Raw genomic sequence first — 61120 nt, 5'->3', positions numbered from 1 at the left:
AGGCTGTAGGAGAGTTAACTTAACTCAATCCTAATCTCAAAGCGGGAATTAGGTTGGACAAAATGATAGTAGAGAGACAGAAAATAAGAAGGAAGAGAAAGAAAAAAGACAAGAAAAAATAGAAAAACAAAAATTAAAAATTAAGAAGTGCAACACTTAAAAATTATGCAAATTGACAATGTAATATTCAGAGAAGAACGTAGATAGAAAAAGAGAAGGGAAGGGATAAAAAGGAGATCTGATAAACTTAAAAATAAAAATGCTTAAAATATTATATAGGTATAAAGAGGTAGTACTGCTATTAATGAATTTGAATCTAAGAGGTTTTAAATTGAGTAATAAATTTCTGGATTAAGCGTGTACACAATGGGGCTAAGGTCTAATAATCAACTATTGGCGTATCTGAAGATAAGCAGAACAGCAATTGTCACGCAAAGAAGAATGAAAAAGAAGAAAAAGTGAAAAGAATGAGGAAAGTAAAAAGGACCAAATGGTCAGTAGAGCTAAACAAATTTTTTTTAAAAAAGTTCACACACGTATACACCTAAAATAAAAAATTATAACAGGAAGAAAAAAAAAGTTAATAGAAAACAAAAAAATTAAAAGTGAAAAATTAAAAATTAAAAGAAACTTTTAGAAAAAATTTTTTATAAAAGGTACAAAAAAAGAGTTCTTTGATTTTTTTTTGGGGGGGGTGGGAAGATCCTGTCTCTCCCTGTGTCCTTAACCTGTCTCTTGTTGGAGTCTCTGGTCTGCTTGTGGTTGTTGATTTTCCTGTGGCTTCAATGGTTTCTTAAGTCAGTTTGAGCAAGCAGAAAAATCACAGCAGATGATTCTTGACCACAGGTGAAGCTCTGGGTAGGGTCGCAACCATCGAACCTCATTCTCCTCACAGGACAATTGCGAGGAAAAACGGATTTATACAGAGGGATCTCTGGAGAATGACTAGGCACAGAGAGAGTGGCCTAAAGAAAAGGTTCTCGGCAATTCTGTGAGCAAATGACAGGAAGACACCCGGAAAGGGTATCTGTTATTAATCGTGCAATAGATGTGGGATTATCAAACAAAACATGGCTCTCTTTCAATATTACCCTATCCCCATGAGGAAGAGGATCCTTCACTGTGTTGAGTTTTGCAGCTGGCAAAACCAAGGCACAGAGAAGCAAGGTGACCTACTTATGACTTCAACTTCACAGAAAGCTCTGCTAGACTTCGCTACCATGCTCCCTAGGACAATGGGTGCTATTCAGTCCACTTCTTGTGTTAGGAAGTTCACTTCTTGTCAGTCGTGGGGCTGGAACTCTAGGCCTGGGCGCTGTTCCCGAGAGCCTCAGCAAACGGCTAGTGCTCTACCATTTGAGCCCACAGCACTACTTCTGATTTTCTGGTCGTTCTTTGGAGATACGAGTCTCACAGACGCTTCTACCTGGGTTGGTTATGAACCATGATCCTCATATCTCAGCCTCCTGTGTAGTTAGGTTTAGAATTCTGAGTTACTGGCATGAGACTTAATTGTAATTATGACTTTTTTCTCTCTCTTTCCCAGGACCTGGTTGAATGGGTGCTGGAAGAGGGGGCCCAGCATCCCCGTGGATGGAACCCAAGGTGGCCCTCTCATTCTGGAAGTGGGCTGTGTGTCAGTAACTGTCTCGCTAGCTTGTTGAAACAGATTCATGAGATAAGCCCTTCTCATCCCTGGGTAAACAGTGACAGTTATTCATTGTCCATCAGCCTTACTAGACTTATTGTATTGTATTGCTTTCTACATCATTTTATAGCACCTGGCCAACATAATGATATATAGTTATGGAATGAAAATGTAATGCCATCTTAAGAAAGTTATTTAGGGCTCTGGGAATTTGGTTTCATGGTACAGTAATTGCCTAGCAGCCATGAAACCCTGGTTCATTCCTTAGGAACACATTTAAAAAAAAACCATGGAATTGGTGCTGTGCCTCAAGTGGTAGAGTGCTAGCCTTGAGGTACAAAAAAAATCTCAGGAAAATTCCCTACCCCTGAGTTTAAGCCCTTCGCCTGGCAAAAAGAACAAAAACAAAACAACAAAAGAAAACATTTATTTAGTAAATGCAAAATAAAGAAACCATACTTGGAATATATAATTGCTTCTTCCATACTGACACCTGACAACAGTTCCTAATTTAATGTACTTTACTTATGTTAGGGTACAGTGTTGAAAAAAGTTTTGTTCATTAAGTCACAGCGATTAATGCCAGGAATGTGCTTAGATGTCAGGTAAAGTTTAATTCTGGAAATTCAATGATTCCAAGATTTGTGTTGTCACTGCTAATCACAAAGAGAAGTGTAGGCTAAGTGTGATTTTGAAATCTTTTTGGTGAGTTATGGAACCAAAAAGGCAGAGGCTAATTAATAGTTGTGAAAGAAAATAAGGAATAACTCCAGATAGAAGGAATTTGATAGTAATTAAGGTATACCAGAAACTGTTCTAGAGAACCATTTTTGGTTATTGTAGAACGTGTTGTCAACTAGGCTTTTCCTCATTGCTTTTAGCATTCTAAATCTCTTAGGCTAGCTCTTAGTCACTGTGTGATAAATGTATCTCCTTCTATGCTATTCTTTCATACCTTATCTCCTTTGTTTTCTAAAAAATCATTCTTTCTATATTTCTCTATGAACATTTCCTGATACTAAATACACTTATACAGATGGCAGAGGATGCTAATGTAAGGGTCCCAAAGCTCATCAGTCATTAATGTAACAAAATGGAAAAGGAGGACATATTTATTGCTACTTCAATTTTTCTGAAATGCTGCAATGTAATTATTTGGTTAAAATTTTGATTCTTTGTCTACACAGTATCATTAAGTGCACATAAATGCAAATATAAGCCAGGTGCTAGTGGTCTACACTTGTAATAATAGCTACTAAGGAGGTTGTGACCAGAGGATTGTGGTTCAAAGCCACCCTTGTCAGGAAAGTCCCTGAGACCCTAACCTTCAATTAACCACCAGAAACCAGGAGATGGTGCTGTAGCTACTCACCCAGGATCAGAGTTCAAGCCCCACAAAACAACAGTGGTGAAATATGACTTTAAGTTTCCCCAAAAGGAAGTACATGATAAATAATATTCCCAACCCAAAAAAATAATTCCAAAATGATTCAGTGCACCTACTTTTGCTGAGTTATCTTATGGATTCTTTGCTGGACATATTCTCTAAAACCAAATCGTTTAAGTAGGGATACAGGTGGACCCATTGCAACAATGAGATGTACAAGTCGTTATGTTGAAAAACGAACTTTACAACTTTGGTGGGGGGGAGGATCAGATGGGGGTGGAGGGTATACGGGAAGGGGTAGGAAGGGGAAAGAAAGAGGAGGCAACAATGATTGATAGGAAATGTACTCATTATCTCGCCCATGTAATTGTAACTCCTCTGTACGGTATGCTCAAAAAAAAGGAAAGAAAACATTGTCAAATATAAGCTTTACAATAAACTTCACCTAATATTTCTCCTTTGAAAAGAGAAGACTGTACAGTTGATGTCACTTGGCTTTTTTACTATCTTAGTTCAAAGCCAACCCAGGCAGGAGAGTCTGTCAAACTCCTATCTGTAATTACACAGCAAAAAATCGAGAAGTGGAGTTTTGGTTCAAGCAGTAGAATACTAGCTTTGGGGGCTGGTGGGCAGGAACAAAAACTGATCAGGGACAGGGTCCAGCCTCTGGGTTCAAGCCCCAGAACCAACATAAAAAAACCAAAAAAGCAAACAAAAATACTGATATTTTATTGGGAACCTCCTTAAAGGAGTACTGGTCTGAGAAGTGGCTCCTTTTGCTGATCATCCGTACTGGATGTTCTTTTGGAATCCTTATTGCTCTGGAGAACTCAGGACCAAATTAAAGCAATTGATGACTGACTCCTGCAATAAGAGAATTATGTCAGGAGTGAAATATCCATCAAGAAAACACTTTAAAACATCCAGGTCTTTGTTTCTTTGCAGTAGAATTGTTTTTTTTTTGGGGGGGGTCCAATCGTGGGCCTGAACTCTGGGCCTCGGCACTTTACCTCACAACTCAAGGCTAGCACTCTACCACTTGAGTCACAGCACCACTTCTGGCTTATTTTTGCTTATGTGGTGCTGAGGAATCGAACCTAGGGCCTCAGGCATGCAAGGTAAGTTCTCTAGCACTGAGCCACCTTCCCAGACCCAGCAGTAGAACATATTTAAAACAACGTAATTTCCTTTTGTTCTATGCTGGCCATCAAATGGCGCATTATTTCTTTTTGTAATTCTCTCAACTAGAAGTTTACAGAAAAATTATATATGAGTAAAAACACACTAGAAAAAGTCAAGGACAGAGTTTTCTTCAAGCCTTCGGATTCTCTTCTTTTACAGTAAAAAGTAAAGCACAAGTTAACTTGAAATTTGTCAATCCACTATGTTCCATTTCTCTCCTGGGATCAGTTTCCACATCCAGTAACAGTTACTTCCAGGAACAATCTATGGTGCTGCTTGAGGTATAGTGAATGATTTCTGGCTTCACCGAAATAACACAAGGACACCTTTGTACCTGAAGTAACACGAGTTTCAGAGACAACTTAGTAAAGAGAAAATATGAAATTTATATTGCTTATAAATACATTATCCATGAGTATATTCAATTCAAACTTTGTAAATTCTCTGTAAATTAAGGCGAATTTTAAAGGGGAAGAAGTTTCTCCGATTTTTTTTTTTGTGAGTGTATGTGCTGCGCATTATTTCTCAAATGTACATGAATTTGTTAACTCATGTTAAGTAGAGCAATAATAAGAGAAAGAGAAATTCTGTGTTTAAGTATAAGGGTTCAATACACTATAGAAGACTCTACGAATAAGACCACGTTGAAACAATAAAGCCAAGTCCAGTATGTAGATTTATGAGAATGATAAAGAGAAAGCATTACTCTTAGGTGGAACAGGAAGTATGAGGCCACTCCCTTTCTAAATCACGCTTGCTAATGACACAACTTTGTAGAAAGTAGAATGGAAGAATAATTCTGTTTTCAATGCAAGTCAGATATAAGAGCATGGACTTAATTGGAAGAATAAGTCCATCTTGAGAGAGCAGGGATTATGCTAGCTATGAACTGGTAGATAAGATCACATTTTTTCTTTCCTTTACTTATATATTGTTTGTTGGTGGTGGTCTTTGAACTTGAACTCGGGGCCTGGGCACTATCCTTCTGCTATTCAGCTCAAGGCTAGTGCTCTAGCACTTGAGCCACAGTGCCGCTTCCAGTTTTCCTACAGTAAATTGGAGAAAAGTTTCTCTGGACTTTCCTATCTGGGCTGGCTTTGAACCCCAATCCTCAGATCTCAACACCACCCAGGTTAGGATCACATTTCTAACAGTGTAAACTCAGCATATGTAATGTGTATGTTTATCTATCTTTATATGAATTCTTGAGTTAAAAATCTGGGCTACAGCTTAGACTTTACACTCACAAAAATGTTTGTAGTTTAAAAGGTGATTCTACTGGATAAATAAAACCTAAGAATGTAAAGGAGACAGGACATTTCAGTTTGCATCCAGCCTGGGCAGAACAGTCGTTGAGAAACTATAATTAACCAGCCAAAAGCTTGATTGGAAGCATGGCTCAAGTATTGGAATACCAGTCATGAGCAAGATTGCTGAATAAGATCTTGACGCTTTTGCATACATACATACAATCATACACATATATACAGAGACACTTATATATGCACACACAAATACACATATGAAGCAACTCTCAGAATATGTAGAAAAGTTAGAAAACAATAGAAAATATGTCCTGAGTAAGACTAGAATCAAGTGATAATTTTTAAAATTAGAAAATCCTCAAGCAAACTTTCTACAAAAATTTGAGAAATTTACATAGATAGGGATTAGAGATAGTAAGAGAGTCAAGTAATCAATATTAAAAGGATTAGATCCATGGAGAAATTAATCAGAGACCCCACAGGTGCATTTGAAAATGTTCATATCCTGTGTCAAATGTTAGAACATCTTCAAAAATAGTACATGAAAAGTCTGAGAAGTTTAGTGGATAATATAACTGGAGAAGTTCAGAATTGCTAGTCTATATCTAGATTAAATAAAGCAAGAAGGGCCTGGGAAGGTGGCTCAGTGGTAGAGTGCTTGCATTGCATACATGAAGCCCTGGGTTCCATTCCTCAGCACTACATAAGCAAAAAGAAAAAAGGCGGAAGTGACTCTGTGGTTCAAGTGGTAGAGAGTTAGCCGTGAGCTGAAGAGTTGAGGGACAGCACCCAGGCCCAGAGTTCAGGCCCCATGACCGGAACCAAAAATAAATAAATAAATAAATAAATAAATAAACAAACAAACCAAGAAACTATGGTGGGACAATATGATACAAGCCTTCAATTCTAGCACTCAGACTGAGAGGAGATTAGAGACTGGAATTACATAGTGATACCTTCCCTGGAGCAGGTAGTATAATTTTGTCTTAATAAAAGAAACCAAACAAGAAGGGAATACACAATTGGAAATTTGGGCTAATTTTGTCATTATGTTTTGAGATGTCGTTTCCTATTGAAATGCAACTCATATATAATCCTCAGTTGTGCTTTTAAATGGTCTCTTCATTACAGAACATTCCTAGATGCAAAATGGCTCGTGATTCCCATCCAAAATTTGAAAAAGTAAGTAATTATCATTCTGTTAGATTCCAAGGAAAGGATGAAGTATTACAAAAGCTTAAGCCTGGAGGAACAGCAAAGTTCATCCAATGTAGGACTTTATAGATCTTTCTAAATTAGAGTTTAGACTTCAAATAAATATTTTGGTTTTGTTTGTAATTTCATATTCTATAGGATACTACAAAATTCTTTTTAAGTAGCGTGTTTAATTGACAAATTTACAAATGTTTCTTGCATTCTATTTGCCTAGCATATTGTTTCAAAAGTGTTATAATTAGAACTCACTTAATAGATAATTCCAATAGTTCCTGTATAAAATGATAATGTAAATAATGTAGACCGAGTTGCCAAGAAATGGATATTAATTTATAAAATTAGAAAAAGAGCAAGTTTTTGAGGTTTTGGTATGACATTTTATGAAGAGAATAATTGTGTGACTTCTTCTTTCTTCTACCTGTATGTAACACAGGAAGCAATCTCCTTAATTACATGCCTCTGTATACAATGAGAAAAACACTAGGTTTGGAGTTTGTTTTTATTTTTCTTTTTGTTTTATTGCTTTGTCATAGGGCTGGAACTCTGGACCTAGACACTGTCTTTGAGCCTGTTAAGCTCAAGGCTTGTGCGGTACTACTTCAAGCTCAGTACCACTTGTGTCTGGCTTTTGCTGAGAAGTTTATTGGAGATAAGAATCTAGGGAACCTTCCCGCCTGGGTGGGCTTTGAACTGTAATCTATGATAGTTAAAAAGTGTAAATATAAATAGTATTTGCAAGAATACCAGTGGAGGAAAACTGATGCAACCCAGTTTATTGTGGTGTTCTTTCCAGAACACGTAGGGCATCACATTAGCATAGGTGTAATATTTTTTTCCAATAGAAAAAAGCTGTATGTGATATGAATTAAGGGAATTTTGTGGTGCACCCTACAAGTTGGAAACTGTTGGGCTAGGAAGGTTTTATGGCATAAATGTTGGGATTGATGGTCATAGAAATAATAGCTTAATCTGATAAAAAAATTGCTTACTCTTGAAGAATTAATTATAACATGCTTCATAGTTTTATCCTATACCAGAATGTGGCTATTTTTCTGTTCACTTCTCAATCTGTAACACCCCTTTGGAAAATGCATCTATTGCAGAATTACATAACATGCAAACAGGTACTATTTTGAATCTCTCAGGTATGGAATGTTCAGAATTTGAAAGTGAGTAGTTATTAGTAGTTATTATTTTGAGGAACACACATATTCTGTCCTCTTAACAACTTATTTACTTTTAAAAGTTATGGGTTTCTATAGAATTAAACGGTTTTGTTTTAGTATGAGAAAATACTAATTTATTCTTTTTTGAAAATATTGGCAATTATATTGTGAAAAAATTGTCAAGTTATATAACATTCAAGTTGAGGGCCCTCTGATAAAGAAGGGGTAATTACTTCAAATTAGAGGCCAAATAGTACTGATTTTTTTTAGAGTTACTACATGAATAATAATATTTACTATACCTATACAGTGAAATTTTATTTCATGCAGCTTATTTTTTAAATTTAATTTTAATGTGAAAGTGATGTGCAGTGGGTTAGCAATTGTAAGGCAGTGAATACATAACTGTTCAAACTTGTTATCCCCTCTCTCGTTTTTCTTACAGTTTTCCTTCACCCCAAAACCCTTCACAAGTTGTAATGTACATTTCCAACTTATTGTCTTGTGAGTATTGCTATTGCATTGGTTTGCCCTTTGTCCTTTGTCTCGCCAATTTGTTGTTCCTCTTCCCTTCCCTAATTAACGTAAATGTATACACAATACACAGGGTACCAAAATCAAACACAGTAGGAGATAACCCATAGGGGAAAAACCCAAGGAAAATAGAAATCACATAATACATTAAGAACAACAACTGCAAATAAATATCTCTTTCCATATCTTGGATTTCATTTTGCTCAGCATCAGCTTATATGTTCATATATATGCATAACAAAGCCACTGGAAAATAATAGTTTCATGGATAATATATCATGAAAACAACAGGTTAACTGTTTTTGATGATAAAGGTGGAATTAGGATTGGTAAATTCGCGATTCTGTTAAAGGAATTTCAAGTTTTAAAACTATGACAGGTAAATTTTAATTGTTCAAACTTTTTAACTTAGCCTATTAAAATTTAAGATTGCCTGGGAAAATAGGCTTTCATGCAAAGAAATTCATGGAGACTTAGCTCAGAGGTAAGATGGCTCATTTTCACACTAAACAAACAAGCCTCACAAACCGTGCTGTAAATCCTGTAGGTTAACATGAGAATTGTCCTTACCCAGGAAATATACTCTGACTGTGAGAAACAAGGTTGTAGTGGAATTTAAACTCAAAGTTTTTTTTAAAATAAGACATCAAAATTTGTGAATTGACTTTTAATTTCTACACAGTGATTCTCTTAAAAAGATAATTTTGGTCAAAATATTTAGGGAGAAAGTGCCCTTCAAAATGAAAGAACGTATTGTGTTTCCACTTTTCTGTTTGTAATACGTTCCACAATGTCTTTGCAAGTAAAGCACTGAAACACAGAAAAATTCTGATTGGGTACTTCAAACCAATGATTTCACATTTCTATGTAACTCAAAAATATAATATCCTTATTAACATGAAATAGTGAAGACTTGTCTTATTACATAAGCCAAAAGGTTTGGGGATCAGAAAAGAATTGAGCAAATGGAAAAGGTAAGAAAACGCGTTCTTAGAAGCCCTAGCTAAGGATACTGGCTTCATCAGTGGAGGCGGCCAAAACTTCTTGATAGAGATTGTCATAATGTTTTTGCTAGCTAAAGTGATTTTACAGAGCCTATTTGGCTCAGTATAATGCAAAACAAATTGAATGAAGACATGAAAATAAATTCAACCTCCAAATAAAAGAATTTTAAAAGAGAAACCATGAAGATGTAGCAGTGGCGGATGGAGTATAGTCCTTCACCTTCACTAGACTTGAAGTCAAGAAGCTGTGATTAATTGGAAATCAGGCAAGAGCTAAGAGGGGACATAGAAGTAGGACATAGAAGTATTGTCCTTTGTAACAGACAATATAATCCAAGGAATGGGTGATTTAACTCTATTCTTCTCCATACATCTTGTTGAGCAAAAGCAAGACTAAGAGAAAAATAATCTATTGAAATAATTTTGCAAAGAATAATTTCACTGTTCCTGATATGGTATCTAAGGAAAGTCTTAAGAGAGAAGATAAAAGTCATAAGAGAGAAGATAAAAATGGATTCTTTTTCAGTTTCCTCTAAGCATCTTGTTAGCAAAATATATCTTTGAGGTTAGAAGTGATTGAACCAAAAAGGCGTGGAGTACTTATTTTTGTGGGCACATTAGACACTAGAAGATTTCAAGGTAAAAGAAAAAAGAAAGAAATTATAGCTAAATATTTGTGATTACAGGTTCTTGGACTGGTTTTTTTGGAGACAAAGATTTGCATTAGTGTTGGTCTTCATTAACATAGTTGTTGGGTTTTCGTGGCAACCAAATGAAAAGGGGAAGTTTAATGGACTCGTTTGGACAAGTAAACAGCATGATAGAAAATAATGGCAAATAATATTTAATGAATTATTTTGAAAAATTATTTTGCGAGAACGAAGAAGGAAAGATATAATTCAAAATCACTTGACTTTATTAAAAGTATGAAAATAGAGTAGTGAAGAGATTGAGAGAAAACACAGAGGACTGCTTTCTCTCCAGTGGAGTAATAGGTTCTTGATCTTGTTTCTTCCATTCTGTCTTCACAAGCTATCCAGTGTGCCTCAGGACTCGAGTATCCAGTTCAGACAAAGAGCATTCGTAGAAGAAAATATTTGCAGTAGATATAGGTGATTTATAACCTTAGACAATCTATTTAAATCTGTTTAAAATTCTCCCCTACCCCAAACTGCCCTCTTTGAACAGCTTTGTTTGCTTTTCCAAAGACTGACCTTCATTAACTATTTAAAATTTTGAGAGGTCATATTCATACTCTCTAGAGATTGCTGTTTAGTTGTAATTTTTGTGTGTTTTTGTTTGTTGTTGTGTTTTTTAACTGAATTTCAAAAGGTTGTGCAAGTGTGTTACAATTAAACATGTCCATCTAATTGTCTAACGCTCCTGGATCAGAGTCACTCTTTCTATGAAGCTGATCCAACCCTTTCTCCAAGATTTATTGCAGATTTACCACTTCCTTTATTACATTTTTACATTGAGTATACTAGCTGTACTTGCACATTGTTCTATTTGTCATTCATTCTATTTCTATACTATTGATCCTCTCTGGTTTCTATTTCTGTTAAACTGCCTGTTAGTACTTTGAAAGGTTTATATACATTCCATGGAGTTTCAATCCCACATATACTTGAACTGATGTCAGCTTATATTTCCATAATTCATTCATGTGCAATAACAGTTTGCAAGACTGGAGATGTGAAGCACTTAGACATGATTTTATTCTCATTCATTTGGAAGATTAATCTTTAGTCAGCAAGAAAGTTTAAAAATGACTTACAATGTATTCCTAACTACTAGTTTTTATAAATGGCTTTGTACAATGGTGTGTGATTATTTTATTTTAAATAGGATAATATTTTCTACTACCTATAAGTTTTGGAAAAAGAAGAAAACTAATATTTACTAGTGTAGAGGAATATGATAGAAATAGAAGACAGATTTTATGTTTGTCGCATCTCTGATCAGTACCCATATGCAAGACCTAAAGTCATATTTCTTACTATGTTAGACAGATAGGGAAAACATAAAACAACACATGATAAGGCAACTCTTAGTGACTTTTTAAAATGTATGTTCTAATGTGATGAAATTTACTTTATTAGCTAATATTTGGGTTTGAATTATGGGAGGCTGATCTATCTAACACATTTCTGGAAGGAACCTACTGAACAACACAAATGGTGGGGGTACTATTTCTACACTTTAATGAATGAATTTGGTTGGTATTATTGTTGGGTAAGTAAATCAACTCTATTGTAACTTGCTCCCTACACTTGAAAACCTTGTAATATCAGTATCGTCTACTAGTCAAGTGTTATTTTGGCAAATGTGATTTTAAATAGTTTATTTGAAAATTAATATACTTTCAGGAGATTAAATGTAGGTTATCATTGGTTTGAGAATGACAACATTTTTATACTACAGAACCTAGTTTTCTGAAGTATCAGTGTTTTGAAACACTAAGGATCTTCTTAATGTTTTTCTAAATTATATTTGACCTCTAAATCAAGTTTAACTAGCCTTGGTAGACCAATTATGGATCTATAATTCCAGAAACTAATTTTTGGCCAACTTATGCTGCACTGAAATCTTTCATTACATTAGGAGAGGGGTATTAAAATAATATTGTTCATTTGTGATTGTGTTCATTCATATTGGCTGGTGATCTGTAAATTGAAAGTGAACTACAGTACTTTCTCTCATATTTTGTGATCTCATCGTTCATTTCAAGTTGCCTTGCATTTCACAGTTGATTACTGCTAATTCCTGTAAGGAATTGGGGCCTTGAAATATTATAGGACATGAGAAATTGAGATTAGTCTTCAATTACTTTCTGTTGGCATGTTGCATGGGCCTAGGTGAGAAGTCTTGCCCTTGTTATCTGATGATGCAGATAACTTGAACCTGGTATCCTTGGACCCGTGTGTCCTGCAGAAGAATAATAGCTTTTAGACATTATATCAGCACAATTTGGGTATAATCAGTAAGAATGCTTCAGAAATATGGAGAAAAACACTTTGGGACCAGCGAGTTAAAACAATAAACAGAGCATCAGAATATAATAAAATCCCTTATACATTAGCGGAAAACAATACTGTTATTTTACCATGTGAATTCAGAAGACCACAAAGACTTAAAAGGTATCACAAGTTTATACCGAAGACATTGCATTGATACTTTTTATATTCTAATATATATTCTAAACCTAATTATTTATATTCCAATTTATTTATGAGAATAATTGTCAATATATTTGTCAAACTATCAATTCTAGTAAGATTCATCGTGTGAAATTTAAAATAAGTACATATAAATATAAAATATATAAGTATATATAATATAAAAATCGTTTTGCATTGTTCTGTTGTGGTTAGGGTATCAAAGGCAACTCTGTTTTAAAGTATTATTCCATTATCTCTACCTGTTTTAGGTAGAGTTAGACTTAAAGCTTTACCATTTGTTGATTTAGAGCCCAGAGGCAAGAGGAAACACTGTGATTAAAACATTACCAATTTAAGGCCTAATATCGAGGAGAAACGTATAGACTTCTCCAGAACCTATGGACATATTTGGTGATAGAAAGTCCGTAGTATAAGTTCCTGCCTGGTTGGATGATAGACAGGCAAGGACAGTAGGTAATCATGCATATGAACAATTTTTTCACCTTCTTGGCTTTAGCTACTTTTGAAATGATAAGTATAATAAACAATTATATTTTGATAAAATACCTTCCATTCTGAACAATTCTGTCTGAACTGTTCATCTCTCTATGATCTCATGTCAGTAATGTTAGTTTTGTTCCAGTGGTAAGATATTCTGATTGGTCTGTTCCTACATGGAAGAAGGGTAAAGGGTCAGCTAGACATTTGTCCCAGCAAGACCTCATTTGGGAAATTTTAATTTGCACAAGTTAAGAAGTAGCTCTTACGCAAGGCTTACTTTGAATACATTAGCTCCACAAAGCTAAGTCAGTTGATAAATAAATACTTGAAAAGCAATCACCTTTGGACTTAGCCATAAAGGCTTCAAAGTATGTTCAAATTTAAAATGAAAACGACAAAATAGTCATTGACAAAAATTGCAAATTTTAGCAATCTACCAACAATAGTTTTTTTTTTTCATTATACACAGAATTTTAGAGAAATAAGACCAATAGCATTTTTAGGAACAATAAGGGTTCCTTGTTATAAATAGTCAACCATGAATATATGCCTGTATAAAGATTGCATCATTAAGTACTTAAATTTAGAGGATACTACATGTTTCAGCAGCAGGTCTACCCAAATGACAACAATACAGAGATTAACATGGCACTTGCAGAAGGATGATACATAAATTCGTGAAATATCCCATATTTTTCATTCTTCAAATGCAAGAAATGAAAAACAGTTATTAAAAAGTTGATTACAAAAATACAAGTGTAACAATACAAGTAATTCATAGAATTGAAGGTTAGTTTGACATCAGTATATTAAATCTTCACCTGAGAAAGGCCTTTACATATCATAATCGTTACAAAACTTGAAATTAGTTAACATTGCCATTTTATCCCAAAGAAATAAAATAAGACAAGGACCTAGGAAAAAAAGGAATCTTAAACTTTTTCTATATGGAATGCAATTTGAAAGGACACATTTATTAATAAACATATACATTATATAACAATGTAGAATTCAAAGTATTATATCTAGGAGCGAATTAAATAGATTATGGATATTATACAAACATAGATATACTTTTTTCAGAAAAGCACCATGAACATCTTTAGTTTCTATACTATTCATTTCAAGAGATGTTAAAATTATTTCTGATTTAAAAAAATCACAAACTCTGCAGAAATTATTATAGATGTATACAAACAACTCTTGAATACATTTTGACATCAAAGTCAGGCAATTCACTTGGAAGAACACCTGGGAATCCATGAATTTTTAAAGTAGGATATTGCTGTTGCTTTGTTTTGTGAAAAAAATTGTAGGGACACAAAGGATGGACTGGCATTTTTGAAATTTAAGAAAATTAACCAAACGATTACAACTTAGGAGAACAATCTGTACAGTCTTCCACAACTTCAAAGAGGTAGTAATACTTACTTATCCTTTTGGAAATACCAAATGCAGTTTCTTCCAAGTTGTTCTTCAGACCTGGTTTGATATAATGGTTCAACAGAAAGAGATACAGCATATAGTTGTTACTTCTATTCCCAGCAGCGAGATGCAAGGTGGTCAAGAGACCTTTAGATTGGGGATTGGTGTTTGCATCATGATGAAGTAAGAAAGAAGCCACTCTGGTATTATTCCACATATAAGCACTGTGCAGGGGTGTCTAGCCATTCAGATTTATTGCATGAATATCTGCCTTGAGCTACCAATTCATGGACAATGTCTAAGTGTCCACTCTAGGCTTCTCGATGAAGAGGGTTATACTCATCCTCATTCCTAGTATTCATCTGGGTGGCCTTTTGGAAAGTAGTCTCCACACCGTAGTAAGTTGAATAATTTCAGGATCAAAAAGAAATTTGATTGGATCCTACTCCAATTTTTTCTTGCAATTGATACCATTCCTCACTTTTTCATCTTACTTCCTCTCTTCGTCAGAATTGCCTAACGAGAGACTTTGAGTGCCACTGGGAATGAGATGTCCATGTTTTTCCCCAATAGATTACATTGGTTGAACTGGTCAGAAAAATCTGGTGAATTTTCTGCACATATTTATTCACCATGATTTATTTTATCTTTTTCCATTTTTACTACTCTAAATTATTCTAACTGGAGAGTAGGGAATTTATAGAGCAGAGGAAAAATTTTCCTCAATATTCAAAGGTACAGACTGAAAATGATGACCAGTGGTGTCTTCATGTGCAGCTTATGCTAGGAATGAGAAAATAGGAAACAATGCCTTCTATGTAAATGATTTGGGATATACCATGTTATAGTGTAAGAGAACTCACTATTTAACATATGGGCTTAAATAGCTTTCTAGTAGCTTTCTAATGTTGGTATTCAACATTCGATAAAATGTATAATGCAATAGTAAAATAGAAGTCCTTTGTATGACTACCTAAATTCTTCTTTTTTTTTAAAGACATTTGTTTTCATCCAAAAAAATATTCCTGTCTATTGTCTTCAGGTGATTTTGATGATTGAAGATGCTTAATGAGAAGTCAAAATGTATTAGTAGTCCTTTGCTATCAATTAAGTTTCACTTTTTCTTCTTGGAGGATATAATGATCAAAGAAAGCAATCAGCAACAATCGTTCAGAATCATGCTTCCAGTGCAAATGAATTACCAGTAAGTAATCCTCGATACCATTATCCACAAAGATTTGTCACAGATACAATCAGCCTGCCTTCTCTAGCTGCTTTCCTAGCCTGGACCTATTCCTTCATTGTACAGGAAAAGTGTGATTCAACTGATTTCAGTCAGATCTGTTAGTAGAATTATCAAGTATTTAGATTCTTTTTTTTAAACTTAGTTGTGGGGCCTGAACTCTGGGCCAGGGCACTGTCCTTTAGCTCTTCAAATCAAGGCAAGCGCTCTACCACTTGAGCCACAGAACCACTTCCGGATGGTTCTGTTTATGTGGTGCTGATTTGGGAAATGGCAGAGCAGAAAGTGAAATGATGCAACCATAAATATAAAAACAAAATAAATTAGGATAATTATGGAGCAATCATATTGTCTATGAGAACCATGAAAGAGAAGAAAAGAGACACAGATGTGCAATGACCTAGCTAGCCACAAAATCCATGCTTCTAATCAATTGACAGAGCAAACAATTTTTTTAGTTTTTAAAAGAAATGGAAATAGAATATATGTATTTACTTGAAATTAGTAAAAACATTTTTAGTAGCCTACATAAAGAGTCAGAGATTTGACCAAATTACAGACAAGAATCTTAAACCTTGGGCTGGGATGGTCGCTCAGTGGTAGAGTGCTTGCCTTGCAGCTTACTACAGTGGGGAGACTACTTTCCAAAAAGGCCACTCATATGAATAATAGGGATGAGGATGAGTAAACCCCTCTTTATTGGGAAGCCTAAAGTGGACACCTGGACATTGTCCATGAGTTGGTAGCTCAAGGCAGATATTCATGCAATAACTGTGCATGGCTGGAAACCCCTGCACAGTGCTTATATGTGGAATATATTGCAACAGCACACAGACACACACACACACACACAAACATCATCATCATCATCATCATCATCATCATCAGATTTCTTAAGTATTTTTTGTGTATGGTCTTAAGAATAAATTTACATTACTAACTTGAATTTCTGACAGGACAATATCATCACTGTACATCTTCGTTGTATGCTCTCAGTTTTAAATTACTATCTAAGTATGTGCATTAGATAAGTATAGGAAAAAGTAGGAGCCACACCGGTGGCTTAGGTCTTTAATCTTAGCTAATCAGAAAGATGAAATCTGATGATTGTGCTTTGAAACCAGACCAAGAAAAAAAAGGTCCATTAGATTCTGATTTGAAAGTAACCACAAAAGCTTGAAATGGAGCATAGTATAAGCATTAAAATGCTAGCCTTGAGAAAACTAAAACAAAAAAAATAAATTCTGGAACACAGTCAGGCCCTGAGTTCAAGCTCTAGTATTAGCACCAAACTAATAAATGAATGAATGAATTAACTAAAAGTAAATTAAGTGGTCAAATGTGGAGAGGCAGGTAAAATGTGACACTGGATTATGTATTATTAGGTAAAATGTGGACACTGGATTATGTATTATTTTGTAATAAGGCAAATTATCATTTTTCCTAATCACTAATATTTTATTTGAACTTTTTTATACAATAAATCCTGAATTTGGCATACATGTATATGTGTTTGTACATGTGCGCACATGTGTGTTTATGTGCGTGAGTGTGTGTGTTTGCAATGTTGCTTGCCAATGTGGACAGAGTGAGGCTGAAAAGAGCTGTGTTGAAATGTTATTTATCAGTGCTCCATCCTGTCATTTCAGTGGAACCACCCTTCTGTACATTTCATTTGTCAAATAATAACATCACCATAATCAAAGCATTTACACCATTAAGTTAGATAAAATAGATCACTTTCAGTTCTTAGTATATATTAGGCAAGAAGATACACATATAATTAGGTAGTGAGTTATTGCTGTAAGATGACTGTCAGTACAAAATATGTATTTGACCTCTTAAATTGGATATACTTTTAAGATATACTCATGAAGTGATTTTGACCAACTCGACCAAGCAGGTATTACTCTCTGGTTATTCCTGTGAAACTCAAGGTGGATAAACACTTTCCAGATTTCTTTTGAAAAAAACATTCTTGGTAAGATCATATCTATTCACACTAAGATAAAAAACCCGTATTTTTTAGGTTTTAATATCCCATCATATTGACTGAAAATCAGTATTGTGGATATGTTTGTTAAATATACATTGCAAAAACAAACAAAAACATGTGTCACCTCCAGATTGTGGATGCATTTGAAGTTGTTTTGTACATACAAATGTTTCTTCATTAATTGTTCTTTTGTGGGAGTAACTATCGCAATATTAACAAATAAGGCTTTTTGAATATCTTTTCCAATATAAATAACATCCCAGAGCGAGTCTTGCAATTTCTGAAACCCCTTTGAATATTTTAGTGTTATTTCAATTCATTGACTATACAGCTAAAAACATTTCTGAAATAAACATTGTTAAAATCTGAAAATGTAAATGGGTATACAGGCTTTTTATGCATCATTTTATGAAAAGCCAGTTTTTATGAAACTAAAAGATATAGAATAAAAGAATGGAAGTGAATTGGGTGAGCTAATTATTAGTATAATTTTGTTTTCTATTAACCCAGTCCTTTGAATGTACATGATGAAGTTAAATTATGTGCTTTCTGACACTATGCTTCAGTTATTTTTAGAATCTTTGTAGTTATAAGAGTGAATTTGTAGTGTAAATAAATGTCTTTGAATATAATTAGGATTAATCTTTTGTTTTGTGTCCTACTCCCCCAAAATGAGTTATTTTCAAGTGTTAATAGTTTATAATTGAATCTTCAGTATCATAAGAAAATTTGAAAAAAAGGATTGTGCGGAGAAGGTGTAGCCGCCTCTACTCCGAACCTCCCCTTTGCCTCCGCACTTCTCTGGGGCCAGCAGCCACCGACCAGAGGCCTGGGACCGCGGGCTCAGCCAACGACCATGGGGTTGGTGTCCAACCAGCAGTTGGCAGGTGGCTGTGCCAAGGGGGAGGAGAAGGCGCCCAAGGAGCCACCATCGGATGCCGCTCAGGCGGCCGAGGAGCCTCAGCTGCTGCACTGGGCTGCTGCATCTGTAAGTGGTTCAACATGCATGGGGTTTGGCTTCCTATCCATGACAGCCCACCCCAGGGTCTCTCTCTACCCCCTAGTGGACGTCTTTGTGCACCAGTGTAAGCTGCACTTGGAGGGCTTCTGGAGCCTGAGGGAGGGAGAGGCTGTGGAGTTTAACTTTAAAAAGTATGCCAAAGGCCTAGAATCCATCCGAGTCACTGGGCCCAGTGGGGTGTTCTGTATTGGGAATGAGAAGTGGGCAAAGGGGAAGAACATGCAGAAGCACAGATCCAAAGGAGACAGGTGCTACAACTGTGGTGGTCTAGACCATCATGCCAAGGAATGCAAGCAGCCACCACAGCCCAAGAAGTGCCACTTCTGCCAAAGCATCAACCACATGGTGGCCTCCTGTCCACTGAAGGCTCAGCAGATCCCCAGTTCCCAGGGAAAAACTGCCTACTTTAGGGAAGAAGAAGAAAAGATCCATAGCCTTGCCCTGCTCCCCAAGGCCCAAAAGTGAGCCACCAGATCCGAGGGCGGCTACTCTTGCTAGCAGGAAGTTTCAAGGAGCTGGCATCAATTGGCAAAGTGGAGAAAGTGGGGATATGGGGTTGGTTGGCGAGTAGCTGGCACTTCCATATGTCTCAGGCCAGGATGTCCCAGCATTACCCCATCTTCTCTTTTGATGAGGGGAAGGGGTGATGCATAGGAATCCCATCATGGTCTATCCCAATTCAAGTGAGGGGCTTTGGGGCAACCACTTTTGAAACCTGCGTACTTTATATGATAAGCTTCACCTGCCCTATATGCTTCCCCTCCCAGCCCCCCAGCCTCCAGCTTGTAAAAGTGACCCAGATTGGCAAGTTGTTCCTTTAAAGAAGGATGTGTCCTATTTCTCTTCCCAAGGTGTGAAACAATTAAGCACAAGACCAGCAGATCCATGGGCCCAAATCCCCAAAGTGTAGTACCCCGGGTAGGAGGACCCATCAGGAGCAAGGCAGGGTTGTTTTGTTTTGTTTTGTTTTTTGCCTGTCCACCATCTCCTCCCCTGCACATCTTGTTTCCTCATCACCCTATCTTGAGCCTTAGTGCTGGGAGAGCTGGTCCAGGAATTGGATTGTGATGACAGGCAACATGGGTGACTAGGGAATGGCTGCAAACCTGCTGCTCTGAGCTTCTCCCCGCTCCCGCCCCCATTTCTGGGCCAATGTGATTGTAATTTACTTGTTCCCTTCGATAACTGCACTTTGGGTCCCGGCTTTCTCCAGTATGCCAAGCCGGCAGTATCTGTGCGAATGACATATCTTGTGCATTTTAATTTTTTTCTTATTATAAATATTCTGGTTTTGTATTTTTATAGATTTTAATCTTAAGGCCCTCCTTCCTGCACTGTGTTCTCAGGTACATGAGCAATCTCAGGGATAAATGGGCAAAAGCTCCAGGTCGGCATAGCAGGAAGAGTTTGTTGTTTCTATCACCATGGAGAGCAACCATTTGGAGTGCATAGCCTATTGAACTACTTCATTTTTGCCAGTTAGAGCTGGCTTTTCTGCCATAGAGTCCTCTTGAAACCCCCTCAACCCTTGGAAATGTTTCATGGGAGACTAGGCTTTTAATTGGGTTGCCCCATGACTTGTTCTCCTTCTGCTGGAAGAATGGAAATTAGTCTAAACAGGAAACGGTGGTGCAGACAAGGTAGAAGACGCCCAAAGAGGAAGCCAAGGTTAGTAATGATTGTCTAATCCTATGGCTATGCGATTTGTTTTCTTTCCATATACCACATCTATCCTTCACTAGGTTAGCCTGGGATTACTGTGCAAGTAACTGTATATGAATTTTTTTTCCTCTAAGAAATGGGAATTGATATGTTTGGCTTTTAAGACCACAGATTTGTGTCCACCTTGTACTAGCCATGCAGGGATGGATCTATAAAAAGCAAGGACCAAAATCCTCAGTCTTGGCTTCCAGGGAAACCCATAAGTGAAGGCCTCTCTCTGGAGCCCGTGTCCTGCCCTGCTGCATAATTGTTCATAGTGTTGTGTTAGCTAAAGGAGAAAAAGGAGGTTTCGTTTACATGCTGTGAGTCACCGCAAACCTACCTCATGTGTTGAAACGGGACAAATGCAATAGAAAGCATTGGGTGATGTGTGTCTGATCCTAGTTTCTTGTCTCCCCACAAATGCTGCCCCCCTCTAGTTAATTGTATTTGTCTAGGCTCTGTAGGACTTTACAGAGTTTCTGAGTTGGTCATTGGCTAGGTGGCCTAGTTTGTGTAAATAATAATGTGTGGGTCTTTTCTCCATGTTCTTTTGGGGGTTTTATTGTTTACAAACTTCTTTTAGAATTGAGAAAATTAACCAAAGCATCTTTGACAGAAGGTTCTGCACTAGACAAAAGGATCTGAAGCTAAGTTGGCGGACCTTCTAAAGTGAGGATCTTGAACCAGTTATTCTTTTGTTCCCTCACTTCCCCTATTTCCCATTTTGGACAAGAACTTCATTGGTAAAAATAATAATAAGTCCCTATCCTCTACCCTTTTCTCCCTCAAAAGAAAACCTACATGCCCGTACACAGATGACTCTTGGAATGTCTCTTCAACTTTTATGTGACTTATGCAAAGATTCTGAAGACGCTAGGGCTCCAAACTCTCCACCCCCCCACACACACCCACCTTGTTCCCAACCTGAAGCCATGTTTTTTATACGTAATTCTCATCAAATATGACATTTGTGACCAAACCTGTTTGTTCTGTAATACTAGAGAAAATCAATGTGGCTTTCCATGTAGAAAATGGGGTCAGGAGACCAGGAAAGGGAATATGAATATATGTTCAAGTCACTCAGGAACTTGTAAACAGGTGCAAGAAAAGTTATGTCAAAGTGACCACAAGATTGTTTAATGGAAGACGGACGAATGTAACGCCATGTTTACTGCTAGAAACCAAAGCTTTGTGAGAAAACTTGAATTTATGGGGAGGGAGGATGGGAAAGTGTGTACCTGTCTGTCCTTTCTCTGATCCCTGAAGACTAAATCTCCCTTGGGCTTTTATGATACCAGTACTGGGGTGTTTTATTTCATGATTGATTTGTGCTGTATCCGAGTACTTCCTTTCCCCCTTTCTAATCATTTTTTTTTTTACCACATACTGACTCTTCCTTTACCTTTCTTTTCCTGGGAAAATACAATAAATAAATAAATATATAAATATTAAAAAAAAGAAATTTTGAAAAAATGTAGTAGTATTGATGTCTTTTTTAGGGAGTGGAGTCTGGTAGTGGGGCCTGAACTCTGGGCCTGGGCACTAGCTAGCAAGATCAATAGAAAGCCCACCGATTGGGAGAAGATTTTTACTAGCCATACAACGGACAAGGGTCTCATATCTAAAATATACTTGGAACTCAAAAAATTAAACCACCCAACAACAAATCCTCAAAGAAACAACTGCCCAAAAAATAAGTGGGTGAAAGACTTAAAGAGAAGCTCTCTCTGAAGAAGAAGGATGGCCAATAGACACATGAAGAAATGTTCAACATCCCTAGCCCTAAAAGAAATGCAAATCAAAACAACATTGAGATATCACCTCACTCCAGTTAGAACAGCAAAAATCAAGAACTCTAACAACAACAGATGCTGGAGGGGATGTGGACAGAAAGGAACCTTACTTCATTGTTGGTGGGAATGAAAACTTGTTCAACCACTTTGGAAAACAGTATGGAGGTTCCTCAAAAGACTTCACATAGATCTCCCCTATGATCCAGCAATCCCACTTTTGGGCATTTACCCAAATGTTTACAAACAAGACCACACTAAAGCTACCAGCACAACTATGTTTATTGCAGCATTATTTACCATAGCTAAGATATGGAAGCAACCCAGATGCCCCTCAGTAGATGAATGGATCAAGAAAATGTGGTATATATACACAATGGAATTCTATGCCTCCATCAGAAAGAATGACATTTCCCCATTTGTTAGGAAATGGAAAGGCTTGGAAAAAATAATATTAAGTGAAGTAAGCCAGGCCCAAAGAAGCATAGGTCCCATGGTTTCCCTTATTTGCAATATCTAGTATAGGTATGAGTCAAGCAGAAAAGGTCAGATAATGTGATGTTAGGAAAATGAACCCTTAAATATGTATTTTAATGTTTTCGTTTCTTTCATGCATATGTTTCTAACGCAATTATAAGATTATTTCTTTGTTGCTTTGTATGTCCCTCCCCCACAGTGTAACCCCCGCTTTCACTATATTTGATGTCAGTATAACATGTGGAGGAGATGGGGGCAAATAAGTCGTTTAAGGATTCAGGTGGACCTGTTGCAACAATGAGAAGTACAAAATGTCATGTCAAAACCAGCTTTGCAATGTCGGTGGGGGGGGGGGGAGGGGGGTATAATTGGGTGGGGGGAGGGGGGAGGCTGGGAAGGGAGGTGAAGGGTAAACAAAGGAGGAGGCTGCAATGCTTGGTAAGAAATGTATGCATTATCCTGCCCATGTAATTGTAGCCCCTCTGTACAGTATGTTCTCAAATAAAATAAAATAATATTATAAAAAAAAAACTTTTCAGCTCAAGGCTAGCTCTCTTCCACTTAAGCCACAGCGTCACTTCAAGCTTTTTTCTTATTGCTTATGTGGTGCTGAGGAATCAAACCCAGTGCCTCATGCATTCACGGCAAGCGCTCTACCACTGAGCCATCTTCCAACCCTTTATGTCTTTTTAAACCAATTCTATTCAGAAGTTGGAAAAGCTTTAATTCATGCTTAGGTCTTGGAGTTTATGATTTTTTATCCTCTCATTCCTAACATTAATGATAGGACAGTCTGCATTTTTGGGTATGTAAAAGGTAAAATATTTATCTGGTGTCAAAGGTGATTTTTATATCAGTCTTGCTTTAATAGCATTTTAAAGTAGTACCTTTCTCGCAAAATGTTGGGTATAAAAAGCAATCAAAAAACTTCTAATAGTAAACAATTTAGGTGTGCTACAATGTGGAAATGATTGGTATATAAGACCTGCAGACTGTTGCCATCAGGAATTAGGGAGGTCATTCTTTCAGTAAGACAGTGTTAAACAGAGATAGGGTCCCCAGGCAGTGCAGTGTTGAGTGAAGGGATAGAATATGATTTCTGCTATTTTGACCTAGAAATCAAGAATGTTATATTTTAGTCTCTAGATAGTGCTAGATGGTGGAAATGATCTAATTCACCCAGCTATAGATTGAGAAATAAGTCCACTAAACTTTTGGCTTGGGTTCTGTTCTCAAGCCTCCTAAGTAGTTAAGAGTATGCATGGGATCCCCTAGTGTCAAGCAGAAAGAGTATGTTTTTTAAAGCAACTAGACATAAATATGACTTAGGCTTGTGAATACCTCAGGAAAAGAATAAAAGAGCAGTGAACTATAGAGAACAGCAGACTTTAACTAGCTACTCAGAAGCTGAATAAGCTTAGCTAGCTACTCGCGAGTCTGAGATCTGAAGACCACTGTTCAAAGCCAGTCCCATCATGAAAATACAAGTCATTATCTAAAAAACAAAAAAACAAAAAAAAACACAGAAGTGTAGTAGTTGCTGAAAGTGGTAGACCACTATCCTTGGGCACAGAAGCTTAGGAATAGTTCCCAGGGACTAACAAGCCTCAAGAATGATGAATGCATACATGAGTACATGCACATGTGCTTGTGCATAATCACACATGCATGCACACATACACAAACACAAATGAGTATTTCAATGTGAAGTTCTTTATTTTTTTTACCTTGCTATACTTTATTTCCCTCTATTAGTTCACAGATTAACAAAAACAGCTAAGGAACTATTTACATAAAACTCATCATGTTTCTCTAAAATCTGCTCGCTTTTTGGAAGCCTGTTTTTGTTTGACCCAAAAGTAAGTTATCCAGGAAGTCAATTCATCACTATTAAGTCTGTAGTATTAGATGATAGTTTACGTTACTCCTAGCAATATGATTTTGTGAAATCCTACATCAAGGAACATATTTCTTGCCCTAGAAGAGAAACCTCTCTCAAACAATTAATAATAGCTTTTTCTCCTCCTGGCATTCATCTGTAGTTTAATTTTATTCATATATTTCATGATCTGTCTGTGTATGCCAAAGGCTGACGTGAAAATAAAAACACCCTTCTCAGCACTTAGCATGTGTTTACCATTCATTGATATGAAGGTGTTTAAATGTTACTGAAATTGCTTTGGAATAAATAATGTTCACCCTGACTATCTTGAGGAAGAAGAATTGGTTTCTCAGCACTTTAGGTAAGAACTTGAGGGAAAGAAACAAAAGGAAAAGTGAAGAACAACTCAACAAATAGATTCAAATGAAACAAAACAACCCAAGAAAACACTAATTAATTCAGTACTCAAGAACCTGCAGGAAATGAAAGATTAAAAAATAATCAGCTATGACAAGCTTACAAAATCCTGACTACATGGGAGTGCACTGTTGTGAGGATAGTGGCTAAAGCCCATACTGAACAGAAAGTTCTGTACACAATGTCATGCACCTGTTATTCTTAATTCCAGGAAGAATAACATCAAGTAGACGGAGGCCAAGATCATACACAAGTAGGAAGTCAGTTTCTAGCTGAAAAATAATCAGGATAACTTAGGGCTGGGTCATGACAAAGTGGTAAGAACACCCATTTAAGTGGCACAAAACACTCAATTCAAACTCTAATATTAGGGGTAATAAAGAAAAAAAACTATGATTTTAAATAATTAGAACGATTGTAACACTTGAGTATTTGAGTGGAGAAAAATCTATGAGAAAGATAGAATGAACCTACGTTCCAATGTTTCTACTTTAGTGATAATGTTTAGTGGTACTTCAGACAAAACAGAGTTACATTGCAAATGAGCATGGATGTACATTTGGGTGATGGAAATACTCTACTTACACAGGTGTAAATTAAATAGATTTTGGGGGGTAGAATGTAGTTCTTGAACTAAGAGCCTGGGTGATGTCCCTGAGCTTTTTCTCTCAAGAATACCACTCTAATACTTTGACCCACAGTTCCAATTCTGATTTTCTGTTGGTTACTTGGAGATAAGAGGCTCATGGACTTTCCTGCCCAGGATGGCTTCAAACCACGATCGTCAGATCTCAGCCTCCTGAGTAACCAGGATTCCAGGCATGAGCTGTCGATGTTTTTAATAATTTAGTAAATTGTATAGTTACAGAAGTTATAAATTATCATTGTAACCTATGTAATATATGTGTGTATGTTTAGATCATTGCATAGATAGAAATATTTCAACATATTTCTGCATCTACAGTAGATTTACGAAATCATCCTTCATTATAAAATAAAATGGAATCAAAAGTTAATAAGGACCAAAACAAAGAGAATTGTTACACGTTTCTTTTTGTTGAATGCAATATGAATTGTGAGAATCAGTTTGGGAAAACCATCTCTACTTTAGCAAAAGGAATAACTGCTATTAATTCCAATCCATCTATTTGCCCATATTGTGCATCCAAACACATGAGTGTCAAAATCAAACCATACTTTTTGCCTTTGTATTTAACTCACTTGTTATAATTTAGGCGGTAAATGAAGTAATCAGATAAAGATTAAAATAATAGTAAGCGAGGCTATGAATTAGAACTGAAAATGATTTTAAATATGCTAGTAGCTAATTAAAATGCATATTTCTTAATTTCACTCTGTTATGTCTCTCATTCCCACAATAGGAAAATACATAGAAGGTTCTCACTAAATTATATGTACAATTATTAAAAATGTATTGAAAGAATATGGACACTGTGTGGTTTTAGCTTATTGAGACCTATATGGTGTAGTGTGTTTTTGAGGACTTGCAAAACGTTGTGATGGAGATGAAGGGAAGGATGTGCTTATTCTGGACAACAGGTTAGAGGATTGCTCCCAGAAAGATATTTATGAATTCTTCCAAAAGATTACAGTAAAATCACTTTCACAACCATGTTCACTATTGCACTATTCACCGTAGCCAAGTTATAGAAACAGCCCAGATGCCCTTTGGCAGAGCGATGGTTGGCAAGATTGTGTCATATATACATAAGAGAATTGTACCTATCAATTATGAAGACTGTTACATTATTTGCAATGAAATGGATAGATCTAAAAATATGTTAAGTAAACTAAATCAGAGCCAGACACACAAAGGACCCATGTTCTTTCTCATATTGAAGCTAGAACTTTATACAAGTTTACACAGCAATATTAACCAAATCATGCTATTTGCAGAGGAGTATTTAAATGATGTCATTTCTATATGAAATTGAACTTTTAATCCAACAAAATGAATACTGGGAAACTATCACTTGGAAGAAGTTAGGGGAAGTCAAAGGGAAGGAATAAAGAGAGTTATGGAGGAAGAAAGTGAAGACATAATATTCAATACAGATAGTATGAAACTAGAAAAAAATAACGTGTGGTGAGGTTTTAAAGGGTAGGGAAAAGTTATATAATGATCCATTATACATAAAAACATGATTTATTGAATGGAAATTCCCTTGTACAACTAGTTAAGATAATATAAATATAATTAAAAACAATGGAGATCTTAAACTGTGTTCTCTTAAACCATGAAACAATATAATAGTTTCCTCCTCTGAAATTTTCTTTTCAAGTATTTCCCTTATAGTGACAGAAAAATGATCAATGCAATGAATATCAATACATCATATACTACATCATAAAGAGACACAATATAAAATCAGAGTAAAAATGTTAGAATTCATCACATGATAAAATAACAGGTAGAATTTGCCAAATGCTAATTGATTATTTTCCAAGACTTTACCTGTGGCATCTAATTTATCCTCACAATAATTGTATAAAGTGGAACTACTTACGTTTTTAATCCTCAGATTATGATATTGAAGTCTTCAGAGTTGTAATTACTAGTACAACATTGCACACATGGTAAGTGTTAGCCTGAGGTCCATCTCCGACTATATCAATTAACCTAATTCTATTTTATGACTAAAATACCAGCACTAGTCTACAAATTCGAGGAAAAATTCCCTGCAGATCCAGGCCAGTCAAGGTAGCAAGCTAGACAAGTTGGTGTGCAACTGATGCCACTGATGATGGGTAGGCTAAAAGGACAGATCAGGGGCATGTTCTTGTGGAAAGGGAACCCCTATCCTAAAATTAACCACTGATATGATGCAGGCCTGCAAGAACAATATACCCCAAGTTGAAATCCCCACATTTTCCCACAACCAAAATAAGTATATACATTAACATCCAAAAACTTAATACAATTTGTTTTTTCTTCTAATATCAGCTTTATCTGATTCTCATATGATGTGACAGAATAATTTCTTCATTAAACATGATAATTTAAAAAGACCTAGAAAATTCTTTCTCACTTATTAAGTACAAATGAATGGCAAATTGCCTCATTTCTTACATATTTGACTACCACTATAAATTTGTCTTATGATTATTATTAATAGTAATATATTCTGATTTATTACTTCACTTTGTAACAGTTTTTAAACTTTTTGCTTTTCTGCTGAAGTTGAATTATTTAAATAGTATCATCAAAGTATATTCCTTGGGTATTTAGGGCAGTTTTTTACAAAGTTTTTAACCAATGGCTTCTAAGAATTCTTTTAACTTTTTTTGTCGGTTGTGGGGCTTGTATGAATTCTTAATTGATATATTATTTGGTTTATTTTTAATTTCAAGTTAATTTTATTGTAATGGTAATGTACACAGGGGTTACAGTTACATAAATGTGGTAATGAGTACATTTCTTAGGGAAGGAACATTGTTATATCTTCCATGGATATGTCTACACTCAAAACAAGAACTACTGATGCTTTTGCTGTTGCTATTGATCAATGGGTACTTTTGCTTATTTTGTTCATGCATTTTTTATTATAAAATTTATATACAGAGCGTTTACACTTAATTAAGTCAACTAAAGAGTACACTTCATTTTCTTTTCTTTTTTTGGGGGGGAGGGAGTCTGGTTGTGGGGCCTGAACTCTGGGCCTGGGCCCTGTCCCTGAGCTCTTTAGCTCAAGGCTAGCGCACTACGACTTGAGCCACAGCGCCACTTCTGTCTTTTTTCTTTGTGCTTATGTGGTGCTGAGGTATCGAACCCAGGGCTTCAAGCGTGCAAGGCAAGTGCTTTACCACTGAGCTACCTTCCCATCACCTACTTCATTTTATTTTATAAATTTCAAATTTTGAGATATAATGTTTCCTTTTGTTTCTTTAGGGTAATTCTTTTGTCAGAGTTGTTAGATCATTTAATTTAATTTTGCATGATTTTACACATGTAAATTATTCAGAAACATATATTTTGCTTTTAAAATATTTAACATGTGGCTATTTAAAAATAGTTTTCTTAATTTTTATATGGTTAGTGAATTTAAATACGTTTATTTTCTTATAGTTATAAACATATTTGTCCAGGTAACAAATACTTACTGTTTTTTCATGAAGCACATAGTTTATTAAGAAATAGTTCATTACCAGATCACTTTATGGAAATATTTGCACTTGAATTTAAAATAAAGTTTGAGCTCAGCATGGTGATTTGTTGCATCCATTTTCTAGCTATGGCAGGGAAATTATGAGACCTTATTATAAAACTATTCAGAGTGAAATGATCATAGATATAGCCATCCCTAGCATTATATACAGCACCTCTCTATCATATTCTAAATCTTGAGTTAAAACATCAGTAACATCAATCTTTTGTCAAAATAAAATGACACATGTTTCAAAATGTTTACTATTTAAAACTTATTTGCAAAGGTTCTCATGTCTTCTATTAAGTTTCAATTTACTTAATCTATTAAAATCCAAGTATATTGTGACTATATTATTTCTACTATACTTTTAAATAGTATTAGCAATATTATGATTTCATATATTAACATATTTTACTATTTGTGATAATTTCCTCCGTTTAATATGATAATATCAATATTCCAAATGTGTGTATGTGGTGTGTGTGTGTGTGTGTGTGTGTGTGTTTCTGTGTTTTTTTTGTGTGTGTACTTTGTAATGCTTGGGAGATGACACCATTGCTTCACATTCTTATTATGCTTTTTCAAACTTACATATGATAATATGTGATCCATTTTCTATCCACACTAGCCAATTTTATTGTTATTTAGAATATTTCCAATGCATTTCCACTTCCAATCTCTTCTGCTTGTTATTGATAAAGGTTTTACTTTGCTTCTTTTCTTTCTTCATTCTTTTTCCCTTTAGAGTTTCACTATTCTTTCTCTTATTTCTTTGCAAATTAATTATCATATTCCTATTACAATTTCTTTACATTGTAACAGGTATATACAATGCTTTATTTTCTGTTTTATTTTTTCCCATTTTTCACTGACTCTTAGTCCAAACTATTAGATGGATTAAAAAGAAACTTGTCTCAGGACACTTTATTTTTCTCCTCTTCTCTGAACTCTTTTTGTTTTTTGAAACACAATAGCAATGACATATAGCTCCTATGTGGTCCATCATTCTTTCCCCTCTCACTCTCCTCTGTTGTACAGCTCAAGTTGTTATCATTCAGTTTCATTATGCTACAGTGTTATCTAAATCTTAACTTATTCCTGAATTAATTTTAGTTGTTTCCACTACTCTCTAAATACATTTTTCTATATATAATATCTGGGGTCTTGTGTTTTTACAAGGTACAAAATATGACTAACTATCAAAAATCTAGATATCTCTGTAGAATATTGGTCCACCTGCTCAATAAACTCGTATGAAAATTCAAGGAATACAGGTCAGTCAGAACAAGCTTGTAAAATGGTTTAGCTCCAGCATTAATACTAGCTTCGAATCTTATTAGCATGTTTAGTAGTGAAGACAACATAGTTCTACTACAAAAGCAGACACATAGAAGAACGTAACAGATTTGTCAGAAATAAATTCTCAGTTTTATGGTCAATAGATTTTGAAAACTATCTTATGACTTTATGAAATAAAAATAATACCTTAAATGGGTGTATTGGCACTATTGTCTGTTGAGATTTAAAGAATGATCTTAGACTACTACCTCAATCCTTTTTTTTTTTGTTTCTTTTTTTTTTTTTTGTCACTCATGGGGCTGGAACTCTGGGCTTAGGCGCTGTCAGTGTGCTCTTCATCTCAATGGGAGCATCCTACCACTTGAGCCTCCGCACCACTACTGGCTTTCTAGTGGTCTATTAGAGAAAAGAGTCTCATGGAATTTCCTGCCCGGGTTGGCTTTAAGCCGTTATCCTCAGATCTCAGACTCCTGAGTAGCTAGGATTACAGGTGTGACCTACCTCAATCCTTGTACAAAAATTTAAAATAAAAATGATTATCAAACTAAATGTGAGATGTAAAAACCTATAAGACATAAACGTAAAAATTCATGGCATTGTACCAGTAAAGGTTTTAAAATGGAAAGCACTAGTGGCTAAAAAGAAAGCAAGAATATAGTGGATTATATCAAGTGATAGCCTTTCATATTTCAAAGGACACTATAGCCGAAGTGAAAGCATATCAAACAGATAGACGGAATATATTTGTTAATGCTACAATGTGAATGTTACAATGATTCTGAATGTTAAGTATTTTTATATCTTCTAATTCTATATAATTTTTTCCTGAATAGGATATTTCTTTAAAGAATATTTGTAAATTAATAGTTAATAGGAGGAGCATATGATATAAGTTCCTCTTTAGTATCTAAGAAAAAAGAAAAAGAAAACTCACTAGTATGACTCTAATATAAGAAGATGACACAAAATATAGTAATGCATTTGTGGAGAAATTGATAAATTCCTCATAATGATCGATTTGTATAATACTGCAATCATTTTAGCAAGCAAGTTTTCAAGTCTTAGAGTTCAAAAAGAATTGTATAGGATCCATTCATTACACTTCTATAAATGTATTAAAGAGAAGCAAAAAAAAAAAAAAACGTGTTTGGACAGCGAATTGTAGTTCATTGACAGTGCACTTGAATAGTATGTATGAGACCCTGGAAAAAATCCACAAAATCAAATTTTGAAAAGACACACTATAGAGGATGTATGCTGGATAAATTCCTGTAACAGAATTTTATATCTATTTTAATGTCTGTTCTAAAATTTATAGATTTCTATTTGAAGAAATGCAAGTTTGTGAAAATTAGGCTTTGAAAACCTATGAAGGTACAATTCACTTCCAAAGTACTAAAATGTATACAATAAAAGGAGGTTATATATTGCAAGTGAATTACATGTCAGAAAAATAAAAATTCATCACACAAAATGCAGAATACCTAAAGAGATGTTTTTGGTGATGGCTAAAACTCTGTAGACTACAGCGTTTAAAACAAAGATGTGATTTCTGTTTATTCTGAGGTTTTTTGTCTGTTATTTTGAGTTTATACAGAGATAACTCAATCAAAAAGTCTATGTGATAACTGGAATACCTAGGAATTATGCATCACTTATAAGTAATTGATAAACTTTTCTGGAAGAAACATTTAGCAAATGACAGAACACACAAATCTATGCATCTGCATTTTATGAAAGCCATACCTTACTTTCTCAATCCAGTTGCTTTCCTCTACTTTGCTAGGAAAAAATGTATTCTCAAGATAAGAGCCAAAAGCAGTGAACAGAAACAAATGAAAATAACAAATGAAATAAAAGAATTCCACTTAAGGGGCTCCAATATTAGTATCTTTGAAGCTGTTCCTGAATGCCAACATCCATTGAAGTTTTGGAATTTCTACGAACATATAAAAACTAGAACAACAAAACAAATATAGTCTTAGAGTGAACCAGCCTTGCAATAATTTTCTTAATTGTTTTGAAATTACAAAAGAATTGATACCTCTTTGCTTTGGATATCATTTAAAATTTTTTATCTCTTATTATAATTCAAATACCAAGCAAGAGTAATTTTATATAATCACTACAAATATCATTTTAATACTATCATAAAATAGAATAAAAGACCAGTCCCAATATGTTACCTACCTATCATTATTCTTAATCATTACCTAAATATCTTAATCTTTATCTATGTCTTTAACATAGATGTAAATATTCTATACTTTTTACTTAAAATTTTCCAAGGGCATGTATTCATGTTTCTAAGAAATGTTCACAGCAGTTAAAAGATGCTTTTGTCAAATTAATGTGATATATTTTGTTGTTGTGGATCTTGTTTTCAAGGCCTGGGCGTTGTCCCTAGGCCTTTTTATGCTCAAGGAAAGCACTCTACAACGTGAGGCACAGAGCTAATTCCTGATTTTAGTGATTAATTGGAGATAAGAATCTAACAATACTTTTCTGTCTGGGCTAGTTTTGAACACAATTCTAAGATATCAGCACCCAGAATAGCTCGAATTATAAGTGTGAGTTACTAACACTTGGTTTGATGAATTTTAAAAAGTTGTAATTATGTTCTAAAATGTTTGTTTCACTGTAATGTATATCATTCTACACATAAATTTAGAAAGATATGTGTATATATTTCTGATGACAAATAACCCCTAAAATATATCTATCTATACATTATATATATATTATATATATATATATGAATATATATACATATATTGAGGACAGAATTTTATGCTACTATTTTTGACCTTTTTCATTTCAAAAATATATAGTCTATTTTTCTAAAAGTTTCCTAGAATAAAATAATGAATATTTCAATATAAAGTAGAGTTTATTACTTTCAAGGAAATTTTAGATATGCATATGATATTGTTGTTACATTTATTCACTTGAAAAAGTTCTGTTCAAACTCTTAAATATTTCTGTGTAGTGAAAGGGAGAGAGGAAGTTAATTCGTATTGGTTAGTTATTTGCAATGCTTCAAAAATCCATTCCATAATTTGTTATAAGCACATACTCAAGCTATCTGATATGGCTTAGTTAATTTTAATATGGATGCATGCACAGTGGTAACATTAAAATTATTAATAAAAAGACAAATAATAACAAAATCATAGATACAAAACAGACTTTCAATAATTAGCACATATGATGCTAATAATAATTTTGATGACGATGATGATGACCAGAGTGTAGCATGATAATGACAATGTTGTGATTGAAAGGAAAAAACTTCAGACATCTTTGAAGCTAGATTCCCACATTGAATTCATAGTAATAAATGGCGTTGGATTACATACAATAAGAATAACAAGAGGAGAGATTCAATATCAAGAAATACAATCACATAAACAGGTAGAGACAGTAAAAACCCTAATGTTATTCCTGTAGTCCTCTAAAGTATACTCACTTTTCTTGGTGGTATTTTTTATTGTTTTGGGGGTTTTTTTTCAGTCTGCTGTGGGACTTGAGCTCTGGGCCTAGGTGCTCTCCCTCAACCCTTCAGCTGAAGGGGAGTTCTCGACCACTTGAGCTACAGCGCCACCTCCGGTTTTCTGGTGGTTTATTGTAGATAGGATTGTCATGGTCTTTCCTGCCCAGCCTGGCTTTGAACCACGATCCTCAGATCTCAGCCTCCTGAATAGCTAGGATTACAGGTGTGTGAAGAGCTAACTCCATTTTAAGATCAATCCCCCTGAACTGTGCTGCCCTCAGAGTAACCCCGAAAGAAAGCTGTGATGCCAAAGAGAAAAATAGTTCTCAGAGAAACCACTGGTTGCCACCAACCCTGCCCACGCTTAAGGAAGAGAACAGTTGCACAGGTGATCCAGCAGAAAAAAAAAAAGAGAAGTGTGATCAGGGAGGACTTAAAACCCCTGAACTTGTGAACTTGCTTGTGTGGAAACCCCCTGAACTTGTGAACTTGCTTGTGTGGAAACCCCTTACACTTGTTTGTTTAAAACTATAAAATCTGTGCTAATTTTGAGCTCGGGGCCTCTTAACATCACCGGTTACTGAGTGCACAGAAGACCAAGCTCAAGCTTGCATAGACAACTGTTTGCTGTTTGCATTGATCATGGACCCTGGTGGTCTCAGAGGGAGCATCTGAAAACTGTACACTTCAGTGTGAGCCAGCAGCGCCTGGCTTGGTGGTATTGTTTTTTAATAAATAAAATCATTTATTTCCACATTTTGATGGACTAAGATATAGTTTTCAACTTATGGTGATTAGTTCAAATAACATTCTCATATAGACACTATTCAATAACCAATGTTTTCCAATGATATATGAAGACTATGTGCTTCAACACATCTGTGAACACATGACAAAATTTACATAATACCACTTACATACGTGTAGTTGTCTTAAAGGGACACAGGCTTCAGTGCCAAGAGGTAATATTTTTTTATTTCTGCATGAAACAATTTGTGACTTATTATCAACAAACTGAAATTGACTCTTTCCTTATTTGCAAGCTAAGTTGAAAAACATGAGGACTCTTCATTCTCCTTTTTCCTGCTCTAGAATTCAACAAATATATTCTTCAATATTTCTGGAAGTTACATCCATTTACAGATGAGAAATGTAAGGCCAACAGTCAATAGAGAGAGTAAATAATGATACTATAATTTGTGTCTGAGCACTTCACTCTGTGTGCTTACAAGGAGAATAATTTGGTGATGGAGAGGACCAATATGAAAAGACTATGGGGAAAAAGCATACTTTGTAAATGGTTGTTTGAGGACTAGGTGACCAGTGGTGAGTATTTGAAACAGGCTGGTGTCAAGTGCAAAAAAGGGGTAAATAGAAATCATATTCGTAACAGAAACTGAGAAAATCTTGATCATTCATCTTATCTAATGGACAGGAGTAGAAGGTTAAGAAGAAATCTGAAGTACTTCAACCTCTCTGGCTGGAAACTGTGTTAATGATATTCTTATGATAAGGATTACAGGTGGAAAAGATGGATTTAGAGGTAAAAATTCTCTGATAGTTCTAAAATTTATGTTAAACACATGCAAAGATAGGTCTGTTTAGACATCATCAAAATATCCACGACCATTAATGTGAAAAAGAATAATAAAATTGGAGGCATTATTAAAGGGAAGAGGAAAAGTAAAGTTCTGACACAAATGTGAGCAATGTGAACAAAAGTGTGGACAAGATTGGAAGAAAGAGAGAAATAAGGAAACAAAAATGTAATAAACACAGATTAACAGGAGTAAAGGAAGGAAAAAATTTTCAGGAAAATATTGTAGGAAATATATTATCTAGATTTAAAAACTAAAAGGACATAGACAAGTTCAATAAAAACAGTGTTTTGGAGAAAGTCATACTGATAAAATTTTGAGATATGAATATGAAGCCATAAAATTCTGGATCAATAAATTCAACAGATCCTGTTGATTTTAAATGTTGGGACCAAATGCTTTTATCCCAACCTTAGAAGAACTATACAGATATAACTATCATGAACTTTACTTAGAGGTATTCTGTGAATATTTTTGAAGATTTGTTTAGCCAGGAGATTATAGATCGAACTACAGCACAGACAAGCCTAATTTATCCTGCAGTTCCAATGAGTGACCAATGTATCTATATCAGTTTTGGATTTTATTGAAATACCTTTAGATATGTTTGGATACCTTAACTCCTACTCATTATAAATGTAGGACAAGTAACACCAAGTATTAGATTGAACATACAGCTTTATGGATGGACTGAAGATTCCTCAAATTGATTCTTCTTTAGAATATAAAATGCCTTATAAATGCATAGATTATTTACTTGTGGCTTGGTATGTCCCTCCCCCACAGTATAACCCGTGCTTTCACTGTATTTGATGTCGGTATAATTTGTGGAGGGGAAGGGGAATAGCAAGTCGTTTAAATAGGGATACAGGTGGACCCATTGCAACAATGAGAAGTTCAAGTCGTTATGTCGAAAACGAATTTTACATCTTTGGTGGGGGGGGCGGGGAGGACTGGGTGGGGGGATGAGGGAAGGATGGGAAGGAATGGGAAGGGGAAACAAAGGAGGATGCTACAATGCTTGATAAGAAATGTATTCATTACCTTGCCCATGTAATTGTAACTCCTCTGCACAGTATTTTCACAATTAAAAAAAAGAAAAAGAAAATCCTCAATAGTCATTGACACATCCTAACTGCCATATACTATTTTTAAGTCTAGTTTTAGTTAGGGATATCTCCATGCTGAAATAACCCTGTCAATCAACCTGCCATAAATTCTTATATGTGGGAAGGGCTCTTATAAACTTCAAGCTTTTATTAAATGGAAGAGTTCAGACATTAACCTGACCACTAGGGTTAAATGCCTAAAAAGATAATATATTGTGCCTTAATACCTTTCTTTCATTTTCTCATACATGTTGTCAAATAGTGATGGATTCTGATGTAACAATAATACAATGGTGACTTGTATTAACACAACATGTAGGATCTAGTGTTAAATCAGATACTTACAAATTAGCTCCAAATTTTGTGGATATTTATATTTCTCCTGGGAAAACTAACGAGCTCCAAGGAAATGTCCCTAAGGAGCCTTTCAATTCTAATATCACTGTTTGTTTCAAAATGCTTCAAATTCTACACACTCTCATGTGGGCATAGGGTCATATAGTGGAACTTTTCTCCTCAGAGAGTGAGTACTACCCTATTGCTTAATATGGACAATGTACCTTCATACATAGTCTGGGCTTGCGCAAAGAATAAGTGGTAGTTGAACAATTTTCATAGCAGTTTTTACAGATGAAATTGAAGTAGGGCAACTATGAACTCAAAAGGAATGTGCAAAGAAGACAAAGGCACAAAGTAGAATGTGCCAAGAAATTCTGCAATATAATTTCAAATTATGCGCACAGGTGTGAGGGTGTGTTCAAAGTACAGCTTCAGACGATGTACTTGGATATCTTGGGAGAAAAACTGCTTTAAACTATTCTGGGATAATTGTCTAAGTAGAAGCCCCTAACTCTGACTCCAATCAACCACAACATCATCAACTGAGGGACTATTTTCCAAGAGAAAAGTGAGAAAAAGAGGGCTCATTTCAGTTAGTGTTCAGGTTGAAGCAATAGCAATCACACGACTTTTCTTATGTCTTCATTTATTTCGGAGCATTAAAGTAGGTAAAAGCCAAGTAAATATTTTGCATGTACCTAAATTAAGTGGGATGTATTCTATTGGTCTCTCTTTAACTTGAAAGTTATAGATTATGTCTTTTTATATTCTATCGGGACAATGATTTGCTGTCAGTTATTATTTTCTCTTCCTCTTCTTTTGCCCTTCCACTTACATAATTATTATATAAAGAGGCATACTTGACCTTTCATTTCTAAACACTTCAAAATTATCTGAACTACTTCATACTTCTGGCAGCCTCCTATATCTTTCTCAAGGGAAATATTTATGTCACTACCATTTTTATCCTCTATGATATTGGGTATCTTCCTGCCTAATTCAGTGCGAGATATACATTAGTTATCCAGATATCTCAACATTCGTACCACCATAACATCTTATCTTACTTAGAAATCATGCTTTTAGAATGTCTGGGGAAATAGAATTTCTCATTTTTGAATGACCCTAAGTGATAATTACAAGCAGTCATGTTTTAAATCAACATGCCACTCAGTAGATGAACGAATTGACAAAATGTGGTTTATGTATGCACAGTGGAATTTTATGCTTCCAATTCATATGGAAATGGAAAGTCTTGGAAAAATCAAACTAAGTAAAATAAACAAGACCCAAAGAAACAGATTCCGTGGTTTCCTCATTTGTAATAAGTAGGAAATGTGTAGGATAGTACTAGCAGTTGAGCAGAATTGCTCAATAACTATGTATGTATGATGATATTAGATGATTATGAGCAAAATTAACTTCTGTATATGGAAACAGAGTTTTATTTTGTGGTTGTTGTTTTTAATGTACTATGTGATTTCTTTTTTCTTTTGTGTTTTCCCTTTTGTTTATCCCCTGTTATATTGATTTCAGTATCCTGGGTATTTTATATACATTTATCTTAATTTGGCAAGGGAAGAGGAACAACGAAATGGCGAGACAAAGAACAAAGGGCAAACCAAAGCAATAGCAATACTCACAAGACAACATATTGGAAATTTACATTACAACTTGTGAGGGGTATTGGAGTGAAGGAAAAATGTGAGAAAAATGAGGGAGCGGGTAAAAAGTTCAACATGTTATGTATTTACTACCTTAAAATTACTGCAACACCTTCTACATATCACCTTAACAATAAAATTAAAATAAAAATGAGCTGCATAAAATATAATTTCACTTTATTGGTATAATAAATATTATACTATGTGTATAACCTTTTTAAAAAAATGAACATTTTGGCTGCTAATTTGAATTAATTACCCCTTTCTTTATCAGAGGGTCATCAACTTGAATATTATCAAACTATACAATATTTACAGAATATACTTGCCATTATTTTGAAAAAAATTATTTTAGTATTGTTTCATACTAAAACAAAAATAGTTCAATTCTGTTGAAACTCCTAACTTTTAAAACGGAATAATTGTTAAGAGGACAGAGTATATGTATTCTTCAACATTCCTATTACTACTAACTACTCATTTTCAAATTCTGAACATGCCATACTAGAGACATTCAAAACAGTACCTGTTTGCATTTTATTTAATTCTGCAATTAGTGCAGTTTTCAATGGGGTGTTACATATTTAAATTCAACAGAAAAGATAGCCACAATCTGGTAGAAGGTAAAATTATGAAGTATCTATAATAATTCCTCAAGAGTAAATATTTGTTCATCAATGTAAGCGATTATTTCTATGACCATCAATCAAAAATTTTTATGCCATAAAGTCATCCTAGCCCAACAATTTCCAACTTGTAAGATGCACCTTAAAATTCCTTAAATTTACATCATGACAAGTGTATAACTTTTGAAAAAAAAAATACTACACTTCTGCTAATGTGATGCCCTTCGTATTCTGGAAAGAACACTACACTAAACTTTGCTGCAACATTTTCTACCCAGTGTTATTCTTGAGATCAGAACACTTGCAAATAATATTTATAGTTACATATTTTATCTATCATAGATATTCAGGAGATCTGAATGTCTGAATATTAAGATCTGAAGATTATGGTTCAAAGCCCACCTAGGCAGGAAGGTTCCTTAGATTCTTATCTCCAATAAACTGCTCACAAAAAGCCTGACGCAAGTGGCACTGAGGTTCAAGTGGTAAAGTAACAGCCTTGAGCAAAAACAGGCTCAGGGACAGTGGCCAGGCCTACAAGTTAAGCCCTGGGACAAACCAAACAAGAAAATCAAAATAAAAACAAACCCTAAGCCTAGCATTTTTCTCATTGTGTACAGAGTTATATAATTAAGGAAATTTCTTCCTGTGTTATGTATAGGTAGAAGAAAAAAGATGTCACACATTTAGTCTCTTCATACCATGTTACACTAGAATCTCAAAAATTGCTCTTCATCTAAATTTATAAATTAATAGCATCAATTTGTTGGCAAATTTGTCTAGATTATTCACATTATCATGAACTGTTGGAATTAACTATTAACTATTATACCTATTAACTAATAATACCTCACTTGAAAGAATATTTTAGGCAAATAGAATGCCAGATTCATTTGTGAATTTGTAAATTAAATCTTCTACATAAAAAGAATTTTGTAGTAACCTATAGAATATTAAAATACAAACAAAAATATTTATTTGAAATCTAAATTCTAATTTAGCCAGGTCTACAAACTCCTACATTAAATGAACTTTCTTATTTCTCTAGGCTTTAATACTTCATCATTTCCTTGGACTCTAACAGAATGACGCATACTTTTTCAAGTTTTTGGTTGGGAATCATGAGCTCTTTTGCATCTAGTAATCTTCTGTTTTGAAGAGAACTTTTAGAACACAACTGAGGATTATATATGAGTTGCATTTCAATAGGAAACTTGACTTCTCAAAACATAATGACAGGGCTGGGAAGGTGGCTCAGTGGTAGAGCGCTAGCCTTGCATGCCTGAGGCCCTGGGTTCGATTCCTCAGCACCACATAAGCAAAAAGAAAAATACTGGAAGTGGTGCTGTGGCTCACGTGGTAGAGCGCTAGCCTTGAGCTGAAGAGCTGAGGGATAGCGCCCAGGCCTAGAGTTCAGGCCCCACTACCGGAACAAAAAAAAAAAAAAACAACAACAACATAATGACAAAATTAGCCCAAACTTCCAACTGTGTATTCCTTTTTTGTTTATTTATTATTCCTTTCTTGGTTTGTTTTATTGAGACAAAATTATACTACCTAGTCCAGTGAATGAATCACTATGTAATTGCACTCTCTAATCACCTGTCTTAGTCTGAGTGCTAGAATTCCTGGCTTGTATCATATTGTCCTACAATAGTTTTTTTTTTTTTATTTAATCTAGATACAGACAAGCAATTCTGTACTTCTCCATTAATATTTTCCACTAGACTGATGGCTCAGACTGTTCATGTACTATTTTCAAAGATGTTCTAACATTTGACACAGTATATGAACATTTTCAGATGCACCTGAAGGGGTCTCTGATTTATTTCTCCCTGGATCCTATCCCTTTATTAATGATGCCTTGACTTTCTTACTATCTCTGTTCTCACCTATGTAATATTCTCAACCTTTTTTGGGAGAAATTTCACTTGAGTATTTTCTAATATTAAAAATTATCACTTGATTGTAGTCTTATAGGACATATTTTCTATTATTTTCTAACTTCTCTACACAAGCTGAGAATTTTTCATATGTGTGTTTGAATACATATAAGTGCCTCTGTGTGTATGTGCGTGTTTGTATGTATATATGTATGCAAAAACCTCAAGCTCTTATTCAGCAATCTTGCTAATTACTAGTATTCCATCACTTGCATCATTCTTCCAGTGCGTCTTTTGGCTGGTTAATTATAGATAGTGTCTCAAAACTGTTCAGCCCAGGCGGGATGCAAACTGAACTTCCCAGACTCCTTTACATTCTTAAGTTTTATTTCTCCAGGAGTATCAATTTTTGAACAACAAACGTTTTTGTAGCTGTGGCCCAGATTTTTGACTCGAGTTCATATAAAGATAGATGAACATACACATTACATATGCTGAGTGTACACTCTTTGAAATGTGATCCTAAGCAGAGTGCCAGTGGCTCACACCTGTAATCCTAGCTAATCAGGAAGCTGAGATCTGAGGATTGCAGTTCAAATCCAGCATGAGTAGGACAGTTTCTGAGGCACTTATCTCTAATTACCCACCAGAAAACTGGAAGTGGTGCTGTGGCTCAAGAGGTAGAGCACAAGCTTTGAGCTGAAAAGTAGAGGGACAGTGCCCAGGCCCAGAGTTCAGCCCCCACTACCATCAAAAAAAAGAAAAGAAAAAGAAAAAGAAATGTGATCTTAGCCACCAGTTCATTGCTAGTATAATTCCTGTTCTCTCAACATGACCTTTTTTATATCAGTTAAGTCCATGGTCTTATATCTGACTGGCATGGAACCAGAATTATTCTTCCATTCTACTTTTTACAAATTTGCATGATTAGCTACCATGATTTAGAGCTAGTAGAAGAAAGAGAGTGGCCTCATTCTTCATGTTCTACTTAGGAGAAATGCCTTTTCTATGTCACTCCCATAGGTCTACATACTGGCCTTGGCTTTATTGTTTCAAAGTTGTCTTATTTGCAGAGTCTTCTATAGTTTATTGAACCATTATACTTAAACACAGAACTTCTCTTTCTCCTATTCCTGTTGTTTCTCCTTCTGTTAACTTATGTACACTTGGTTAATAATGCACAACACAAACACTGGCAAAACAATGTTTCTGAGAACCTTCTTCCCACTTAAAATTGGTCTTAATTTACAGAGCACTTAGGAAATTTGAACTTAATGTACTCCAGGATAATGTTTTTTATGTTATTGTGAAAATGGTGGACAGAGGTGTTAGAGTTACATGAGTAAGTTAATGAGTACATTATCTAATGAACATTGTTACCTCTTTTGTGTTTCCCCTGCCATCCCTTTTCTCCCCACCGCCTCAACTCTCCCCTCCCATCCCCAACTTGTAAGTTCATTTTCAACATAGTGTCTTGTTCATCTCATTGTAACAATGGGTCATACTCTATACTTCTTTCAGCATTTTATTTCCCTTCCCCTCCCCACATTAGAAAAATGTATATGCAAGTTGCAGCTCACCGACCTCAAATACAGTGGAAACGGGTTATACCATGGAGGAAGAAAATAGAAGAGAAACAAAAAAAAATCACATAATACATGATAGATACATTAGAAACAATACTAAGAAAGAAAAAACAAATTGTGTCCGTATTTGGAGGTTCATTTCAGTTCACATTGTCTTATATGGCCATATTTACGTGGATAATGTTTTATTTATTTATTTTTTTTTTTTTGGTCCAGTTGTGGGGCCTGAACTCTGCGCCTGAGCACTGTCCCTCAGCTCTTCAGCTCAAGGCTAGTGCTCTACCACTTGAGCCACAGCGCCACTTCCAGCTTTTTTCTTTTTGCTTATGTGGTGCTGAGGAATCGAACCCATGGCCTCAGGCATGCAAGGCAAGCGCTCTATCACTGAGCCACCTTCCCAGCCCGTGGATAATGTTTTATAAGCCATGTAAATTCCATATTTTTTCATTACTATGTTGTCTCTGAAACACGTGTTACCTTGTGTCCAAAGATGTCTTTGTGTTATTTCAATGAAGCCAAAAATCATTCATTTTGCCTGGAGCAATACCGTAGATTCTTACTAGAAGTAAGTGGAAGGAAACTTTACAGGAAGTAGAAACAATCCAGGAGAGAAATTGAACATAGAGAAATGACAAAGTTCAAGTTAATTTGTGCTCTCATTTTTACTGTACAAGAAAATAGTCCAAGGGTTGAAGGAAACTCTGTCCCTAACTTTTAGTCATAAAACTTTTCTGTAAACTTCTAGTTGAGAGTATTACAAAAGGAAACAATATGCCATTTGAAGGCAAGCATAGAAAAAAAAGGAAATAACATTGTTTTACAATGTACTACTACAAAGAAACAAAGACACGGAGGTTTTAAAATGTCTTATGCATGGATATTAACTCCTGAGATGATTGTCTTGATGCAAAAGTCACATATCCATTCCTTTATTCTGGTCCTGAGTTCGCCATATCAGTAAGGATTCCAAAAAGCAGGATTCAGTGAGTATGATCAGCAAAAGGAGCCTCTTTTCAAAGCAGTGCTTTAAGGATGGGCCCAAGAAATATGTGGGGTTTTTTTTGTTTGCTTGTTTGTTTAGTTTGTTCTGCTTCTGGGGCTTGAACTCAGAGGCTGGACCCTGTCCCTTAACAGTTGTCTTTCATGCCCACCTGCCCCAAAAGTAGTACTCTACTGCTTGAGCCAAAACTCAATATCTGGCTTCTTTGGTGTTTAATTACAGATAAGAGTTTGAAAGACTCTCCTTCCTGAGTTGTCTTTGAATTAAGACAGTAAGAAAGTCAAGTCACATCAACTGTATGGACTTCTCTTTTGAACCAAGAAATATTAGATGAAGTTTATTATAAAGGTAATATTTGACAATTTTTAAAAAAGAGAATATGTGCAGCAAAGAAGCCATAACTTAAATAACTCAGCAAAACTAGGTGCACTGAGTCATATTGGAAAAGTTTTTCTGTTTGGGAAGATTACTATTGACTTCGTAGTTCCTTTTGGGGCAACTTAAAATATATTTCACATTTTTATCGGTCGTGGGGATTGAACTCTGATCCTGGGCACTGTCCTACACCTCTTCAGATCAAGTTGGGTGCTCTGCCACTTTAGTTACAGCACAAGTTCTGGGTTTCTGGTAGCTAATTGAAGATCAGTGTCTCATGTACTTTCCTGACAAGGCTAGCTTCGCACCACAGTCCTCTGGTCTCAACCTCCTGAGTAGCTAGGATGACAGGCATGAGCCACCAGCACCCGGCTCATATTTGCATTTATGTGCACTTGATAACACTGTAGACAAATAATGGAAATTTGAATCGAATGATGACATTGCAGCATTTCAGAAAATTTGAGGTAGCAATAAATATTTCATCCTTTTCCATGTTGTTACATTAATGACTCATGAGCTATTGGACTCTTATTTTAACATCCTCTGAGGTCTGCATCGGTGGACTTAGTATAAATAATTGTTAGTAGAGAAAGAGTGAAAGACTGAGATTTTTAGAAACCAAAGAAGACCAGATATAAAAGAACAACACAGAATGAGATAAAACTTATCTTACAGAGATTAAGAACTAGCCTAAGTGATTTAGAGTGCTAAAGGCAATGAGGAATAAGCCTACTTGATAACTAGCTCTTTAGTAACCAAATATGGTTCCCTAGAACTGTTTCTGGTATAATTTAGTTATTATTATCATTTATTTCTTCCATCTGGATTTATTCCTTCACTTCTATCACAACTATTAATTAGCTGGTGCCTTTTTGGTGCCAAAACTGACCAAAAAGATTTCCAAATCTCACTTAGACTTAGATTAATCCTCACCTGATATCTAAGCACATTTTTGATATTAATTTCTGTGACCTACCTAACAAAACGTTTTGTTTATTTTTCTCAACACTGTCTTCTAATATAGGTAAAGTACATGAATTAGGAACTATTGTTAGGTCATAGTTGGAAGGAGCAATTTTATATTCCAAGTATAGGTTCTTTATTTGACATTTGCTAGCTAAATGAATTTTTTGCCAGTCCTGGGGCTTGAACTCAGGGCCAGGGAACTCTTCCTGAGATTTTTCTTTTTTTTGCTTGAGGCTAGCACTCAACCACTTGAGGCATAGCACCATTTCTTTTTCTGTTTACGTGGTACTGAGCAATTGAACCCAGGGTTTCATGCATGATAAGTAATCACTGTACAATGAAGCCACATTACCAGAGCGCTAAATGACTTTCTTAAGATGACATTGCTTTTTCATTACATTACTATGTATTATAATTTATCTAAGTGGTAGAAAAGTAAGTGGAAAGCAATACTAAGACCAGTAAGGCTGACATTCCAATCACATCACTAGAGAAGTACAGTGTTAAGACCTTCAGGACACAGGGCTATTGCATGTGACATTATTATTTTACATTATTACATAATATTTTACATTATTATGTAAAAAAACATTAACACTCATCTCTGACATCCATAACATTCTGCTTCCACTTTCAAGTTCAAGAGCCAAAAAAATAAGTCTTTTTATTGATTGGGTGTGTTTACTAGGAAGGAAGAAAGAGGATGTGGAAGGTGATGTTGGAAAAATATGTATATTATCTCCCAGTCCACATTTTTTGCATTTTTAAAAAGTGCTACTGATGAACTCCCACATCTACTTGACTATGCTGTCTGCACAAGATGCAGATAAATGAAGACATTTATTCTGGTGGATAGTCATATATATTAACAAAATCCAGTTCTGGAAAAAAAGTTACTACTATAAAGTATTGCATATAAAATTGTTTAATGTCCTAGCAGAACAAAATGCAGTATTGAAATGATTACTCCAGCTTTCTTTGAGATTTTATGCTGTCTCAGAATCAAGATGTTCTCGAATTCCAGTAATATACAAGCATAAGACATGATTTGAAGATCTCAGTAGTTTTAGAAACAAAGGTACATAATAGCTTCCTACCTGCAGAGACAGGTGATGACATGTATGACTGATTGTATTGTAGTTATCTTCTTTTTCCTCTTCGTCTAATGTTGCATATCTTGGCATATTAGTCTTTCCTGCAACAGCTTCCTGTAGGTGAGATTTACCTCTACTCTGCGATGTCAAGATGGGTCTTGTGACTTACTTCAGCTTACAAAAATGAACCAGAAGTGGTGAAAGGTTATTTCTGGGGGAAGATTTCTATCTCATTGTCTGTGCCTAAAAGCTAACTTCTTTTCCCTTAGCTATAAAAATAGCATATTTCCAGAGGGAATCTTCTTTCAACTTATATAGTGGAAGAATATAGCATGTGAAATTGAGGCAAAACTCAAATACAGCAAGAATTAAGCTAATATTAGAATATGATATTAACATATTAGTTTCTTACTATTCTTGTATACCTTTATGATAGTTGACTACAGTACATCAGAATTTAAGAAAAACTGAACAAGTACTAAACAAATAGATAACATTTCTGTTTGATGCTATTACATTTTTTTAATAAATAAGCATTCTGTATGTGATCACTTGAGGGGTTAACTTTTTCTATAAATGTGTTTAATCACTCTAGAGCACTATATCTAATATCCACAATCATTATCCAGACCTTGTGATTGAGATGAGGAAGAACAAAATATCTTGATTTCTCACTTCTCTTTTCCTCTTCTCCTTTTTCTAGTGAGAATTATCATCCTTTCTCCAAATTCTCCTATTAATAAAGGAAGAATTAGACATTGTGGATATCAAGCAAAAGGCTTCAAATCCAGAATTTTATTATTTCAGAAATAGATGAAGTAAATCAGAGTGAATCAAGCAAGAAGGAAAACATGATTTTTTTCCCTTTCTGGCTTCAACAATAGAGTCTGATCACAACTCTAAATGTTTAATACCATTGGCTTTTGCGAATTTTTTAAAAATATAATGTTTTAAAATAAATAAAAATTTTAAAAATTAAAAAAGTTTAAAATATATGGTAATTTGTTGTTTGCTTTTGGGAGGCATGAAATGACTGCATTAACATTGTGTGAGTTGAGAGGTTAAATTTTATCTGAATCTAAACAAAATGAAAAAATATATGATGTTAAGATAAATAGCTTTTAGGTACATTTTCAACATGACATACACACAGGGACATCTTTTTTCTTCTTTTCCTCTCCACACTTCAATAAGCAGTTCATGTAATTCAAATAGCTGTGTTTCTTTCAGAAATAGGTTAGACATAAAAAAGTTAGAAGAAGAGAACGAAGATTGGTGGTACATTCTTTAAAAATAGCTGTCAAATAACTATTAACCATAATTCCAAAATAATAACAATCAAATGCTCTTGAAAAGGAAGATTGTAAGCAGAATATACAAAAAGTGATAATGTCAAAACTGCTGTCTAATATTTAAGATTTCTAGTACATGACAATTTTTAATCAGGATTAAATGCTTTCAGGAACTAAATTTTTTTAGTTATATTTCATTGAAGAAATATGTTGTTCAAAATTAATGAAAGGATAACAGGTTATAGTAGAAAGAATGCTTACACACTCATTGTGGTAGGCAGTAAAATACCTTCCCAAAATATCTATAGTCCCGAAATATCTAATCCATCAAATGTTGATTTACATTTTATAAAGTTTGTAAAATAATCACCTTTCATTACCTAAGGAATACAAATTTGAATAATTATCATCAGATGGGAAAAGTATACTCAAAAATTCCAGCTGTAGTTAGAGAGGGACATCATTAGGTAAGAACCATCAGTAAGATGTAAAGATGCTACATTAGAAGATAAAGGAAAAGACAACACTCCAGATTCTGAAGTTTCTGGAAAGTGGGACAGGAAGTAAATGCCTTTTCCATTAGAATCATCTGAAAAATATTTTAGCTCTGTAGGTGGCTCAATTTTAATCTTGTGAGACTTCTTTTAGATTTCTGTCCTTTAGAACTGTAAAATGAAAATACGAATTATTCAAGCCAATTAACTTTTAGAAATATTTTACAGCAGATTTGGTTTAGTAAACTAACTCAACTACAGCCTTTTTCTGATGCAACTACAAGGATACCACATGTTCTACTTTTCGAGAATAAGAAAAACTTGCCACCAGCTTTGTACACATGTATGATCTATATACTACTAAGGGTCTTGCATTAATGAAGTCTTGAAATTCTAAATAATATTTAAATAAGAATTTCCCTATCTGCATTTTCTCCTTTGGGGATCATTAAGTACCAAAGTTATGTAGAAGGCTAGGGTAAGAATATAGAAATGAAATCTGTGTTCTAATATTATAAAGATGATTAATGTCACTTTGATTTACAGTTTGTAAAGTAATAAAAAATAAGGTAAAACAGGAACAGTAAGTCAATTTTCTATCTTTCCTAACTTTCCAACAGAAATTAGAGAATCCAGGAAAGATACAGCAATCCCTGGATACTATATGATGTTATAGGATCACTTGATGGTGAAAAAGAAGTTAACAAAAATGGGTCCCCTGGAACAATGTGAAACAAAATCTATACCTACAGATTATGATACAGCTAGAAAATAGTTTCCACTATGCTAAGTCTGATATTTTAGGTTTGTTTACACAGCAACTTTCCTCTCTTAGAAAATGACTCTTTATTAATACTCAAGTATTTGCAGCTTATAACACAGCAACAAATAATGCTTCTAAATATAAACAAGCATGATACTAAGAGTAACCAATGCTACTTGCATTTCTATAGCTGATAAAGAAGAATAATCTTGGGGAATAGTCAAACAATCTTGAAATATTTCATACCTTTCCTCTTATTCAACACGAGAAATCCTAGTCTAGATATGTAAAATTTTAATAAAGGATTTTATATTTCTTATTGTTCACCCTAACCATTATTTTATAGACAAATGCTTACTGCTTTGGCTTAGGTGTTTTCTTGCCTTTGGGTGTTGTTCTCTATTATTTTGGCAACTACATAGAAAAACAAGATAAATCCATCTTGCTTATTTAGGATTGTTCAAAGTCAAGCTGTCTTCAGTTTTCTGTTCCCTTCTTCATTGCTAATTAAAGTGTAATATTTGCTCTTTAAATGATAACAAAAATGTGATATTTCAACATATATTCTCATTGAAACTGGTGATAACAGGAGTGTTTGCAATTGTTTTATAATTGTTTTAAATATTTCCTTGGCTATTTTCATTATTGCCTTTGTTTCTGTCTTCTGATCAGGAACACATGGTTACACAAAAGATCTTACTAAGGAATAGGATTTTAGGCAGAAAAAATAGATGTATAATTAAAGGTTTTCATCTCTTAAGAGACTGAAAAGCTCCGAAGACATTTTGTTATTAGTGGTACAGTTAAGATGACTTGAATAATTTGTTTCTTAAACTAAGTGAAATGCGTATACAATGTTACACTTGTTCCAAAAACTGATTATGATTTATTCTTTTCTGCTTCAATGAGATGAAAACTCTGACAAGGTTGGAGGGCACATTTATTTTAAGGTAGAAGGATTAATGATAGAATGCCAAGGAAAATTCCTAAAACAGCACTTCCTATCACATATCAGTTAATTATACTTATGGCATATACGTATATAAACACACAAATATGAATTGAGTGAGAAATGTGAGATTTACACAATTGATTCAATGACTACTAATATCAGAAAACAATATTTTACATTTATGTAAACTATTATATCTAGTGAGGGTTTAAACATTTTTATAACATATATTTTAACATTTATGCCAAAATATTTGTTTATTTGTAACTGTTTATTTTTAGTTTTTGTCGATCATGAAGCTTGAACTATTGACCTGGACGATGTACGTCAGGTCTTCAGCTCAAGACTAGTGCTTTTCCACCTGGGCCACAGCCAATTTTTTGGTCGGTCATTGGAGATAAGAGTCTCACGGACTTTCCTGCCTAGGCTGAATTTGAAATGAAGTATGGAGTGGTAATCCCATTCATTTATATGTTGTTTAAAGATCAAGCTACATCATATCCGTTAATTTATGCATGTAATATTTCTTTATAGTGAGAATGCACAAAAACTTACCTTCTGGCTATGATGAAATATATATTCTTAACTATAATCACTTTGCTTCTTTTAGTATAAAATTAATATATTTACTTCTAGTTATGGAAGTCTGCTAATTAAAGTTATATAAAACATGAATTGCAAAGTGAAAGAAATTCATAGTTCTATTACTTGTTTAAAGAAAACAATTATGCCTATTGTTTTCAATTATATTTCTTTGGAATGTGTAATATTCATTGATTTAACTTAAAATTGATAACAATTACATTATATCAAGTAGATTCAAACTTGTATTTGAAAAATGCACACTTAACACAAGTATACTTCCACTTTCTTCTAACACATAATTAAAATAACAGTATAGGAAAGTCTGGTGTTAGCTGTTCATGTGTAGGATCATAGAAACTCAGGAGGCTAAGACCTGAATATTTTAGTTCAATACCAGTCCAAACAGACAAAAATGTGAAAACTTATCTCCAATTATACAGCAGGAAGCAGAAGGTGAGGATGTGGCTCAAGGAATAGTGTGTCATCAGCCATGAGCAAAAAGTGCAACAAAGACCATTAAACATTGAGTTCAACCCCTAAAAATGGTATATACACAAAAGACAACAACAAAAATTAGTATGAACATCAATAATAAAGACAAAATTGTAGAAAAATTCATGAGAAATATTGTGTAAACATCTGGAAATCAGAAATCATTTGACAGAATTTTGATTCATGAGAGGTAAAAGTCAAAGTATAATTTGAACAACCTCATTTGTGTTAAAACCTGGCTACTGTGTAACATGTGAAAGAGCAGACTGGATTACTTGATATAGCAGACATTGCCTGTAACTATACACCATCCCACTCTGCAAAAATCTAAAATCGTGCTTGTTAATTTAAGAAGAACCTCATGCTAGAGACTTTTTGGTCCATACAGACTGGGGTCCTTATTTTGAGGCTTCAGACCAGTGCTTTTATTGTAACCACTCCTGTTTTACTCCCTTCCCTGGTGCAGCTATACCTTACTTAGCTGGCATCAAGCCACTCCCTAGAATTGAGCAAGAGCATTTGCTGATGCTCTTCCAACTTCTCTCTGTGGCTCTGTATAGCCAGACTCTTGTACCTAAGATGGGTTACTTTGCTCTCCAGGTGGCCTCAAACTTGAGATAAACATGTAACGGATATGTCAACCTGAGTTATTTTCAAACTATGATCTTCAGATCTGAGCCACTATGCTCAGCCCAGTATTTCCAGTAAGTTACTTAATCTTTCTGACACTCGTTCTTCCTGTGTGGAAAGAGAAAAGAATTACGTTGTGGACCTTAGAATCCAGTGGGAGTTAAGACTGGGTGCAGGAAGTGTAAGTGTTCAGGATGGGTAGATAGAGTCTGACACTCTCATAACACTACTGGTATTTATATTGAAATGAATTCCAGGAATTCAAAACACTAAGGATTTTTTTGTTCTTGTTTATCATTTTATGGACATTGAAGGAGCCACAGAAATTCAAGGAGAACAGGGAAACAAATGCAGCAGTTGTACTCTGTAGAGATTATATTTACAATGACCTATACCTCTTGTGGACAGGGACAGGAGGGAAAATCAGAGACAGAGCAAAGTTATGAGATTGTCAAGCAAGAAGTGAACTCATTAGTGACTTATAAAATGGTGATCTGTATGTACACTACCTTAACCAAAACAATTTGAAAAATCCAGGTTGATGATTCTGTCCTCCAGTTTTTGTAGAGGCCCTTAAGACTCAGGCCCACCTGGAGTTTTTGAAGGTCAAATTATATGATAATTAATGTAGAGCCAGAATATCTTAAGAAATAATATAAAAAGTCATTCTTAGTGCCTTTTTCTCTTTGAATGGCGATTCTATACGTTGTTGTCAGAGCAAAATTTTTACTTTTTGTTTTTAGTACTTGTCAGGTGTTGAATCCTCTTAAATCTTTGTGACAAAGGTCTGCTATATCTTGGCACCCTGCCCCTAATTAAAATGGTAATTAACCTTTGAAATTAATGTACTTGAGTATGAGTTTTATTTATTGATTTAACTTGTCGGTAGTGGTGAACTCTGGGCATGGTTGCCATCCCTCAGCTCTTCAGCTCAAGACTAGTACTCTAACACTTGAGCCACAGTACCACTTCTACCATTTTCTGCTTAGGTGGTACTGAGGAATCAAACCTAGGGTCTCGTGCATTCAAGGTGAGCTGTCTACAACTGATCCACCTTCTGAGCCCCTATGAGTGATATGTTTGTGCATGGGTCTATCAAGCAAATTTATTAAGCAAATGTATTCATTTGCCACTAGACATATTCAAAATTATAAATTATCTGATATTTTAATGAATAAAACAGTTATCATTGATACTAGGAAGTTTGTCTCCCTATATTAAAAACATGGAGGAAGGTATTTTAAACTAAACCTACATAAGAAATTTTAAGATCTTGTTTCTAACAAATGTGTCCCGGTATTATTACATTAAACAGAAAATTCAAAATGTTTTTTCTTCATGAATACAGAGATCAAAGGTCTTATAATACTTATTTCAAGATGCAAATTAAAGGGGAAATCAGTCAGGAGGTAAAATTTATATTGAATGTTAATAGTTAAAGATGAAAAAGAGATCCTAGATTGCAAACTAAAGACAAAGCAATATCAGAGCACTATATGCTCAATATTAAATAAGAAGGTTTATTTGAAAATTGAGTTGGAATGTGCACATCAGGCAAAAGCAAGAAATCAGAGCCTACTACCAACAAAGAAACACCATAAAAGGAAAAAAGTTCCTGTCCTTGATTTCAATGATACATATAACCCCTACACATGCACACGCGCACACACACACACACACACACACACACACACACACACACAAATGTATGCAACTGCTCAACCTACTCACATCCATTCAACATGAATCAAAGATCTTCCTATAATATTTGAAGCTTTAAAAGTTTCTAGTTTTGTAAATAATTGATGACAGATGCATAAGCAAATGTTTTCTGAATAACACTCTGTTATGTAATTGAGAATTTATGATGATTATATCTACTTAAAATATCTCTGAATCTCGAAAGAATTAAACAAGAGACAATACGAATTTGGGACTATATTTCTACCAGCTATTCTGCAAAGGCTTAAAAAAAAGTTATGAGACCCAATATTGAATACCAAATTAATACAATTAATACATGTGTAATTGAAGTGAAAGACAGTGATCAGAGACCTATGCTGCCTGGAATTCTCAGCAAGCTGCACACTGTGACAACGTTGATTCTGCTGCGCCAGGCCTACATTTCTTTTCCCTAGAGCACTGGCCCTGCTGGGATTGGGGATGGGGGCTGTGTGGAGAGGGAGGAGGCCAAAGGGGAGGCCGAGCTTTGGTTGGTGCTGAGGGCGGTGGGGAGAGGATGGTGGGGAGGCCCTGACGGAGGCTGTGAAGGGAGAAAGAGGCAGTGGGCCAACAGCTCATGCAGCAGCAGCCCTAAAGGCAGCTGAGTTCTGGAGAGTGTCTGTGAGGTGTGCAATTTGGGGTGGATTTGCTATGGCCTGTTTGCTTGGTGAGGAGAGGAAGAAGTCTCGAGTCCCACCCAAACAGATAATGAAAAATGAGACAACCAGTGGCTGAAGAATTTCTAGAACAAACACAAGGATTTATAGGTAACCTCTATGGCCAGTGAGGACAGTAAGGCTGGACCTGTTGTTGTCATGCCTCTCTCGATGCCCTTGGAAGTGAGGGCCAGCTCTCCTGTGGGCTAGGCCTCGCTCTTGCCTTGATGCCGGCACCAGGAATTGTCAGCACAGCCTCAGCCTGCAAAAAGGAGCTGGCCTGTTGTTTGTGTTGGAACCTGGGCAGCTACTGGAGAGCTATACACAGCAGGGCAGAGGAAGCATGGCTGGTAGGCTCTGCTCCAGCCCAGCCAAGCTCAGGACCACTGGGGAATTTCCTGCTTTGGATCAGGACCAGGCACTGCTTCCCAGACAAATAGGGCCTCTGGAGACCTGTGCAGTGGCCGCCACGTGTGGCTTGTGAACCTCCTTAGAATGGCCAAGGAATCTCAATGCAGAGGTGCATTTGGTTCTGTGCCTCTCCCATCTTCTGGATTCCTGCTCTCATCCTGCCTCCTGCCATGTCCAACTTCAGGAGTCAACTTCTCCAAGTCACTGAGAGGCCATCATGGAGATGCTCACAGGGCTTTCCAGGCTGCTTCACCATGCATGCAGGGCTTACAGGATGCCATCCTCCAGGCAAAGCATACCCCCATTTCAGCTTGGCCACCCCTGCCTAGGGGACCACAAACTGCATTCTTACACAGAAAGCCAGGGGTACACAAGACCGCCCTGCATTCTAAGTCATCCTTTCCTTCCTCCTGCTCAGGTGTGGAGCAGCTGTGGAGACAACTGCAACACCATGCTTGATTATCTAAAAAGAAGAGGAAAAAAGCATCATTGTCCCAGATACAGCTGCCCCTGGGGTCCTCTGTGTACACTAGTCTTGCGCTTAGATAAGGATCCCCAAAGACCACCATGGAGCCAGTTCTCATGTGAGCACATTAGAGTCATTTATTGCAAGGTCGAGCCTGGACTCACAACTTTCACCATTGCAGTGGGTCAGAGTTGAGAGCCCTGACCCTTCAGTTAACTGGGTAATCTTATAACAATCTTATTGGCTAGCGAGTGCAGGCTAAGCAATAAGCAATAATTTGTGGAGCAGAAGGGAAAAAAAAACAAATCGTTTAAATAGGGATACAAGTGGACCCATTGCAACAATGAGATGTACAAGTTCTTATGGAGAAAAACGAATTTTACAACTTTGATGGAGGGAGGGGGGAGGAGAATTTGATGGGGAAGCAAGGGGAGGATGGGAAGGGATGGGAGGGGGAAACAAAGGTGGAGTCTACAATGTTTGATAAGACATCATCTTGCCTATGTAATTGTAACCCCTCTGTACAGTATTTTCACAATAAAAAGAAAAAAATTAAAAATAAAAAAACTGTAGGTTTAGGTACTTTCTTTCATTTGTTGATGGCTATTGCTAGGGAAGTTATGGGCAGAACATTATTATGACATTTCACAGTTTTTCCAGGAACCTGAGTTCTAACTTTCAGTAAAAGTCTACTTACAATGGGTACTTTCAGTCCAGAATGCCTGTACATTGGCAAAGACCTCTCACTAGGTGTGTGTGTGTGTGTGTTTTCGTGTGTGTGTGTGTGTGTGTGTGTGTGTGTGTGTGTGTGTGTGTGTGTGTGTGTGTGTGTGTGTGTGTGTGTTGTGTGAGAGAGTCAGACACAGATGAGTTTTGGAATAAAACACTCCTTCCCTTCAGCATTGAGTTTTGGTATCTATTGTTTGTCCCACCTCCCCAATCTGGAGTTCGAAAGTTGTTCTTCTAAATACTTTTTTTCCTTTGATCTTCTTGATATTCAGGTTCCTAAGGTCTGCTTGTGAACTTCAACATTTGCTTCATGAAGGTGATGCCTTTCTTCTAACTTTTATGTAACCTTTTGCTCTCTTTAAATCCAGTTTTTGCTGTGTTAGTGGTTTTACTTAGCCCAGACTGTGGTGGTCCATGCTGTGATTGTTAATTCAGAGATTAGTTTAGGCCAATATGAGATACTATACTTTCAGAATATCAGTGAAAGAAGTCAGTACCTTTATTGAAATCATTTCCTGGTTGTAAATACAAACAAAAACATCCAGTGATATAAATGTACAATCTGTTGTTTTTAGTTAATTGTGCACCACTGTAATGAAAAAAAATCTTTTTACTAACTAAAGTGAGTATTTGTAATAGAAAAAAATGAAATATTATAAATCTTAAAAATTGATGAAATACCAAAAGGAAAAGAAAGACACTTATCAGGAATGAAGTACAAATGTGTTTAATATATAAATGAAATCTTTGAGATTCATATCCACATAGCAAATACGAAGTAAAATAAAGAGGAAAGTCACTGAGATCCTATCTTACACACCAGAATAGCTATTATCACTCAAATAAATAAACTGCTGGATAGGTTGGAATAAATCAGGAATTATATTTGGTTTTGTGGCATTGTAAACTAGTGCAACCCATAGGGATATTTTAATGGAAGTTTACACAAGACCAAAAAGTTAGATATGTTGACCTTTACCACAATTGGATACATATTGAAGGAATATAAATCAACATGAACATTCATGTTCATGGCAGCAATATTCTATAGCAACCAAGCTGTGTAATCAACCTAGATGCACCAGAAAGAGGGAATGAAAAAAATGGGCTATTCATAGCTATAAACATGTTCTGGTATATGATAGGTGAATGTTTCTACTGCATCATTGCTAAATATTGTGAATATATAACTAATCCTAATTTCACTGGATTTTGTGGCATTGTGTTTTTGCTTTAATGAGGAACGTCCATATTGATTTTCAGACCAGTTACAATAGGTTGAAGATATCCTATAATATGTGGATATTAGATCAAAATTTAAATATATCAATGAACACATAAAATACCATCATATATAGTATATAATTTGAAACAATTTTAAGAAGGCAACAGTTGGGGTTAAAGACGATGTTAGAAGCTTAACAAATACACAGATATGGAAAAATACAAAAAAGTGTGCAACTAATTACTGCCAATAGTAAAATATTTTCCTCAAGTTTTCACAATGAAACTATTAAAATAATACTTAATAAAATCAAATAAATATGCCTTGGAAGAAAATGTCCCATAGTTATACATTTCCCCATAATTTGTTTTACTTTATAACAAATGGATTAGAGGAAAGTGTAAGTACATGTCGGAAGATGCTAACCCTTTCAAATGTCATTTATTGAATCCAGCAAAGAAAAGTAACAGAGAAGTAGAGAGTAAGAACAACCTGGGGTATGGATAAAGATACTCAGTAGAACTTAGTGAAGAAAGAATGTGCTCCATTTTTCCTGATCAAAATAGAGCTAGGACAGCTAAATTTTGACAGAACACTTGTAATGTAGAGTAATGGAGTTACTAATTTAGGTAGTAATTTACTACTTTTATTCCCAAATCTTATGATGTGATTCCCAAATGATGTGAGTGATCCTACATTTTCTGAGCCCTTTTTTTCATCCAAAGTTTCTAATTCCTCACCCTGCCAATGGGCTTTCTACTACTCTCATTTCTCCTTGGTTCTGAACTAAACTCCTGTAAACTTTTGGTTCATGAGAAAGAGCTGGAGAAATATGAGGATGGCTTGGAGTCTGAGCTAACATCCACTCCAGCTTGGAGGATCTGGTGAAGGACTTCCACCTGAGTCTCAGAATCAGATATTAATTGGCCTCTTTGGAAATGGAGAAACTAAATCCCTCAGGCAGAATCTGTCATTCTCTGAAGAGATTTGATACTAGGGCACAATTCAGAGAATGAGCTTTCCCATTGTCAGAAGGAACAAGTTGAAAACTCAAAGTGGCCTCAGGTCTGAAAGGACCAGTCAGAAGCCAAGAGATCACAGTTTCGTCCTCATAAGGGACTTTCTGGTAGGAATAGAGTCTGAGCAAAATCTAAGATGGAGATAAACTGAGCCTGGGCCTAACGAGGACACAAAAGAATGACCCTTTCTTTGACTACAAGGGAGTAGTGTAGTGAGACATGACAACTTCCTTCACATAAGAAAATTCACTAGGTAAGTTATCTCACTGCCACTTTGCAGGAGGTCAGTTTCCCCAAAGGAGAAGTTGTTAAATGTTGTGACTGCCAGTTTGCTCTCTAGGCTGTTGTCTCTCTCACCCCTTCTCATGTCAGGAATGCATTGCTTCTTTCAGACACTCTACTTGTCCTGACTCCTAGGCAGGAATACTGTAGTCTATTCTTTGGCTAACCTCTTGCATTTAAGGTAGAATTGGCCCAGGCTCTGCTCATGCCAAGAGGTAGATGCAAGCGGCGAATATAAGCTCAGATTTGTGCAAAACAACAATCATATTGAAAAAAATTAAATGATATTAATAGTTGAATAATTTAGGGTTTAGAGCCACAAGATTTAGGTAATTATTAGAAATACATCCAGAATCATGGATTAGGAAGAGAACAGTGAACTAGGTTCAGCATACGATGGAAAAGACTCCATAGCCATAACAGGAGATGAGAGTATAAAGGAACTATTGGCATAGGTTCATTTACTATCTTAGGAGTGACCTTGGATAGGAGGCTTTTAGAATAATAACTGAAAGACAGGAACTTGCTGGGCAATGGTGTCTCACACCTGTAATCCTAGCTAACCGGGAGGCTGAGATCCGAGTATTATGATTCAAAGCAAGCCCAGGCAGAAAAAGCCAGAAGTGATGCTGTGGCTCAAGTGGTAGAGCAAGAGTCTTGAGCTCAGGGACAATGCCTAGGCCCTGAGTGCAAGCTTTGGGATCAGCAAAACAACAACAAGAAACAATAATGATAAAAGAAATAAAAGAAGGACTTAAATATATACGATGTAATGATGATCATGTGTAACTGTTTAGGGAACATAAAAGGAGACAAAATTTGGAGCAAAATGATATCTATTCTTTACTAATCAAGGATGCAAAGTAAATGCCAAATACCTCTTCTCAAAAACTTCCAAACTTGGCCTGGGAATGCGGTTCAGTGGTAGAGTGCTTGCCTTGCATGCATGAGGCCTTGGGTTCGATTCTTCAGGACCACATAAGCAGAAAAAGCCAGAAGTGCTGCTATGGCTCGAGTGGTAGAGCACTAGCCTTGAATTGAAGGGACAGTGCCCAGGCCCAGAGTTCAGGCCTGCTGTCTGGCCTAAATAAAAACAAAAAAATAAAACAAAAGAAAAACTTATCTTTTCTCATAACTGAAAAGAGGCTCCTTTTACAGAAATTCTCCTTATCTAGCTCAAGGTCATCAGAACTTCAGCAGACTTACCTTGTTGAGGTGTAATGCACCTAACTCTACTGAACCTAATCATGGCTAGGAAAGTATGGACATCGATATGATTGTTGTATTTTTCTTTATAAATATATATTACTGTCAGTTATTATATATAATATATTATAATATAGAATATATTAGACATTATATAATATTTCAAATATATTATAACATGTATTACATATTAACAGACTTCCTATTTTTAGAGTTAGGAGCAAGCAGCATATTGAAAGAAAAATGTTTGAAACTCTGAGTTATTTCTCTACCACAGGACAATACCAGGTTTCATTCTTATTACCCAAAGAGGAACATAGGAAAGCGATGCCCATGGATGTGGTTCTCTGGATTTGGAAACTGTGATAATATATATATATGATATATATATATATATATATATATATATATATATATATATATATATATGAAATATCGTTTAATAATAGTGAATATGTAAAACTATAGCAACAGATAAATAAGTGAACACCTATGTGCACACAATCTCAGTCACTTTCATGTAGAAAATTTCTTTTCTATGCTCTTATTCACCTACACAGAGAGTACATGAGTTGCCCTTGAATTGTCTTGGAAGTTCATTTGCGGGATCCTGTAGCTTCACATCCTTTGTTCCCTAAGTAGCCACATGTTATGTATTCAATAACAAAACTGTTACAGGCAAAAGTATCCACCCTGACACACAGAGGAACTTGGATTTCAGAAATGCCACAAATAAGTGGGAGGTACAGCAGTACTTTTCAAAATTGAATAGATTACATATTTATTAGAAAGATGGGTGCTGCAATACACAATAAATAAAAATAAAAATAATTACATATGACATCAAATTACGAAGTTCCAGGGCATTTCCCTACTCTTGAGAACTGGAGTAATCCATATTAAAAATAACTAAATGAAAAGACGAATGTTTTATGCCAAATTTCAAAACATACTATATGTTATACAAAGGAAATGCAATAAGCATGCATTTTTAATCTAGTAAAATCATATGGTATGAAGAATCTGATTAACTGATTCATAGAAATCAATACAATGCAGATAAAACATCCGATATCTCAAGTGTCAACATAGCAGAATACTTTCAATATATGGTGTCTATTTTACATATTATCCAGCCCTATCCATCCCACAATGGCAGAAGTCTCTTCCTGAGAAAGTCCAGAGACTCGTCGACTGTGAGTGCTCAATGTAGACCTGTTCCCATTCTCTTATATTTGGGCTTGTGATAGACTGACTATCTGTTAATTTGCCAAAGGCACAATTTGAACAGGGTTCCAATAATGATATTTTAGCTCTCACGAAAAAAGGGAAATTGAAGACAGAGAGAAAATCTACCAGATCCCTGAAAGATTTCTTGATTGTGCTAAACCTGTAGCTGTCTACTAACACTTGAACAAACTGCAGTAATTGCCACTCCAATCACATGTCCAAAAAGTGGCTTTCCAAATATTGGCCTATTTTCACTTTGGTAAATCAAGACACACTATACACACTATTGTGGCCCCGTTTTACTTAAACTTTTAGCTATGGTTGGCCCAAGGGATAGTTGACCTTACCAATGTCGTAAATTTTAGGTCATCACACAATCACTTGATAGCCCTTAAACATGAAAAATACCTACCCATATAAGTCTGCATTACATATTTATTACTGTTTTTCTTCATTTGTCATGTTTTACATATTTGTGTATCCCAGGGCTTAGCTCTGTAATATTTCTTCTCATGTTTGTTACTACTGAGCACAGTAATTATTTCTGTATTTTTCTCTAGCTCTGTTTTCTTTAATTCAAGTCCTTAATAGCATTCTGTCAACTGACAACTCCTAGCTACTGATTTGAGCAAACTCAAAAGATCCCAAAGTGAGCTTTGATCTCTATCTACAAACCAATCCCTCATTACTATTTCATTAAGTGATAACACTTCCACCTCTCTTGTCAAAATAACTTGGAGTCAT

At 35.3% G+C, this 61120-nt stretch overlaps 1 long non-coding RNA gene and 2 pseudogenes across 1 annotated transcript; all 3 read left to right on the top strand.

The window, feature by feature from the left end:
* Window positions 1-1549: 1549 nt before the first annotated feature.
* LOC138829514 (uncharacterized) lies at window positions 1550-15688 on the top strand. Its single transcript, XR_011372641.1, has 4 exons — window positions 1550-1699; window positions 6614-6664; window positions 8309-8367; window positions 15531-15688. It is a non-coding gene; the product is annotated as an uncharacterized lncRNA (long non-coding RNA).
* Window positions 13661-13760, top strand: LOC138829516 (U6 spliceosomal RNA; annotated as a pseudogene).
* Window positions 15689-18583: 2895 nt separating the features above from the next.
* Window positions 18584-19213, top strand: LOC138829513 (protein lin-28 homolog A pseudogene; annotated as a pseudogene).
* Window positions 19214-61120: the final 41907 nt, after the last annotated feature.

This window comes from Dipodomys merriami, unplaced genomic scaffold (assembly GCF_024711535.1).
Source record: "Dipodomys merriami isolate MVZ:Mamm:240054 unplaced genomic scaffold, mDipMer1.0.p SCAF_1730, whole genome shotgun sequence".
Classification (NCBI taxonomy): domain Eukaryota; kingdom Metazoa; phylum Chordata; class Mammalia; order Rodentia; family Heteromyidae; genus Dipodomys; species Dipodomys merriami.
This window is presented reverse-complemented; position numbering and strand designations above follow the sequence as displayed.